The 72,089-nt window shown below is 38.2% G+C and overlaps 1 protein-coding gene and 1 long non-coding RNA gene across 3 annotated transcripts; one reads left to right on the forward strand and one right to left on the reverse strand.

The window, feature by feature from the left end:
• The first annotated feature begins 1,135 nt into the window (after positions 1-1,135).
• Positions 1,136-58,666, forward strand: ttc9b (tetratricopeptide repeat domain 9B). The gene is made up of 5 exons (XM_049483777.1): positions 1,136-1,440; positions 1,994-2,197; positions 2,390-2,969; positions 52,071-52,253; positions 55,100-58,666. The coding sequence occupies exons 3-5, from the start codon at positions 2,474-2,476 to the stop codon at positions 55,192-55,194; spliced, it is 774 nt and encodes a 257-aa protein (XP_049339734.1). The 5' UTR covers positions 1,136-1,440; positions 1,994-2,197; positions 2,390-2,473; the 3' UTR covers positions 55,195-58,666.
• Positions 9,063-10,430, reverse strand: LOC125804629 (uncharacterized). Of its 2 annotated transcripts, none has more exons than XR_007440784.1 (3): positions 10,072-10,430; positions 9,514-9,608; positions 9,063-9,144 (listed from the first exon to the last, which is right to left on the reverse strand). It is a non-coding gene; the product is annotated as an uncharacterized LOC125804629 (long non-coding RNA). The 2 variants fall into 2 exon arrangements; XR_007440783.1 differs by lacking the exon at positions 9,063-9,144 and adding an exon at positions 9,415-9,466 and having other exon boundaries at positions 9,499-9,608.
• Positions 58,667-72,089: the final 13,423 nt, after the last annotated feature.

The following is a 72,089-nucleotide window of genomic DNA, read 5'->3' on the forward strand; positions in this document are numbered from 1 at the left end:
AGTGACACAACCAAGTTAAGTTTAGGGGGAAACACTTTTTTCTCACAAGACTTTTGTGACTTTAATTAGACTTATAAAACCCTGAAAGACTAAAAGGTATCAGCTCAGGTATCTAACATTTTTGGCGAGCACCAAACAAAGCTAAGTTAGCTAATTAGCAAGATATCTATGTATAAATGTAGGTTTTAACATTAGCTGAGTTAGCTAGCTAGCTAAATATCTATGTATACAGGTATGTTTTAACATTATCTTAATAAGCTAGCTTGCTAGATATATTCATACCAATAGCTACTGATAGATATCTATCCATCTTTGTATACCAATAGGTTTAAACATTATCTGGGTTAGCTAGCTACCTAAATATATATGTATACCAATAGGGTGAGTTAGCTAGCTAGATATCTAACTATGTATAAAAGTAGTTTTTAACATTAGCTAGCTAGATATCTATGTATACCAATAGGGTGCGTTAGCTAGCTAGCTATCAGTGTATACCAATAGGTTTTAACATTAGCTGAGTTAGCTAGCTAGCTAGCTAAATATCTGTGTATACCAGTAGGGTTTGCATTAGCTGTGTTAGCTAGCAAGACATATATGTATAAAAATAGGTTTTAACATTAGCTGAGTTAGCTAGCTAGCTAGATATCTGTGAATACAAGTAGGTTTTAACATTAGCTGAGTTAGCTAGATATACATGTATATCAATAGGGTGAGCTAACTAGCTAGCTGACTTAATATCAATGTATAAAAGTAGTTTTTAATATTAGCTGAGTTAGCTAACTAGCTAGATGCTAGATATCTATGTATAAAAGTAGATTTTAACATTAGCTGCGTTAGCTAGCTAGCTATATATCTATGTATTTAGTAGGTTTTAACATTAGCTGAGTTAGCCAGCTAGCTAAATATCTATGTATACCAATATGTTTTAACATTAGCTGAGTTAGCTAACTAGTTAGGTGCTATCTATGTATAAAAGTAGGGTTTGACATTAGCTGAGTTGGCTATAAATTGTTATTATTATTATTATTATTATTATTATTATTATTATTATTATTATTATTATTATTATTATTATTATTTTATACCAGTAGGTTTTAACATTAGCTGAGTTAGCTAGCTAGCTAACTGTTATATATCCATGTATATCAAGGGTGAGTAAGATAGCTAGCTGCCAATGTATACTAATAGGTTTTAACATTAGAGGTGTTAGCTAGCTATCTATACATCTATGTATACCAATAGGGTGAGTTAGCTAGCTAGATATCTATGTAAACCAGTGTATTTTAATTCAAGCTGAGTTAGCTAGCTAGCTAACTTGGACCTACAACAATAATGAAAGCTCTAAATTTAAAAAGTTAAGTAATAATATACCTCCACCAACATCACATATTATATATATGTGCAGTATGATGAAACTGGCTCTCATCAGGATCGCTCCAGGTAAGGAAGAGCAAGAGTTTTCTCTGTTGCACAGGATAAATTCACCAGAGTTAACAGTCTTAGATAGGAGCACCTAAATGCTTTACAGAGTATTTTGGTTTGTTTAACACTTTTAAGTTACTACGTGATTCATTATGTGTTCCTTCATAGTTTGATAGATCACTTTACAATTAATTTACTATCTATGGAAAAAAGATAACACTATAATATTAGGATATTTCTATAGAGATTAATGACATCACTTCATGAATTCTGTGTAGTACACTATGTAGTGCACACTGTGTAGCTTTGCTATTTGTGACACAGCCCTTTTTTCATATATTGTGCCACTTTACAGCCCCTTTATCTCCATCCAGGGCACTTCCTCCTTCCCAAACGTGTCCTAATAATCATTTCCCATCAATAATAATCTTTATTCAGCCCAGCTTTATTCATAATACCCCACAAAATACTGGGATTTGCTCTAAACATTGCTAATGCTAACGCTAAAGCAGTCTCTCTCTCTCTCCCTCTCTCACATCTCTCTCTCCCTCTCCCTCTCTCTCTCTTTCAGTCGTGAGGTTGGTGACGTAGCTGCTTTGGCCCCTCCCCCCTGCCTTTGTTCCCATGATGCTGTGCTGTCCGTGGTGCTGAAGCTGGGAGGCAGAGAGGGGGTTAGAAAGAGCTGAGCTCAGCCGAGAAGAGAGGAAAAGAGAGGAGAGGCTCAATGCTCCCTTCCTCCATCTATTCATCTATCCATCCATCCTTTCCTGCATCCGTCAGTGCTTTTCTGTATCCTTCTTTTTTTTTATTCAAGGTTAAAATCGATTGAATCGATAGGAATCATCGATATATATGACGACTATCATCGTTGTTATCAGCAGCATCTGAGACCGTGTGCTGCTCTCTCTCTCTCTCTCTCTCTCATTCTCTATTTCGCTCTCTCTCTCTCTCTTTCTCTCGCTGCTAGAGGACAGCGCGTGCCGGAGCATCCTCAGTGGCAGCAGCAGCAGCAGCATCAAAGTGACGGCATGGCTCCGTGAGGAGCACGACGATGGAGGCTAAGCATCAGCATCAGCACCAGTTTCAGCATCAGTATCAGCATCAGCACCAGTTTCAGCATCCTCAGCATCCTCCACAGCAACAGCAGCAGCAGCAGCGCCCGAGCAAGAGCACGAGGAGCCACCAGGAGGACAGGGGAGTAGGAGGAGGAGGTGGGGGAGGAGGAGGTGGTGGTGGAGGAGTTGTTGGTTGTGGTGGTGGTGGTGGTGGTGGTGGAGGAGGGGTTGGAGGGACAGCAGGGCACCGTTCCGAGATGGAGATGCAGGCGAAGATCCAGAAAGCCGTGGACTTCAAGCTGGAGGGCCATCGCTGTTACAAGGAGAAGAAGTTCCGCGAGGCCATCGGCAAGTACCACCGGGCCCTGCTGCAGCTCAAAGGCATCCACGGCTCCGAGGTGGAGCTGCTGAACCAGGCGGCGTCACGGCTGACCGAGGAGCAGCGGAGAGCCGTGGAGAGCACCGAGATCGAGTGCTACGACAGCCTGACAGGTGAGCTGGGCTGGGCTGGGATGGTGGAGAGGTGATGGAAGTGGCTGGTGGTGATGAAGATGATGGTGATAGGCTTTGTGGCTTTGTCTCTGCTGGTGCATTGGTGCATGCATGCTTGGAGAACCAACGGCGCAGGCCAGAGCCAGTGGGGGGGATTCGTGTTTGAGAAATGATGGAGAGACTGACAATGTAGAAGATATGAAAAATTAGGCATTTTATAACAATAGACCTCTTAGAAAGGTGTTTATAGGGTGTTCATCGTACATTTGAGGGTTTTGTATAGACCAAAATGTTGTATACATTAGAATGTCTTATTTGCCAGTGTTTGAGGCATTTAAGACTCACACAGTCTAGACAAAAAGGGTTCTTTGAAGCATAGCAATAGTGGAACCCCTTTGAAAGGTGCTGTACACAATAGAACAATCAACACAAGTTTTTCCACCAATCCAAAGTGTTTCATTGAGTTGTAATGCTTCCTCAGAGTGCTATCAATGTTTTTTTAGTAAAGACAATAGTCCTATAATGACCCTACAGAGTGCTGTAACAATAGTGGAACCCCTTTATAAAGTTCTATATCCAGTAGAACAACCAACATGTGTTTTTCCACCAATCCAAAGTGTTTCGTTGAGTGTAATGATTCCACAGAGTGCTATCAATGATTTTTGTTTAGTAGAGGCAATGGTTCAGTGCTGTATTAATGCACTTTGCTCTACTAGTCTTATTATTACGTTTGTGTTGTGTTTGAGATGTTTTGAAGGGTTCTTTAACATGTGTCAATAGTGGAACCCCTTTAAAAGGTGCAATACTCTACAATAGAACCACATTTTTTCACCAATCCAAAGTGTTTCTTGGAGTTGTAATGTTTCCATAGTGTGCTATAAATGGTTTTTAGTGTTTTTAATATGTTTTGAAGGGTTCTTTAGCATGTAACAGTAGTGGAATTTCTTTAAATGGTGCAATATACTCCACAATGGAACCATAAACATGGGTTTTTTCACTAAACCAAAGTGTTTTTTTTTTTGTTGTAATGCTTTCACAGAGTGCTATCAATGTTTTTTAGTAAAAGCAATGTTTCTATAATGACCCTACAGAAGGCTGTATTAATGCACTTTGTTCTCCTAGTCTTATTTTTACACTTGTGTTGTGTTTAAGATATTTTGAAGGGTTCTTTAACATATAACAATAGTGGAACCCCTTTAAAATGTGCTATATACTCTACAATAGAACTATCAACATGGGGTTTACCAGCAATCCAAATCCAGCAATCCAAAGTGCAATGCTTTCACAGAGTGCTATCAATGTTTCTGTAATGACCCTACAGAGTGCTGTATTAATGCACTTTGCTCTACTAGTCATATTCTTATGTGTGTGTGTGCATTGTGCTTTATAACATCAGTGTTTGAGATGTTTTGAGGGGTTCTTTAGCATGTAACAATAATGGAACCCCTTAATAAGGTTCTGTATCCATTAATTCTATCTACAATATGTGTTCCACCAATTTAAAGAAGCCCACTAAACCAACCAAGGCCTACAACTCTGGAAAAAAGTAAGAGACCTCTTGAGTTTCTGAATCAGTTTATCTGATGTTGCTATTTATAGGTTTATATTTGAGTAAAATGAACGTTGTTGTTTTATTCTATAAACTACAGACAACATTTCTCCCAAATTCCAAATAAAAATATCGTCATTAAGAGAATTTATTTACAGAAAATGAGAAATGGCTGAAATAACAAAAAAAGATGCAGAGCTTTCAAACCTCAAATAATGCAAAGAAAACAAGTTCATATTCATAAAGTTTTAAGAGTTCAGAAATCAATATTTGGTGGAATAACTCTGGTTGGTTTTTAATCACAGTTTTTTTCATGCATCTTGGCATCATGTTCTCCTCCACCAGTCTTACACACTGCTTTTGGATAACTTTATGCTGCTTTACTCCTGGAGCAAATATCAAAGCAGTTCAGTTTGGTGGTTTGATGGCTTGTGATCATCCATCTTCCTCTTGATTATATTCCAGAGGTTTTTAATTAGGTAAAATCAAAGAAACTCATCATTTTTAAGTCTCTTGTTGTATACAGCTATGGGTAGCTTTGTCTCTGTGCTTGTACTGCAACCTCTTAAAGCAGAAATCATTATGGAATAAGAGTTGAAGGTGAAAAGGTCTTAATGGGAAAGGCTGGCTGTTTAAAACCATCAGGGTAATGGACGCTGGTTCCTCCACACCTGCTCTGAGAGGTGGGGGTTTAGTGTGTGGAGCGGTCACCATCCCTCATGCTGTCGAAAACGTGCTCTTGCTATAAATTCTGGCCTTGAGGAAACCAGTAGGGCATGACTGGGATGGTGCTGTGTGTGTGTCTGTGTGTGTGTGTGCTTTTGTGCATATTTGTGCATAGCAGTACTTAAATTTAGTGGTTCTTTATTATATTAAATGTTCTGCATTCTAGATTTACACTTAAGTAAAAATATATATATGAACAAAAACCTACTGGCTTATATAATAAATAAACAACCCCCTTATTTTAGCTGACTCCACCATAAGCTAAAATTTAAAAAATGCAAAAAAAAGGGGGTAGTTTATTGGTAGTTTAGTAGAGGCACTGTGTGATGTATGGGTTTAGGTGTGGGGCAGGAGGGAGAGAGAGCTGATTGGCTGAGCTGCAGCAGCAGTGTGCCTCTGATAGTGGAGAGTTGCAGATGATTGTACATCACCAGGCGGGCATTATTATTGATTAACTAATTTGCATATTGTGATGTGTCTGCGTACCAAAAGTACATGGACACATCATCTACGCCTATAGCACAGTTGCACCTGAGAGGGCTCTGCAGAGGCAGAAAATAAAAGTGTTTTTTAAAGGTTAGGAACAATTTATAAAAAAATTAAGCAGGACTGATATGCTTCATTACTTTAAAGAAACATTTAGGGCTTACATATTCTTGCATATATTAGACAGTTTTGCACATCTCTGCTGGATTTTCTCAGTCAGATTCATGAGGTAGAGTCACCTGGAATTTAGGCTTTCAGTTAACAGCTGTGCTGAACTCGTCAAGAGTTAATTGCTTGAATTTCTTGTTACAGGTATACAGTGAATAGCTCTATTTGAGTAATGTTCTAATCCAGATTATGGCAAGAATTTCTTAACTAACTTTAAAAGTATCCTCAAATGCAGTCGCTCCTGATGAAACTGGCACTCATCAGGAGCGCACTAGGAAAGAAAGTGCTTCACAGAAATAAAAGCAGGCCAATTTATGCAGAAATCCAAGTAACCCAAGGGGTTCACATACTTTTTCCTGCAACTGTACTTATCAAACCTTTATTTTCATGAGTATAAGAGCTAAACCCCACATTTGCATGAACCTGGAAGCCACTGTCCGATCTCCACAGCTGCCTCGTCCTGATATCTCTATCAAACGTCCTTTGAAGAAGATGTCCTTTATATCTGTACATGATGTTCGATCAGGCTGCCTCATATCACTGAGGACGCGTTACCCCAGGCCACCATCTGCCCACTGTAGGCGCGGCGGTGGAGAACAGGGCCGTGCAGATTGTGATCTCGTGGCTGCGAGCTGCCAGCAGCGCATGTTTTATTGCGTGTGGACTGTAACGCGCTGTGCTGAGCGCTGTGGATGGGTTTATGTGCGTGTTTCTGTTGGCCTCAGCAGTCCTGTTTAGATGGAGCGGTCACTGACTGGGGCTATGGAGGACAGTGCTGGTGGTGTTGTGTTGGGGGGGGGGGGGGGGTGGGTTTGATAGAATAGCCTCTTGTGAACCTGCCAGACTGAGCCAATACAAATGCTGCCATTGTTCTTGCCTTGTGTAAATGTGTAAGAGTGTGTGTGTGTGTGTGTGTGTGTGTATGGGGCATAAAGCTGCCTTTTAAAGCTCTGTTTGATGCGACAAGGACAAACTTTTTTATACATTTCTTTGATTTTACCAGATTGAAAACCTCTGGAATATAATCAAGAGGAAGATGGATGATCACAAACCATCAAACCACCAAACTGAACTGCTTGAATTTTTGCACCAGGAGTAAAGCAGCATAAAGTTATCCAAAAGCAGTGTGTAAGACTGGTGGAGGAGAACATGATGCCAAGATGCATGAAGAAAACTGTGATTAAATAACAGGGTTATTCCACCAAATATTGATTTCTGAACTCTTAAAACTTTATGAATATGAACTTGTTTTTTTATTTCTCATTTTCTGTAAATAAATGCTCTAAATGACAATATTTTTATTTGGAATTTGGGAGAAATGTTGTCTGTAGTTTATAGAATAAAACAACAATGTTCATTTTACGCAAACATAAACCTATAAATAGTAAAATCAGAGAAACTGATTCAGAAACTAGTGGTGTAAGGCGCATTTTATGAGACACTAGTAATTAGTATTAGAAACAGGGGTGTCGTTTTCCTTCTAAATTCAGAAGGTCTCACCACCTGTAAAACTAAGATAAGTTAAGTAAACAAAGCTGTAATTCTTTTAGATGAGTCAAACGATCGCTGGATGTAAATCTACACAGATTTCTCTGCTGAAAACTAGCAGTTAGCCTCTAATGCTATCCAATAGCGCTACACAGAGGAACCCTGAGTGTTCCGGTAAGCCAGGGCGATATTAGCTAGCTTGTTTTAACATGGTAAACATGCAGGCTGCAGTCCGATATACTCACCTCTAAACAGCAAAAGAGCTAGCACTGTGGTTAGCGGCTAATGCTAATGCTGCTCCAGCAGTGCTAGCTGGGCTTAGAAGCAGGCTTACAGGCTGATAATACCTCTGAACGACAAAAGGGTTTATCAGCTAATGCTTATATTGGAGAACTAAACAGAAAACTCCTTTATAACGAAATTTAGTACATGCCTTTGAGTGTACTTTTCCCATTATTCCAAAAGCAAAGACATGCTGACACGTCCTAAATCAACTTGCTTGGTGCACGGTTTGCGGCTCACCTATTTAGTTAAGTTTAACTGGATTATGTCCTGGTCTATGTACTGCCTTAATTCACGCTGCAATATTAAAATTTACTTTTAAAACAAATGCATATTAAAAACAAAAAAAGCCCAGTAGAGATGTGAATTTAATAAATTTCATTCACATGACTATGAACGTCCTCCAAATGTGAGTAATTTTAGCTTCTGTAACTAGAACACTTTCTAGGCTGTGGTGTTTTCTTGGTCGGTTGAAATATTTTTCTCAAAACTATCTCGGCTTATGCTGTTTCTCCATCAGCAGCCGGAGTCCGAGAGAGAGTACAGTAGGTAATATTGCTTCTCCATCAGCAGCTGGAGTCCAAGTTTCTCTCTCAGTAGTTCAAGAGTCAAGAGTCCGAGAGAGAGTACAATAGGTCATGCTGCTTCTCCATCAGCAGCTGAAGTCTGAGAGAGAGAGAGAACAGTAGGTCATGCTGCTTCTCCATCAGCATCTGGAGTCTGAGAGAGAGTACAGTAGGTGATGCTGTTTCAGCTGCTCTCCTCATCACTCCTTTTGTCATGCTGTTGCTCAGCACAGGCAACTGTTAGCTGATGTATCAGAGCTGGGGATCCGGCGCTTTCCTCTTTTGTACCAGTTGGAAAAGAGATAATGTAATTTTGTGAGATGCTCTGTAATGGAAGCAGAATGTCTGATGAGTGTAATAAGATATAACCTAATGTGACTCAGCTATAAAACGAGTGGAAAAACTCAGGAGATACGAGAGGAAAGAAAAGCGCTGCCAAAAAGTGTTGTTACCCGATTCTGTCCGGCCTGCAAAACAAGACAAATGGTGTATTTGCCGCCCTTATTAAAAGCACTTTCCCTGGAGAGGAAGCTGGAGGAGGCGTGTGTAGTGGCTGCAGGTACATTTATCAGGCGGTTTTAGAGAAGTGCTGCGTAAGTTCTGCAGGTCCTGGTGTTAATCAGAGATTCTCACACATACACAAATCACAGCCAGCAGAAACACTGTGTTTTTAACCTCACCTCACACAATGTTCCAGAGATAGAGACAGATCACTTATTATTATCACACTGATGTTACTGCAGCTGTATAAGGTAGAGGACTTTATCAGTATAGTGAGTTAGTGAGAAATGTCTTATAAATAGAAATGAACAGAGTAACCCTTAACCTAAACTTAAAGTAGTAATCCTCAACCTAAACTTAACCTACTACTCCTCAACCTAGACCTAAATTTAACCTACTATTCCTCAACCTAAACCTAAACTTAACCTACTACACCTTAATCTAAACCTAAACTTAACATATTACACCTTAACCTAAACTTAAACTTAATGTTCTACACCGCAACCTAAACTTCATGTGCCTCACCTAAACCAAAACCTAAACTTAATCTACTACCCCCAAAGAAAACCTAAACTTAATCTACTACCCCATAGTAAACCTAAATGTAATCTACTACTCCTCAACCTAAACCTAAACTTAACCTACACCTTAACCTAAACCTAAACTTAACCTACACCTTAACCTAAACCTAAACTTAATCTACTACACCTCGACCTAAACCTAAACTTAACCTACTACTTCTTAAACTAAATCTAAACTTAACATATTACACCTTAACCTAAACTTAAACTTAATGTTCTACACCGCAACCTAAACTTCATGTGCCTCACCTAAACCAAAACCTAAACTTAATCTACTTCCCACAAAGTAAACCTAAACTTAATCTACTACCCCAAAGTAAACCTAAACTTAGCCTACTACCCCCAAAGTAAACCTAAATTTAACCTACTACCCCCAAAGTAAACCTAACTTTAACATACTACCCCAAAGTAAACCTAAACTTAATCTTCTACCCCCAAAGTAAACCTAAACTTAATCTTCTACCCCCAAAGTAAACCTAAACTTAATCTTCTACCCCCAAAGTAAACCTAAACTTAATCTTCTACCCCCAAAGTAAACCTAAACTTAATCTTCTACCCCCAAAGTAAACCTAAACTTAATCTTCTACCCCCAAAGTAAACCTAAACTTAATCTTCTACCCCCAAAGTAAACCTAAACTTAATCTTCTACCCCCAAAGTAAACCTAAATTTAATCTACTACCCCCAAAGTAAACCTAAATTTAATCTACTACCCCCAAAGTAAACCTAAACTTAATCTACTGCCCTCAAAGTAAACCTAAACTTAATCTACTACCCCCAAAGTAAACCTAAATTTAATCTACTACCCCCAAAGTAAACCTAAACTTAATCTACTACCCCAAAGTAAACCTAAATTTAACCTACTACCCCCAAAGTAAACCTAAATTTAATCTACTACCCCCAAAGTAAACCTAAACTTAATCTACTACCCCAAAGTAAACCTAAATTTAACCTACTACCCCCAAAGTAAACCTAAATTTAATCTACTACCCCCAAAGTAAACCTAAACTTAATCTACTACCCCATAGTAAACCTAAATTTAACATACTACCCCAAAGTAAACCTAAATTTAACATACTACCCCCAAAGTAAACCTAAATTTAACATATTACCCCCAAAGTAAACCTAAGTTTAACATACTACCCCCAAAGTAAACCTAATTTTAACATACTACCCCCAAAGTAAATCTAAATTTAACCTACTACCCCAAAATAAACCCAGTCTTAATAAACGTCCCCTCAACTTAGACATAAACTTAAAGTTATACTTAATGTACTATACCTCAACCTAAACCTAACCCAGACCTTAACCTAAACCTTAACCTAAACCTAAACCTAAACTTAATATACTACCCCTCAAACTAAACCTAAACTTAATGTAGTACATCTCAACCTAAACCTAAACTTAACCTGTTACTTCTCAACCTAAACCTAAACTTTATATACCACCCCTCAAACTAAACCTTAACTTAATGTACTATACCTCAACCTAAACCTAACCCAGATATTAACCTAAACCTTAACCTAAACTTAACCTACACCTAAACCTAAACCTAAACTTAACATACTACACCTTAAACTAAACCTAAACGTAATGAAGTACACCTCAACCTAAAGCTAAACTTAATGTACTACTCCTCAGCCTAGACCTAAACTTAAAGTAGTACCCCTTAACCTAAACCTACATTTGAAATGTTACACCTCAACCTAAAGATAAACTTATCCTCCTACCCTCAACATTACTTGAGCACATGGCAGGTTGTGTTGTGTGTATTTGTGAAAACCGCCCCGCCATTAGAAAGGAGCTGAAGTGTGCATAATAAAATATGTATTATATATGTTGCAAATATAGTCCCAATCTTGTTTATATAGGGTGAACATTTTAGTGAGATGTTGTTGCTCCCCAGGTAAAACTAACCCTGTCCAAACAGGGCTTAAACAGCAATACGTTACCATTAAACAGCAGAGCTGATAACTCAGTTACCTGAGAGATCAGGTGATCTCAGTGCGTCACCGCTGTGCTGCTGAGATCCCACTGACTCCTCTGTGATGATGAACGTCTCGCGGATGAGGTGATTTCCTCCTCTTCGGGTCGACGGTAATGAAGATAAAGCAGTGCGCTCATCATATACAGCCTGTTATAACATTCTGCCCTAATCACCACACACAGCAACAATCAATACTGTCCAATTAGAGCGGCTGTATTAAACAGGATTTAACATACGACCAGCGCACCTCATTACAGTGTTATACTGTCTCTCTCTCTCTCTCATATTCTCTCTCTCTCTCTCTCTCTCTTCCTCTGTGTCAATCCTTAGCTCCTATTCTCTTCTTTCTTTATTTCTACCTTTCTATCTTTCTGTCTCCCTTGCTTTTTCTCTAGGGCCCATTCTCACTATTCAATATTTTACTCCTATTTTCTCTCTTTTATTTTCTCTCTCTTATTCTTTTATTCTCTCTCTCTCATTCTTTCTCCCACATTCTCACTCTCATTCTCTCATTCCCTTTTTCTTCAGTTCTCACTCTCACTCTCTCTCATTCTCTCTCTCTGTCCCATTTGTGCTCCATGTCAATATTTTGCTCCTATTTTTTCTTTCTCTCTCTACCTTTCTTTTTCTTACGTTCTCTCACTCTCTCTCATATTCCCTCTCCCCATTCTTTTCTTCTCCTGCTCTCTCTCTCTCTCTCTTTCCTCCATTCTTTCTCTCTCTCTCTCAACATCTATCTATCTATCTATCTATCTATCTATCTATCTATCTATCTATCTATCTATCTATCTATCTATCTATCTTTTTCTCTAAGTCCTATTCTCTCTCCCCCTCTCTTTTACTCCTATCTTTTCTCTGGTATTCTCTCTCTCTTTCTATCTCTCTCTCTCTCTCTCTCTCTTTCTATCTCTCTCTCTGCCATCCTCCCCCTCCCCCATTTCTCTCTCTCTCTGTGTCGCTCTCCCTACCTTTATCTTTCTCTTTTTCTCTTTCTCTACCTTTCTTTCTCCCTTTTTCTCCATCTCATCCTCTCTCTCTCTGCCTTCTCACTTTCCCTCCCTACCTCTTTCTCTCTCTCTCATACTCTCTCTCACATTCTCTTTCCTTCTTTCGCTCCTATTCCCTTTTTCTCTTTTTTCTCCCTACTTCTTTCTCTCTCCCATCCCATCTCTCCTTTTCTCTTTCTCTCTCCCATCATTTCAATCCCCCCATTTATCTGCCATTCTCTCCCTTCCTCTCTCTATAACTCTCTTTCCCTACGCTCTCTCTCTCTCTCTCTCACTCTCCCATTCTCTCTGTGTCCCCCTCCCCCATCCCTCTCTCTCAGGAGAGGTTAGATGGTATAGGTATTGACCACGCCTCCCGAAGCGGAGGGGTCTTATTGCGCCCCCTCGAGGAGCCAATCACACGACAGCAGAACCAGAGATATTAAACCTGTTAGGTTTAATAAAAGCGGCACTCGAGGAGCTGATGAATGAGTGTGAGATGAGGATGATGAGAATGATGAAGGTGATGAGGAGGTGAGAGCTCACTCTATCGCTCGGTTTCGGGCCGTGTTGTTGGGCGAGGGGGTGTCGGGCCGGCAGAGTATGGCGAGGGCAGCTGGTGCCAGGCCTGCAGATGGCACGGCATCTCTACAGGGTTTCACTCCGTACAGACCCTACTGTACTGTACTGTATTATATCATCCCAGCCCCCACAACACACACACACACACACACACAGTGTGAACTGATTAGTTTGACTCAAAATCTGATTTCAGAAATGAATAGTAGGAAACTATTCAGCAAGACGTGTAGATGTGATGTGTTTTGACACTTTAATGTAATGAGGATACAGGACAGTGGCTGGAGTCACATTTAATATCACTAAAGTAATCGCGGGCAGTCTGTAATATAATCTAAAGGTATATTACATTTAATAAGAGCGGATAATATGCTTTTATTAGAGTTATTCACCAGTATACACATATTCCAGTCTAGAAAGCCTGGGTGAGCCATACTACAGCACTCAATGAGGCCACAATAGCAGCTTATCAAACCTGGGTATCAAACCCACAACCAGGGTAAAGTGCAGTTTTAGCACCTATAGAGAAAATAGGGTTAAAGGCAATGTAGCAGACATGGGTATCAAACCTCTTGCACAACGGAGGTCAAATAGCAGGGTTGAAACAGAAAGGGTGTGTAAGGTCCTTGCTCACAGACCTGGGTATTGAACCCACAACCTTTTGAACAGCTGAAGTCAAACAGTGGGTTGACACATAAAGCGTGTTATGGTCCCTGTTTAAGGGTTCAACAGTGGCATCCTCTGAAACTTGGGTATTGAACCCACAACCCTATGAACAACTGAGGCCAAATACCAGGGTTACCTATAGCAGAGCACCCTTGGAACAGAAGAGTTAAGATCCTTGCTCAAGAACCCAACAGTGGCATCCTCTCAGACTTGGTTATTGAACCCACAACCCTATGAACAACTGGGGTGAAAGTACAGGGTTAGCTATGGCACAGCACCCTTGGAATAGAAAGGGTTAAGGTCCTTACTCATGGGGCCAACAGTAGCATCCTCTCAAGACCTGGGTATCAAACCCACAACCATATGATCATTCCGGATCAAAGCACAAGGTTAGTTAAGGAACAGCAACCTTGCAACAAAAAGGGTTTTAAGAGCCTTGCTGAACTGTTCAACAGTGGCATTCTCTCAGACCTGGGTATCGAACCCACAACCCTCTGATAATTCAGGGTCAAAGTGCTGGATTAGCTATGGTACAGCATCATTGGAACAAAACGTGTTAAGGGTCTTGCTTAACAGTCTTACAGTGGCATTCTTTCAGACCTGGGTATCGAACCCACGACCCTATGATTAACTGGGGTGAAAGCGCTTGGTTAGCTATGGCACAGCAATATTGAGGCGGAAAGGGTTTTAAGAGCCTTGCTCAACGGTCCAACAGTGGCATTCTCTCAGAACTGGGTATCGAACCCACAACCCTCTGATCAGTCTGTGTCAAAGTGCTGGATTAGCTATGGTACAGCACCATTGGAACAAAACATGTTAAGGCTCTTGCTTAATGGTCTAACAGTGGCATCCTCTCAGACTTGGGTGTCAAACACACAACCTTATGATCATTCCGGGTCAAAGCACAAGGTTAGTTAAGGAACAGCAACCTTGCAACAGAAAGGGTTTAAAGAGCCTTGCTAAACAGTCTTGCACTGGCATTCTTTCAGACCTGGGTATCGAACCCACAACCCTATGATTAACTGGGGTGAAAGCGCTTGTTTAGCTATGGCACAGCAATATTAAGGCAGAAAGGGTTTTAAGAGCCTTGCTTAACGGTCCAACAGTGGCATTCTCTCAGACCTGGATATCGAACCCACAACCATATGACCTACTGGGGCCAAAGTGCTGGGTTAGCTATGGCACAGTACCCTTAAAACAAAAAGGGATTTAAGGGCCTTGTGCAAGAATCTAATGAAGGCATCCTCCCAGGCCTGGGTATCAAACCCACAACCCTATGATCAGGCTGGGTCAAAGCACAGGGTTAGCTATGGTACAGCACTCTTGAAACAGAAAAGGTTTTAAGGGCCCTTGCACAAGAATCCAACAAATGCATCCTCTCAAACCTGGATGTTAAACCCACAACCTTATGATCAATTAGGGTGGAAGTGCACTGTTAGCTTTGGTAACCTCATAGGACACATATGGTTAAAGGACCTGTTTTAGGTGCACAGTAGAAGTTTTTAAGACTTGTTTATTGAGCTACAGTTCAAAATGCTGGGTCAGTCATATGAAAGAATCTGTGGATTAGAGAGTTTTTAAAGATATATAATATTTGAAGATATTTGGTTTGGATGAAAATGAACTGATAGAAATGTGACACGGTTTATCTCTCACTCTGAGACCTCTTGTTTTATGTTACGGTCATCATCACTGTTGTGCTTGGCTGAGTTCTGCAGTGATTTTAGATGCTGTTTCATTCCAGCTAAGAGCAGCGGAAGCTACCGAGGCCAAGGAAGCTGCCAGGACTGCACGGCGAGCTGTCATCACTGTAAATACCATCTCAGCTGGCTTGCAGGGTGGAGGAGCTGGCAGGGGGGAGGAGCAGGGGGATAGGAGGAGAGATCTGATGGGAGAGTGAGGCTCTCGCAGGATTACATTAACAAAGTCTGAGAGATGCCTCTAGAAACAGCATGATGCAAGTTCATCTCACTCTCTGCCAAGTTATTCTGTTATTGTTCTGTTACTTGTTGTGCTGGCTGGTCTCGACCAAGTGAAGCATGGGTTCCTCTCAAAGTTTCTTCCTCTTGACCTTAGAGTTTGTTATAAAAATAACAAATAACACACGTACATCAGCTGAGCTTTGGCCAATTGTTTGTGCTATCTAGAGAAATAACAGACTCAGCATCAGCCATGCAGCTCGGGCCAATTCCTATATTATACTCTGTAACCAGAGAATTGGCGCAAGACTTAACCGTGGTTTTGGCACATGTGGCTCATGCTGATTCCTGTATTATACTTGGCAGCCGGAATATTGGCACAAGTGGTTTGGGCCATATACCCAATTAACCCTGGTGTTGGTACAAGTGGTTCAGGCTAATTTCTGTATTATACTTGGCAGCCGGGGTGTTGGCACAAGTGTTTTAGACCGAATTACAGCTCTGAAAAAAAATAAGAGATCACTTCAGTTTCTGAATCAGTTTCTTTGATTTTGCTATTTATAGGTTTATGTTTGAGTAAAATGAACATTGTTGTTTTATTCTATAAACTACAGACAACAGTTCTCCCAAATTCCAAATAAAAATCTTAAAATATTGTCATTTAGAGCATTTATTTGTAGAAAATGAGAAATGACTGAAATAAGATAAGAAGATACACAGCTTTCAGACCTGGCCTGGGTATCAAACCCACAACCCTATGATCAGGTCGGGTCAAAGCACCCTCAAATAATGCAAAATAAAATCAATATTTGGTGGAATAATCCTGGTTTTTAATCACAGTTTTTTTTATGCATCTTGGCATCATGTTCTCCTCCACCGGTCTTACACACTGCTTTTGGATAACTTTATGCTGCTTTACTCCTGGTGCAAAAATTCAAGCAGTTTAGCTTGGTGGTTTGATGGCTTGTGATCATCCATCTTCCTCTTGATTATATTCCAGAGTTTTTTTAATTTGGTAAAATCAAAGAAACTCTTCATCATTCAGAGGTCTCTTATTTTTTTCCCAGAGCTGTATATATATGCAATTTAGGAGAAATGTTGTCAGTAGTTTATAGAATAAAACAACAGTTTTAATCCACCCCTTTTTTCACCAGGTTATTCTTGTTTCCTCCACCCGTCACAGTTTACCGTTACTGTGCTGACTGTGGCGTGGCCTCCTCTCGGGCACGGTGACTTCACCAGCGTCTGATGCTGAGTCACTGAGTGTGTGTTGGTCTGAGAGAGCGAACACACTCAGCGCATTAGTCCTGCCCTCGCTGGCCTCAAGAGACCGGTCCGAAGCTCCATTATAAGATACAGTAATGCATGCGTAATATTTCCATAACAGCAGCCGCCCTCCTGCTCCTCCTCCACCGCGGTTATCAGGAGAACGTGCTCCGTGACTCCAGTATTCTTATTTTAGGAGATACAAACATTTCCAGGTGCTGGTGGAAATCCTGCAGATAGGTGCGCTCATCCTCCGTATCCAGATGGTGCTGTTTATGCTGCTGGTGGCCCACAGATGCTGCACACGCTGCGGGCAGGATTTAATAAGACAGTGCTGGCAGGGCTGAACATGTATTTTTAAAAATGAAAGGATGCAAATATAGAAAAGATGCTTTTTAATGCATTCAGGCATAAAATGATCACTAGCAAAGCAAAGCAAACAAAACCAGACCTAACATTGTGATCTTTAGGCCAGTCAAAAGTTTGAACACATTTTAAATTATTGTAAAATGTTCTGTATTGTAGATTAATACTAAAATCATCCAAACTATGATGAAAAACAACTAAAAAAAGTGTTACATTTTTTATATTTTACATTCTTCAAAAAGAAGCACCTCTTCCTTAGATTAGACAGTTTTTTCACATCTCTGCTGGATTTTCTCAGCCAGTTTTATGAGCTATGAGAAGAACATTGCAGAACATTAAAATCAATCACATTATATGACCATCAAGAACATTCAAATGATGAAACTGGCACTCATCAGGACCGTCTCCGAAAAACGAGTTACCAGTCTCAGAAACTGTAATTTTGCTGGATTTTCTCAGTCAGCTTTATGAGGTAGAGTCACCTGGAATTCAGGCTTTCAGTTAACAGCTGTGCTGAACTCATCAAGAGTTGATAAACTTGAATTTCTTGTCCAGCTGTATGTTATCCTGATATTTGGCACAGGCATCTCAGACCGGGTGTCGTATTATACTCTGCAACCGGAGTTTTAGTATATAATTGTCCGGTTGGGCCTAGATTTAAACTGAAGTCTGATTAATATTGTTGTTTCTAAATGAATAAGAACTTGTTTTCTTTGTATTATTTAAAGTCTGAAAGCACTGCATATTTTTTAAATCAATTTCTGCAAATAAATGCTCTAAATAACACTATTTTTATAAAAAATGTGAGAGAAACATTGACATTAGTTTATAGAATAAAGCAACCATTTTAAGCAACTATAAATAATAAAATCAGATTAATCTACTCAGATGCAATTGTAGATTAATACTTAATTCATTCAAACTGTAAAGAAAAACATATGCAATTATTTAGTAAACAAGTAAAAAGTGTTAAACAAACCAGAATATGATTTATATTTGACATTCTTCAAAAAAATAGCTCCTCTTGCTTAGATTAGAAAGTTTTACACATCTCTGCTGGATTTTCTCAGTCAGCTTTATGAGGTAGAGTCACCTGGAATTCAGGCTTTCAGTTAACAGCTGTGCTGCTGAACTCATCAAGAGTTAATTACTTGAATTTCATGTCTCTTAATAAAGTGTTTGAGAGCATCAGTTAAAGTAAAGTAGTGAAGAGGTAGAGTTACAGGTATACAGTGAATAGTGAATATTTGAGTAATGTTTGAATCCAGATTATGAGAACCTAAAACTACTTAACTAAGTAAAGAATAAAAATGACTCAAAAAAGAAAAAAATCAAGAATTTTAAAAGTATCCTCAAGTGTAGTCGCAAAAAAATACCAATTAAAAACATTATAATGATGAAACTGGCACTCATCAGGACCGCCCCAGGAAAGGAGTTACCAGCCTCAGAACCCACAAGTAGTATTTTGGTTTGTTTAACACTTTTAAGTTACTACATGATTCTGTGTTATGTGTTTTTTTTAATAGTCTGGATCACTTCACTATTCACTATTCATGAGTCACGATGTGCCTAAACTTTTGACTGGTCCTGAATATAAGAAGTTTAACACAGGAACTCCACATGCAGGTACAGTGGGGATTTGCATCTGAGTCTGAGCTCAGAAAAAGCCCCGCAGGCTCTTTTATAGGAACACCCTGTACTTACCTGGTAACAGGTACTGACAGCTGAGCTGAGCCAGGCCTGCAGGGTTCTGTAGAACCGGTCCGGTTCTGTACTGCAGTGAGTCTGAGGGAGCAGCAGCTGTATATCCCACCACAACTAAGAGGATTATCCACGTAAATACCTACATCTAGATATTAACTTGGTATCACTGGCAGAATAGCTTCAGTTCAGTTATTACAGTGCAGATTAGAGCTGGAAGCCCCGCCCAGCTGTCACTCTGCTGTATTAACCTCACACTGAGACATGGCAGCTGTACTAAACCTTTAATAATAATAATAATAATAATAATAATAATAATCATAATTTTTATTTATATAGGACATTTCATACACAGAATGCAGCTCAAAGTGCTTTACAATTAAAATAATAAATAAAAATTAAATTACAGAGAATAAAACTAATATAATACAATGTTTTAAAAGCACACATACAACAGCTCTGGAAAAAAATATAAGAGAGCACTTAAAAATGATGAGTTTCTTTGATTTTATCAAATTAAAAACAAGCCATCAAACCAAACTGAACTGCTTGAATTTTTGCACCAGGAGTGAAGCAGCATAAAGTTCTCCAAAAGCAGTGTGTAAGACTGGTGGAGGAGAACATGATGCCAAGATGCATGAAAAAAACTGTGATTAAAAACCACCAGGGTTATTCCACCAAATATTGATTTCTGAACTCTTAAAACTTTATGAATATGAACTTGTTTTTATCTTTGCATTATTTGAGGTCTGAAAGCTCTGCATCTTTTTTGTTATTTCAGCCATTTCTCATTTTCTGTAAATAAATGCTCTAAATGAGAACATTTTTATTTGGGAGAAATGTTGTCTGTAGTTTCTAGAATAAAACAACAATGTTCATTTTACTCAAACATAAACCTATAAATAGCAAAATCAGAGAAACTGATTCAGAAACTGAAGTTCTCTCTTCATTTTTTCCAGAGCTGTACAGTGGCATGAAAATGTATTAGTTTTTGCTTTTTTTGTCATACTGATATTTTTCTGATTATCAAACTAAATTTAATACCAGACAAATGTAACCTGACTAAATATAAAAAGCACTTTTTAAATTATAATTTTATTTATTAAAGAAACTATCCAAACCAATCTAGCCCTGTGTTTCACTTTTGGCGACAACAACTACAATCAAGCTTTACTGATAACTGGTAAAGAGACTTTCTCATCTCTGGAGGAATTTAGTTTCACTCTTCTTTACAGAATTACAGTTTTAATTCAGACACATTGGAGGATTTTCCAGCATAAACGACTAAAACTGTTTAAGATCATCCACAGCATCTCAATCAAACTTTAACTAGAAATTTAACTCCAAAACCTTCATTTAGTCTTTTTTTTATTTTAATCCATTCAGAGGTGAACTTTAAAGTTTGTGAGCTTTGGGTCATTGTCCTGCTGGAGAACCCAAGTACTCCTGAGCTTGAGGTCAGTAAGGAACAGATGGCCAGAACTGATTCTCCTTCAGGATTTTTCTGTTTCCATCTGTTACAGCAAGTTGAAGCAACAATGCAGCCCCAGACCATTATAGCACTACCACCACCATGTTTTACTATGTTCAGCATGATGTTCTTTTATTACTAAAATTATGTGTTTAATATATAGTTTTACACTAGATGTAAAGGATGGACACACACCTTCCAACAAGTTCCACTTTTGTCTCGTCAGTAGAAAGAATATCAAGGTCTTTTTTTGCTTATTTTTGTAATATTTACTCTGTGTTTGCTTATTTTTAATTTAATATTTTCTGATATTAAAGTTTGCTTGATTATCTGAAAAATGAAGGTATAACAAAAATGCAAAAACAAAAGGAACTTATATAGGGGCCAATAATTTTTCACGCCTAAGGATCATGATGCTCTGGCTCCCTCATATTTTGATGGAAAGTGATAAATGATAAATGAATAATTTAAGTGAGAAATGAAGACTGAAGATTAAATACTAAAGTCAGAATATTTGGGATGTGAGTCTCATTTTCTCTGGCAGTTTTGGGTCTATTTAAAGATAAAGACAAAACTGAAAATGCATTTAAAATGCAGGAGATCTGAACCGTCTTTCAAGAGAAGCGATCCGTGGCCTATTTTTAATACTAGGAAGCAGCAGTGTTTCCAGGCTCAGGTTTAAAATTTGATTTGTTTATGTATGTTTTAATATATGGTGTTTAAAACATACTTTTATTTAAAACGCTTTAGAAACCCATAGCACAAACTTAATGCGAGTTTATTTTAAGTAAAATCTGGTGAGAACTTCAATTGACTGGGTCTCTAGAGGCACAACTCAGAGCCCAGTATAGAAACATAATTCTTTTTTCCTTTTAAATGGAGGTAAAGAAATGTAGGCCAGATGTATTGATGACTTTCTTTCAGTTATATGTAGAAGCAGCAGAAAAGGAGGTCAGGGCAGTTTAAAATGGAACAGAAACGTAACTGCTGGCTTTAGTTATATGATGGTTAAAAATAACTAAAATCTAATCACTTATACTGTATATTAATCTGTAATAAATGACGTCCTCTGAGAAATTAAAAATACAGGCTGAATTATCTACTGTTTTTCACTGAACTCTGTGCTCCTCCGGTAATTTTAATCTCGTCTGGACGCACATCTCTGAGTTTCGTCTCCTCGCGTTTAATAAAATAGCTATTTGTCCACTGCCACACACCGTAATTAAAACTTTGGGCGCACGTTTCCACGGAGATCCACGTGATGTAAAATATTTTTTTTAATCATTGTTAGTTAGTTCCCGTGTCAGTTTACCCTGTATCTTAGAACCAGACATAGTGGTGCCAAGCTGGGCAATCAGATAACCTATGGTTAGGATCATGGGTCAAAGGTCTTTAACTTCCCAGGGAACAGGGAAGACATCTGGCTTTAGTGCTGAGTCATACATCCTGCCCTTCCCCCCTACCTAAGACTATTTAATTGGGGTTGGAGGGTTGGTTCAGTCAGAGAGACGGCGTTGGTGTTGGAGGTGAGCTGGAGAGAGACTGGCTGGGAGAGCTGCTGGACAGCCGTAAGGCTGTACTAAGGCTGGACCATGCTTTGCTCAGTGTCCATGCTTTAAACAACTATCCTAATAAAGCTAAAACCTTCCTGCAATAACGATCTCTGAGCCTCTTTCTTCTGCAATCTACATCTACAAGAACTGGTACGTTGTTGAACAGCAGACATCAGCAGACATCAAGAAGATCCAGTGTTCTCTTCACTGCTTCACTGACCCATTTAGAGTAATCTAAATGTGTGGTTAAGAAGACAGAAGTAAGCATCAATAAAAGAATACTACACACGTAAACTAAACGCAACATTGAGTGGAAGTGGAGGAGCTACTGAACGCCTACTGATGTCATGTGACCCAGAAAAAAGCCTAAAAACTCACTGATGCTCCTGTTTTTTTTTTTTTATTGCAGTCCACCTTATCATTCCGCTTAAAATACCAGATATTAACTGGAAATTTGTACACTTAAGCTTTTATTTTAATAATAACAATTCTTAACTTGATTTTGGTGGCTGATAATATTTTAGAATCGCTGGGATTATTTTTATTGTGGGACCGCGTCTTTGTCGGCGCCGCCTATTGGAGACATGCCATTTCTGCACTGTGCCTCTATGGGGTCCAGTGCCCCCCAGTGGTGTATAATCACACCGCAATTGGTTTGTATTTGACTTGTTAGCGCTGCATCGTTGCTAGGTTACCTGTATGTGGCAGAGTAATACATGGAGAGCTTCGGTTACAGTGCATTACCGGATGATAATCTCACTTATAAAACGCCTCTCAGCCAATCACATTGCAGGGTTGCAATTAACTGTGGTATAATATGTAATAATGAATGATGTAGAAGGTGTTTGGACTGTTTAATAGAATGGCTTCATGAGTTCTGGGTGTTTTATTCAGTGCTGCTGTTTGAAGAATGGAGTGGATGAATGAAGCTAGAGTACAGCAGCAGATTTTGAAGCGGTGTGTGCTCTGATGGAAAGCCATACATGCCAACATTCAGAGCTCTGAAATATCTGGGAGATTTTCCAGAATAACATAGGGGGTTGGGAGGCTGTTCCCTCGAAAAGAAAACAGCTGATTTCTGCTTTCTAGTGACTTTCAAAAGAAAAAAATACATGAGAAAATCTGTCCTGTAGAAATTAGACCCAGGATTCACCCAGGAGAACACACATTGCCTGGAAACACAACAAGACCTTTAAAGGTTTATTTATTGGATTAAAGTGTTGAAACGATTGAAAGAAGACTCTAGTTTAGACTCAGTTGGTTCCTCTATCCTGGATATAAGATGAGATTTAGAGGGTTGGGTATGGTGCAGTACATTTACACACAGATGTTGCTACAGCTGGGCCTGTAGATCCTGTAGCTCTATACTCGTAGGTTGAAGCTGAAGTTGCATCCTCCCAGCTGCTCCATAAATACTGGACTGATGATAAAACAACTTGATTTAGGGCATGTCAGTGTGTCTTTGCTATTATAACGACGGAAAAATACACATTGCACAGCTCGAAATTTACAAAAGGCATGTACTAATTCTCTTAATTAATAATAAGTGTGGTTAATTTTGGGTGCACCATGAAATAAACCAATCAGAATGTCTCTTGCTCATCTTTCTCTTTAAGACCTTTAAGGTGCGCTCTATAGGATTGCTATTCGTGTTTGTGGCAGGTCTGTGTGTGTGGCAGGTCTGTTTGTGTGGCAGGTCTGTTTGTGTGGCAGGTCTGTGTGTGTGGCAGGTCTGTGTGTGTGGCAGGTCTGTGTGTGGAAGGTATGTGTGTGTGGTTATTTGTTTGTCCAATGTGGCAGGTCTGTGTGTGTGTGGCAGGTCTGTGGGTAACAGATCTGCATGTGTGGCTGTTTGTCCCACGTGGCTGTTTGTCTTGTGTCAGGTCTAGGTGTGTGGCAGGTCTGTGTGTGGAAGGTTGGTGTGTATGGCAGATCTGTATGTGTCTGTTTGCCTTGTTTACCAGGTCTGTGTGTGTGGCAGGTCTGTGTGTGTGTGGCAGGTCTGTGTGTGTGTGGCAGGTCTGTGTGTTTGGCAGGTCTATGTGTGTGGCAGGTCTCAGGGCAGGGTGGGTATTCAGGTGGTCGTGCCCCTGGTGCACTTCTGGCTGTTTGTAGGACAGCGAGTCACGCAGGGACATTCTATGTGTGGCAGGTCTGTGTGTGTGTGGCAGGTCTGAGTGTGTGTGGCAGGTCTCAGGGCAGACTGGGTATTCAGGTGGTCGTGCCCATGGTGCACTGCTGGCTGTGTGTAGGACAGCAAGTCATGCAGGGATACTCTGTGTGTGGCAGGTCTGTGTGTGTGGCAGGTCTGTGTGTGTGGCAGGTCTCAGGGCAGGCTGGGTATTCAGGTGGTCGTGTCTCTGGTGCACTGCTGGCTGTTTCTAGGACAGCGAGTCACACAGGGACAGTCTGCTGCTCATCCCTCATTAACATCAACACCACGGGTCAACAGCACAACATGTTCACCAGCAGGTCAACCCAGACCCTGCACATATATATATATATATATATATATATATATATATTTACACACAGCTCTGGAAAAAAAAATAAGATTTCACTTAAAAATGATGAGTTTCTTTGATTTTACCAAATTAAAAAACTCTGGAATATAATCAAGAGGAAGATGGATGATCACAAACCATCAAACCACCAAACTGAACTGCTTGAATTTTTGCACCAGGAGTAAAGCAGCATAAAGTTATCCAAAAGCAGTGTGTAAGACTGGTGGAGGAGAACATAACGCTAAGATGCATGATTAAAAACTGTGATTAAAAAACAGGATTATTCCACCAAATATTGATTTCTGAATTCTAAAAACTTTATGAATATGAACTTGTTTTCTTTGCATTATTTGAGGTCTGAAAGCTCTGCATCTTTTTTGTTATTTCAGTCATTTCTCATTTTCTGTAAATACATGCTCTAAATAACAATATTTGTTTTCGGAATTTGGGAGAAATGTTGTTTGTAGTTTATAGAATAAAACAACAATGTTCATTTTACTCAAACATAAACCTATAAATAGCAAAATCAGAGAAACTGATTCAGAAACTGAAGTGCTCTTTTAATTTATTTAAAGCTGTATATACAAATGCAATAATTTATTTTATAGGTTTATGTTTGAATAAAATGAACAATGTTGTTTTATTCTATAAACTACAGACAACACTAAATATTCTCATTTAGGGAATTTATTTGATTTGTTCAACATAAAACGAGAAATGGTCAAAATAGCAAAAAGATGCAGAGCTTTCAGTCCTTAAATAATGCAAAGAAAACAAGTTCATATTCATAAAGTTTTAAAAGTACAGAAATCAAGATTTGGTGGAATAACCCTGATTTTGGCATAATTTTTTCCTCCACCAGTTTTGCACACTGCTTTTGGGTGACCTTTGGGTGCAAGGATTTTTTTATGCTTCCCTCTGCTGACAACTTTAATGGAGATGCGGATTTCATTTTCCAGAAGGACTTGGCACACTGCTAAAATACCAATTGGTCTTATAAAATATTCTATTTGTCTGGGATGCGCTAGTAAAGTTCTTAAAAAAAACAGATCTGCACTATTTGTACAGAAATTATTTTGTAATTCTTTGTTTCTTCTGAAGTCAAGGGTATTAAAGAGTTTATCCTGATTTTGTTGGAGTAACTGTCTCTAGTGTCCAGATAGAGCATTTTCTTGATTTGTTCTTGTTTGGTCCCTGATTTAGAGAGTTCTGTGGGTAGTTTTTTTAACTTTATTCTCTTTTGTAAAATGATAACTTTTTTAAAGTCCACTCCACTACACTGTAAACCCGTTCCAGAGTCTATTGCGTGTATTAAATCCTGTTAAATTCAGCCTAATTTTAAAAAATGTATGGGTCAAGACCTAATCCAACCAATCCTACCTACCATCTGTTTTACCAGCATAGGATATGTTTTTGCCCGGTAGATCAGCTTTTCAACCACCCTGACCATCAAAGATCAGTTTAGACCATTAAAAAACTTATTTAATCTGGATATTTCAGCAGGGAATACTATTATTGCTAATACTGTAATATTAGAGATTTTACTACAGTACAGTAATAATCCAGCATTTCCATGGTGCTGCAGTCATCCAGCGCTGATATAGAGCTTTAATTATCCAGTATGGTCCAGTTTGATACAGATTCTAGCTGCAGGTCAGGCTCAGGAAATTAACAATAACTTGAACAATATGTGAGTGCGTGTGGAAATATGATAACGGGTTACGTAAGTGTAATTTTACTGTTTGTAATAAGATGCGAGGTGGTGGCTTGCATAATTCCTCAATTTAGAACAGGTCTATGGGCTTTACAAATCACTCTCACATTAAGATAAAGATCTCTCCAGCTCTATTCTTAAGAGTTTCAGTCATTTTCAGAACGAGCTGTTTAAGAGCTCTGCCACTTTTATGCAAATAAGCTGTTGCTGGCGTTTACCACCTGTTAGAGTGATCTAGTTCATGCTTATCTGCGATAGAATCACAAAACTCATTATTTGAGATTTCTTACATCTCCTTCATCTGCTGACTCGCCACATACAGTAGGTACAGATGCCTCCCTCAGATGAAGTCTGCTGGTTAATCCTGTTGTGTACTGCCTCATATTCCAGTTAAACAGCAGATTAAAATGACCGAAATGGGAACAAACTTTTAGCTGATTCATAAAAAAATGATGGATTGATTGTCTTTGTGCTTGGAGATCCAAGTGAAAATATAAAAGCACACAAAAAAGTGAGTTTTGCTCAAAAACAACTTAAAATCCTTTAATAAATCCCAAAAATGGTCAGTGCTCCTTTTATATGAATTCTATCAGTCACTTTAATCAGTCAGTTATTAAGGAGCAGTAAAGCCCCAGCTAGGACTGCTGGAGCAGGATTAGCATTACCTACTAACCATTTTTTTAAATGTTTTGTTGCACATAACACTATTTTTACCCTTGTGAAAAGAAAGTATACTTAAGAGCATTAAAAGTATGTTTAAATTAGGTAAAGAATACTAAAAGTACATTTTCAATTAATATACTTTATGAAAATAAAGTCTGTAGCTTGCTGCTAACCCTGGCTAGCACTGCTGGAGCAGCGTTAGCATTACCCGCTAACCGTGCTAAATGCTAATCAGCTCTTTTGCCGCTTAGAGGTGAATATATTGGACTCTAGCCTTCCTGTTTACGGTGTGTTTTAACACAAGCTATGTGAGACAAACACTCTGGGTTCTTCAGGTGTATCACTTTTGGGCGGCATTAATGAATGCTAATGCTGCTGCACCAAGCCTTAGTTGAAATCTGGAAATCTAAGCTTACTGTAGATACATGGCCTTCTGACCTTCATTTCTTAACCCTTTCAAAACCTGCATTCATTACAATGGAAGTTATTTACTTTTTTTAATGTTTTGTTGCACATAACACTATTTTTACCCTTGTGAAAAGAAAGTATACTTAAGAGCATTACAAGTATGTTCAAATTTGGTAAAGAGTACTAAAAGTACATTTTCAATTTAATATACTTTATGCAAATACACATAAAACCATTCAGAGGTGAGTATATTGGTCTGTATCTTGCTGCTAACCCCAGCTAGCGCTGCTGGAGCAGCATTAGCATTACCCGCTAACTGTGCTAAACGCTAATTAGCTCTTTTGCTGCTTAGAGTAGAATATATTGGACTGTAGCCTTATTGTTTACCGTGTTAAAACAAGCTATGTGAGACAAACTGTCTGGCGGCATTAATAAATGCTAATGCTGCTGCACCAAGCCTTAGAGGAAATCTGGAAATCTAAGTTTACTGTAGATAAACGGAAGCGATTTTCTCACCCAAATAAACAGTTTTCAGAAGAGGAATCAGTGTAGATTAACATCCAGCACTCGTTTAACTTTAAAAATAATGCGATTTATAATCTGGTGCGCCTTATAGTGCGAAAAATACGGTGTTATGTCCCCTTTAAAGAGCTTACACCAGTCTGAGAGTCTGGACGATGGTGAAACGGATGGAGCAACAAAGAGAATCTCTAAACAAACAAACAAACAAACCGAGGCGAGCCGTGCGCTCTGAGTCAGCGTTCCCAGAGTCAGCTTCCTCGCAGTCTCCTGAGTCTGAATCACTGGCAGCTCCTGTTTCTCAGTGGCAGGAAAACACACTTAACGGTGCTCTGGGAACCAGTGGCGGCTCTTTTATGGCAGCGGAGTGGAAAGCAGCGCGGATAACTAGGCAACAAGCTGCTGGAGTCGCAAATGAGCATCACTTTATACTGTAAAATACACACTGTGGAGCTGGATTTGACCTTTGAGCTTCAGGATTACAAACCTGTACTCATGCTGTACGTCAGAAAGCTCTGCAGTGTGTTTAATTTAGCAGCATTTAATCATATATATAGCTTTGCAACAGTGTGTACCCTAGTAAAAAAAAGTAGATTAAAGTATACTAAGCGTAATTATGCTATAGTGCACTAAAGTACTAACGTGTAGCCACATTATTATTAATCAGTATATTTAAAGAGTGATAGAATAGAACAACTATTTTGTACTTATTATACTTTAATTATATAAAAATTGTACAAAAGTCTTACTTAATTTGTGCTAAGTGTACTTAACTGTACTAAAATGGAATTATTTTAAATATACTTAAGCTACATTTAAACATTCTAACTACTTCATGTATGTAACCCCATATATTTTTAAATATGCTTACAGTAAAATTATAATATATTTAATGAGAGTATTACAACTGGATCACTATTTATTATACACCAGGTTTATTAGATTAGGAATGTACTAAGAATTGATGTTATATATATATATGTGATCTATATTTACATTAGAGTACAAATATACATGCTTTTTGTTCCTTTCTTTTGTAAGTAAGTAGCACACTTTTAATATACTTTGTTGCGTATAAAAACATATGTTGATATACTGTACTACAAATTGTTAGCGTGTTACAAATTTACTTAATTTTTTTTAATTAGTAGAAGTAATTTAATTTACTTTTTAAAAAGTTACATGATACATTGCACTTTAAGTGAACTACTGTAACAGCTGTTTTTAACACACTTTGCTAAAATGTACAAAAGTATATTTGGTAATAAGTATTTTAGAAGAATATTAAATTACATATATATATATGTACTTTTAATATATTTTATGTAAGTACATAAATCTGTTAGTATATTTACAGCATAGTTAGACATTTCTCTATAAGTTTTAAGTACAAATAAGTCCATATTTTTTCACCATGGTATGCTTGTTTCTTAACGAGCTTCATTATAATGGCAATATACCGTGATTAAACCTGTTTATCCAGCTTCAACTTATTAATCTTGTTGATTTATCTGTTAACTTGTGGTTTCTGAGGCTGGTAACTCTGGCTACTTTCACATTACCAGGCTAAAGTGACTCAAATTAGATTTGTTTTGCTCTATGTGGCTCAGATCTGATTTTTTTATGGCTGTGTGAACGTGCCAAATCCGATTTTTTTCAAATATTTTCTCTGATTTGAGACACTTTCATAATGTGGTTCTTATTCTGATACATATCCGATCTGCGGACATGCGAAATGAATGTGAACGGTCAAATCTGAATTCATGCGTCTTTTTGCTTTTATGCATTAGCATTAGCAATAGCACTACGTGCTTCTCTCTCTCTGGTACCCACACTGCATCTCTTGGTGCAGCTGTGCAGCTATAGCTGCAAAAAACAGCAAAAGCAAACCGCCTGGCCATTTTTCACCTCCTGGACCTGAGCATGAACTTCAGAGCAGCTGTTTACTCTCCACTCCAGCAAAAGATGCTCCACTTATGAGCTGCTAACTCATCCATTTTTAACCCTTTATAAAGCTAGTTTAGTATTAATCTACAATGCAGAACATTTTGACTGGTACTGAATACAGCTCTGGAAAAAATGACAAGAGCACTTCAGTTTTTGAATCAGTTTCTCTGATTTTGCTATATATAGGTTTATGTTTGAGTAAAATTAAAACTGTTGTTTTATTCTATAAACTACAGACAACATTTCTCCCAAATTCCAAATAAAAATATTCTAATTTAGAGCATTTATTTACAGAAAATGAGAAATGACTGAAATAACAAAAAAAAAAAAGATGCAGAGCTTTCAGACCTCAAATAATACAAAGAAAACAAGTTCATATTCATAAAGTTTTAAGAGTTCAGAAATCAATATTTGGTGAAATAACCCTTTTGGTTCTTAATCTCATTTTTTTATGCATCTTGGCATCATGTTCTCCTCCACCAGTCTTACACACTGCTTTTGGATAACTTTATGCTGCTTTACTCCTGGTGCAAAAATTCAAGCAGTTCAGTTTGGTGGTTTGATGGTTTGTGATCATCCATCTTCCTCTTGATTATATTCCAGAGGTTTTTAATTTGGTAAAATCAAATAAACTCATCATTTTTTAATGGTCTCTTATTTTTTTTCAGAGCTGTATATTGCTATATAGCTTTTAAAGCAGAGGTTTACAGATTATAAAAACTCTGCCAGCGACATTTAGATGAACTTGTTCTTCATTATGTTGGTGCCGGGTTCAATCAGAGGCCTATCACAGGATTATAGATGGCTTCCTCCCTCCGCTCTACAGTGCCAGAGCAGCATTGTTGCGGGTGCATCCTCAGAGATATGCTTTTCACTGGCTGAATTTGCTGTTTCAGTGAGAATGGAAGTTAAATGCTTTCTCAAACGTGTCCGTATTAGTGTGGACAATGCTTTTAAAAGTGCTGAGCCTCCGCTAAGTTCTGAAAAGCGCTGTGATATTTTCCTGGAAACCAAAGCCAACTTACTTTCAGTGTGTGTGTGTGTGTGTTTCGTATATAGCTCTCGCTTGCACTCGTGCAGAATCAGCATGTCTGTATCTAAGAGCAGTGGGGTCGGCACTGCCGTAACTCCGCAGTACTGGATCCTCTCAGGCTAAGTGCTTCACTAAAGCCCCCAACTGGGACCGGCTCTGCTCCATTTCACCCAGCATCAACATCGAAACGTGATCTGCGGTCGTAAAAAGCTTGTATATCTGCGCAGTTTAAATAGCGGAGGGGCGTGGCCACGATTGGGTGTGTCTAAATGAGTCTTTACTAGAATACTGTGCCTTTTGGTATCTCATAACTTAAAAAAATGACTTAAAATGTTTAAAGGTTTTATTTCATGTCAGTCTTTGTGCTCCTGTTTCAGCCTGTTTTAGTTCAGTGGAGGAGTGGGAGGAAAAGAACAATAGGATTTTGGCTCTTACTCATGAATATTCATGACATGCAAACGTATTGCCTCTAATTATCCAAAAGCAGGGTGTAAGACTGGTGGAGGAGAACATGATGCCAAGATGCATGAAAAAAACTGTGATTAAAAACCAGGGTTATTCCACCAAATATTGATTTCTGAACTCTTAAAACTCTATGAAAATTAACTTGCTATTTCAGATGCTCTAAATGACGATATTTTTATTTGGAATTTGGGAGAAATGTTGTCTGTAGTTTATAGAATAAAACAACAATGTTCATTTTACTCAAACATAAACCTATAAATAGCAAAATCAGAGGAACTGATTCAGAAACTGAAGTGGTCTTCCATATCTGTATGTACAGATACATATATCCAGAGCTGGTTAACGGGTGTACAGTGCTGTATAGTATGGATATAATTATCTGCAGTGTTTATCTGCTTGTGAAACTCAGTAGATGACTTTAAACAAATGAGATTTTTTTTGTTGTTGTAGTAAAACTAATAAATCCTGATATTGGTGTGGGCAGGTCTGATGTTGTTGGATTGATTTTTGAACAGATGACCAGATCTTTCACTGACAGTAGGTACAGATCCCTCCCTCAGACAAAGTCTGCTGGTTAATCTTGCTGTGTACTGTCTGAGGTTTTCAACCAGCAGACCGAAATGGTGATTTTTCAACTAATCTAGTTGTTTGGTTGATTTCTGAACAGATGAGCAGATCTTTTACTGACAGTAGGTACAGATCCCTCCCTCAGACTTCATCTGAGGGAGGGATCTGTACTCACTGTCCGTGAAAAATCTGCTCATCTGTTCAAAAACCAACCCTACAGCTAGATAAGTTGAAAAAAAAACGTAATTTCGACCGAAATTACTTATCTAGTTGATGGGTTGGTTTTTGAACAGATGAGTAGATTTTTCACAGACAGTGAGTACAGATCCCTCCCTCAGATGAAGTTCGCTGACTAATCCTGCTGTCTACTGTCTGAGAATCTCGACCAGCAGAGTAAAATAGCGTTTCTTCAACTGATCTAGTTGTAGGGTTGGTTTTTGAACAGATGAGCAGATTTTTCATGGACAGTAGGTACAGATCCCTCCCTCAGACAAAGTCTGCTAGCTAATCTTGCTTTGAGGTTCTCAACCAGCAGATCGAAATGGAGTTTATTTAACTGATCTAGTTGCTGGGTTGATTTTTGAACATATGAGCAGATCTTTCACTGACAGTAAGTACAGATCCCTCCCTCAGACGAAGTCTGCTGGCTAATCTTGCTGTGTACTGTCTGAGGATCTTAACCAGCAGTCCAAAATGGCGTTTTTTCAACAAAATGAGCAGATCTTTACTGATTTTACTGTAAGAATCGAGTCCTCCCAATGCTGTAGGAGAGACTATATTGATGACGCCGTCGTTTTTAGTAGATACTGATATAGTAGGTCTCTGAGTCTGGGACTCATGAATAATCTGTGTGTGTGTGTGTGTCTGTTCAGGGGTCTGTGGGTAGACAGTTGAAGGGATACCCCATTAATATTTGATCAGCTGCTCTTAAAACATGCACTGCGTCTGATTCTGCGGCAGCATGACTCCTGCTCTTTACAAGCACGTCTGACTGAGGATCCAGGCAGGGATTTTTTCTGCTTTCCCAGCAATCCCTGCCTCACCCTGAGCAATCCGTCCCTGCAAAGATACTGTTATATTAGTGTATCAGTTTCAAGGCCAGGGGATATATTACATACCTCTTTTTACATGAGTTAGAATAGGTCTATGTTCTGTACAAAATCACTCTCAGATAAAGATCTTAGCAGTTTCAGTCTCTTTCAGAATTAACCGTTTAAGGGCTCTGTCACTTTTATGCAAATAAGTTCATAAATAGTTAATGCTTAACTGTGTGATTGAAGCACAAAACTCATTGTTTGAAAGCTCTTACAACTTACCCTTATCTGCTGACTCACCACGGACAGTAGCTACAGATCCCTCCCTCAGAAGAAGTCTGCTGGATAATTCTGCTGTGGGACTCTGGTGGGAGTTGGTAGGTGAGGGGTGATGCCAAGGTGGTTCTATGTAGGGTTTTTTTTTTATTGTTGTAAAAAATTTTTGCGTTTTTTTCTTTGCTTACAGGGTTTATTATGCAGTTAAGACCCAAGCGGAAATGCAAAAAGTTAGTTTCTTGCTCCTGGGCTCCACCTACAGTCTGGAAATGTGATTTGCACTTCTAGTCATTACTAAAGGACACACTTTACACATGCATTTCTTGAAAAGTTGACAAATATAGACCTGGCATCAGTGAAAAAAGTGAGAACAACATGCAGACTGTTCCTCCAGTTTGATATACAGCTAGGGTATTTTAATTACAGGACATCCAACAAAAACATGGTTGTTTACAGAAATCTCCAATTTTAGTATTAAACCATATATTTCATGTTTTATCTGGTTGGCTCAATTTCATTTGTTAACCATCTAAGGCATAAATTATTAAGAAAAAAACAATTGTGAAGAAAAATAACATTTTTGAAATCTTTGCATGCCCTGTGGATATATTCTAATTTCTATTTTGACTTGATAACAAACTTAAAATTCAAAGTTAGAATTAGATGTTTAAGAGCAATTAAGCACCCAAGTCCTGAATGCTTAGTAACGACGTGTAACAGATGGTTTCATTTTAATGGATAAAATAATATATAAGCCCGCACACAGTGTTATAAATTAGTCTCCGGGGAAAATATCTAAGCAAAATTGTAGAAGACAGTCCCTAAAGGGGACAAAGACAGATTCTCTGAATGTAGCACTAATGATACATTAAATAATACAGAGTTTACAAAGGAAGAGCGCAGAAATAAAACATAAAGCGAGAGAGAGAGAGAGGAGTTAGTTCCTTTTAGGGAACGTAATTAGAGCACCAGCGAGCGAAACACCTGTTTTCCTTCTCTCGCGGCGAGACGAGGGAACGGAACCAGAGGAAAATCCTCCAGTTGATCTCACAAAAGTGCGAGAGCTTGTGTGAGCTGGTGCGCGCGTGCGACGGCACTCGACGAGCTAAGCTGCAGTGATTGCCAGTAACGGCGGGTGTGCATAATAATAATAAACATCTCTGGGTGGAGCCGTGCTTCCTAAGAGGTGGCAGTTTTCGTGGAAAAAGAGAAGAAGTGTGAGCCATCATCACAGCAACCAGTCACACACACTCTCACATATATATATATATATATACACACACACACACACATAAACACACACTCTATAATACTGTCTCTATAGGGGGTGTTTTCTGTAGTGTTGAACACCAATATTTCAGTATATTAATCCTGCTGTGCCTAAACCTAAAGATAGACCTTCACTTAGTAGCTGAATCAAGTTGTGTCTTTTATTAGAAAAAGTATTAGACAAAGAGATATTCAGAACAAGCAAGGTTAACACCAGTAAACAACAGCAATAAGGATTAAACATACCAAACAGAAAACAAGATAAAAAATGGGATAATGCTTTGTACGAGGAAAAATCTGTTAATACTCTGAAAGGAGTGAGTGAAGTGGTGTAGTATATATAGGGTGGTGAACAGGTGAAATCAATATTCAGGTGATTGAATTGAAGGTGATCGTAAAATGCATTTAATGCATTCTGGGTATTGTAGTTTGGAGACTGGAGATCACAGATTAAGCTGAGTGTAGGAGAAACAGGAGTACTTTCAGGAGTGACAATTTGCACTATTTTACCAAATTTTCTATGAAGTATCTACCACAGATAAATATTGTCTGCTTAATATTATTTACACTCATCCTCAAAAATATATACAGCATTTGTCAGATTGTATTCAGTGTATTCAGAAGAAATAAAAAAAAGGTTACCAGGAACAATAAGTGATTAAATATTTAGAGCCCTATCTCACACCTCATTAACAGATAATAAGTAGTGCACTATAGGACTCTGTGGGCGTGGCCTAAGCTTTTGTTCTTAATGGCTTTATTTTTTACCCTTACATTACTTTTATTTTTATACTTTAAGGTGTTTAAAAAAATTAAGGGCTTTTTCACACCAGCACTATTTAGTCCAGTGAAAACAGACTCTTCTTTCCTGTAGTGTGGTTTGATTAAGCAAGTGTGAAAGCAATAATTGCACTCGGTTGCAGATCAAAATAACCGGATCGAGACCTGCTAAAGAGGTCGTTTCGGTCCGGTCCCAATGTGATCTAGTCTCGATCTGACCCAGCTATCAAATATAGCCCTTTTATTTGAGCTAAACTGCTGATAAGGTGCAGTTTAGTCTGATATATTAGCCGGATAATATAACACTAATTGCCACAGCTATGAACAAACTATAAACTGCTCCATGCTGTTTACACGTGGAGCATGTGTGCTGCATTCACTGCTCACAGCTGCGTGACCACCAATCAGAGGAGACGATGTGCTTGCGTGGTTTATTGGTGCGTTTAGGTTTATGCCTGTGTGAAACCAAACCAAACAGAGAGAGAAACGCTCCAAATAAACTCATAAACTCATCAACTGATTCAGACCATAGAAACTTTCACAACTACAGGTATGAAAATGCTGTAAATGACAAAATATTTTACACCTTTGGTCGTGTGGTTCTCCAGTGCTCTATTTTAGCTGTAGATAAGGACATGGACTGTGCTGAAACAGGGTTAAATAAAGCTCTGTATGAATAGAGACAGGTCTGAGTAGGTCTGATCACAGCTGCAGCCTCAGCACTGGTGTTGTTTGGCAGAGCGTGACGGCGACCTTAGCCTCCGCTCACTCCAGCAGTTCAGCTCCGGCTATTAATAACACAATGGAGAGCCCTTATTATACTGTATTTATTCCAACAAACCAGAGAGAGAGAGAGAAAACACAGGCATGTTTCTAGGTGCTGAGGATGAATTAGTATACCAGAGCGAAATTTCAACTGCATTTTACACAGAGCGCCATACCACTAGAGGTACTGCGGAGCACTGTGTAGAAAAGCACCACCAAAGAAGCATACTGACACAGCTTGCGTGCTATGGATAGCCAGTTAATATAACAAGCTAACACAAACTAGAGTGATGGTAGCTCAGCTCTGTGGAGTCAAACATGCGTCTGGTTCTGTCCTCCATGGAGGAAATGAGAACAACACTTTATCTAAGGAGTTCCTGCTGCTGTTCCTCACTGTATGAGTGTTTTAATTCAAGTAAAATAGACAAACAGCAGCAAACAGTAAATATTATTCCTGGGTCCACAATCAATTATTCAGCACAAGAGATAAAGCTCCCTAAAACTCTGGATACAAGGTGCAAATAAACGTCAAGAGCAGTAACTACAGCCCTTTTAAATATAATAAAACTGTAGCTTGAATGATAATTTTAATGCATAATGAACTGAATTTATTTGTTAACTGGAGATAGAAAGGAAATGTTGCTGATTTTAATACTGTAATGCCTCTAATGTCTTCAATAATAACATACTGTAAATGTATATTAAAATTATGTCTTACTTGTGCAATAGAGCTTTTGAGAAATATCTATTTTAAATACTTAAACATTGAGTATTTTAGCTCCTATTTAAGGCGTCTCTCTTTTTAAGGTCTATTGTTTACATTCTTCATCTGTTTTTCTGCTGACAAAGTCTGATTTCGTCATATATTGTTTAATTTTATGGCACAGAGTAAACCCAATAGTAATCAAAACTTTAATTTAAAGCTGTAATGTTTTATATTATAAGTACTCCTAGCAGTACAGTTACAAGTCACAAACCTATATTAAAGGTCATGCAAAAAATAAAATAAAATAAAATAAAATATTAATATACAGGGAAACCATCAGAATCTTTTAAAAAAGAATGTGATATACACTATTGCTCAGTGTTAAGCAAAATAAGCAAAATAAATAACAATGCTAAAAGAAAGATCTAAAATATCAGAAAGCAGAAACGGTGCTGAGAGACAGACAGAGGGTTTTCACTTGTTGTAATAGTGCTTGATTGTAAGGTTGACTGATCAGTGAGGAGGGAAGGATGGGTAGATGGAGGGATAAAGAGGGAGGCCATGGGGGAGGAGAGAAGTATGGAAAGAGAGAGATAAAGAGAGAGAGAGAGCTGCAGGCAGGGCCTGGTGATTTGGGGACGGCCTTCCTCACAGTGTCCTTCAAGCCACAGTGCACTGACTGACAGCGCATTAGCAACAGGCTGCCAAACCCGGCACAGGACCTGCCACTCAGCGCTGAGGTAACTAATGTTTAAATTATGGATTTGAGTGCAGGGTTCCTGAATACAGCCTGAATTTAGATTTAGGCTCTGTCCTAAACACAGCCTGGAGTGTATGGAGTGTTCACTATGTAGTGCACTATTTTGTACTAAGCTTTGGGATGTATACTATATAGTGGTCTGATAGAGCTTTTCCACAGATACGAAAATCAAATTTTAAACCATTTGCTACGTTTCCACCAACAAAAGTAGGTTTCTCAACCATTCAGAGGGGAGTACTATCAACCTGTAGCCTTCTCCTAACCCCTGCTAGCACTGCTGGAGCAGTTAGCCTCTAATGCTAAAGCTAATGCTCCAGCCTTAGTGCTGGAGAAATTCAGGAATCTAAGTTTTCAGGAGGGAAATCTGTGAAGATTAACTTCCAGCGCTCGTTTGACTTAAAGAGAACGTCTTTTTTATTACAGTTTTGTTTACTTAGGTTAGCTTTACTCACCTGAGTTAGCAACCCCCCACCACCACCCAGCAGTGAGACCTGATGAATAAGAAGTTCATTATAGTGTCCCTTAAAATGCGCCTTATAATCTGGTGCACCTTGTGTATGAAAAAATATTCGAATATAGATGTTCACAGATAGCCTTATCGTGCCGAAAATACAGTAATTCTTCTCTTCTCTGCTGAAACTGAGAATAAAAGCTAAAGCTGTTGCCATGTGGGTCAGCCAGACATCTTCCTGTACCAGTTTTCTACAGTTTTCAAGAGAATGCTGTTAACCAATTAAAAAATCACCCAGTCTTTTTTAAACAACATTTCAACATTCTTTTTTTTTCTACAATGGTAAAAAAAACATTTTATTCATTCAGCTCAATTTATTTTAATTAAGTCCCTGGCAGGTTACTGAAAACTAAATTTAAACTAGATTTATGGTGTGATGGATCACAGTATAAACCAATATGGTGTCGGAATGGTATATGTCTGCATAAATTGGTCATTAAATGAGTTCTGATCTTCATCTACGTCACAACAATAGACAAACACAGTCTGATTAAACTAATACCACACAAAACATTTTATATTTATATTTGCATGATTTTATTGAACACAACATGTTAATATTCACAGTGAGGGGAAAAAGTATGTGAATTTTTTTATTTAATAACTGGTTGACCCTCTTTTGGCAGCAAAAACCTCAACCAATGGTTTCCTGTAGCTGCAGATCAGACCTGCAGAACGGTCAGGAGGAATTCTGGATCATTCCTCTTCACTAAACTGTTTCAGTTCAGCTATAATATTATGGGATATCTGGTGTGAATCGCCCTCTTGAGGTCATGATGCTGCAGCATCTCAGTTGGGTTCAGGAGGTCAGGACTCTCCAGAAGGAGTATTTATTTATTTTCTACTGTTGAAGTCGTTCGGTTGTTGATTTATTTCTATGTTTTGGGTCGTTGTTCTGTTGCATCATCCATCCTCTGTTGAGCTTCAGTTGGAGGACAGATGGTTTTAAGTTTTCCAGCAAAATGTCTTGGTAAACTTGAGAATTCATTTTTCCGTTGATGACTGCAATCCGTCCAGACCCTGAGGCAGCAAAGCAGCCATAAGGCCCTCTCCACCATGTTTCACAGTTGGGATGAGGTTTTGATGATGGCGTTGTGGGTTTCTTACAAACAACTCAATTTTGGTTTCATCTGTTCACAGTAGTATATTTATCCAGTGCTGCTGTGGAACATCCAGGTGCTCTTTTTTTTGCAAACTTCAAACATGCAGCAATGTTTTTTTTGGACAGCAGTATCTTCCTCCGTGGTGTCCTCCCATGAACTCCATTCTTGTTTAATGTTTTCGTTATTGCTTATTGTAGATTTGTCAACAGAAATGTTAGAATGTGCCAGAGATTTCTGTATTCAGTCTTCAGCTGACACTCTAGGATTCTTCCTCACCTCATTGATCATTCTGCATGTGCTGTGCTCTTCAGTCATCTTTACAGGACTTTACCACGCCTAGGGAGAATAGCAGCAACAGTGCTGAACTTTCTCCAATTATAGACTGTCTGTCTGTAAATGTTAACATGTTGTGTTCAATAAAACCATGCAAACATATTTTATGTGTGGTTTTAGTTTAATCAGACTGTATTTGTCTATTGTTGTGACTTAGATGAAGATCAGAACACATTTAATGACCAATTTATGCAGAAATCCATTTTTTTTTTCATGCAGCTGTATCTGGATAGGGTTTTTTATTGAGAAGCTGGAATGAAAACTAGCTGAAATAAAATAGAAGTAACAAGGCCATTTTTAAAATGTAAGGAGTAGAAAGTTCAGATATTTGTGTGAAAATGGGAAATAATTACTGCAGTAAAGTATAGATAACCTACATTTCTACTTAAGTAAGGTAACTAAGTGTATGTGCTTGACCTGAAGATGACTTGAACTGGCTATAACAACAGTCATGTTTTGCTGTTAAAACAAGTACATTAGGAAGTGCAGGCCTGAGGGGCTTTAGGTCGTGAGGGTGATGGAAGGGTGAAGCGGGTGGTGAAGCGTCAGCTGCAATGACGGGTCCTGCATCGTCCATTAAGCTCCCAGAGAATTAATTACAGCCTGAGTGACAGCAGGGTGATCAGCGGCGGCTAACGCTGGGTCTAAATTAGCTCCAGTAGCGCTCCTGCTGCTGCCAGTTCTGGACCTGTCAGAGGAAAGTGCCCTCAAGTGAGCAGAAGGGGGGTGATGGAGATGGAGAGATACAGTCCACTGGAGATGGATGTTGCAGGTGGAGGACGTTTAGGATCGATTGCCCTCTGCTCCTCCTGGACTCTCTAAACGGACTCACCTGTTTTCTCTGGCTATTTTTATCTCATCCCTCCCTCTCTTTCACTGTCTGATCTGTCTGTTTACCTCTTTACTCTCTTAGATAAAGCGGTGTTTACATAATTTCCCATCTGAGACGCTGAGAGTACAGGAGGAAGGGGAATCCGGAGGATTTGCTAAAGCTGCCAACTCACTCAGCTGTGCCCCACACCTGTTTAGAGGACACCTCCCGCTCAGACTTCCGTTCATCACTCCACCAGCCTGTGATTAGAAACACAGAGTGTCTTATAAGGAAACAAAACTTTATAAAGAAATTCTATGAATTCTGGACAGTTTTTTCCTTTCACTTATAGAAATAGAAAGCAATGGATTGGTTTATACTAGTGTTTAGAACTTAATTTATATTAAGTACAGCATAAAAAAGCGTTTTTACACCTGTAGTTGTAAAAGTTCCTATGATCCGGATCAGTTGATGAGTTTATGTGTTTATTTGAAGCGTTTCTCCCTCTGTTTGGTTTGGTTTCACACAGGCATAAAAACTTAAACGCACCAAAATATTCAGCAATAAACGTACAAGTAAAATATAGTGAGAAGATTCTGTGTTCCAGTGTGTATATCTGTGTCTATAGCAGTGTGAAGCTGCTTTAACACAGAACGCTAAAAAATTGCTGAGCAGTGAATGCTGCACATACCATGCTCTTAGTCTGTAAACAGCATGGAGCAGCAGTATATTATCTGGCTAATTGATCTGATGAAACTGTGCCTTGTCAGAAGTTTAGCTCAATTTTAAAGAAGTATGTTTGATATCTGGGTTGGATCAAGACCGAAACACATTCTCACCACAAGAAAACCACTCTAGTTAGTTTGGGACCGGACTAAGACCTCATCTTGGGCGGGATAGGGGCAGATTTCGGTAAAATTTGGGGTCAAATTTGTGGCGTAATTAATTTGCATGCAAAAAATAATAACGCATTACTGATTTCAAATCAATTGCGTGCGTTAACGTGTCAATGTTGACAGCCCTTTTTTTATAATACACTTTTTATAAAAAAAATTCAATTCAATTCAATTCAATTCACAAGCATTGGATATGTCCTTTTATGAGCAAATTCTGGTCGTGATATTTGATATCTGGTTTGGATACAGAACAGATCACATTATCAACACATTATTTAGTAAACAAAAAAAGTGTTAAAAGTGTTTTATATTCTTTACAGTAGCTTTATTAGCTTTTTTTGCACATCTCTGCTGGATTTTCTCAGTCAGCTTTATGAGGTAGAATCACCTGGAATTCAGGCTTTCAGTTAACAGCTGTGCTGAACTCATCAAGAGTTAATTACTTGAATTTCTTGTCTCTTAATAAAGTGTTTGAGAGCATCAGTTAAAGTAAAGTAGTGAAGAGGTAGAGTTACAGGTATACAGTGAATAGTGAATATTTGAGTAATATGTTCGAATCCAGATTATGAGAAACAACAACTACTCAACTAAATAAAGAAAAAAATGAAACATTTCAAGAACTTTACGCTGAAAGAATGGTATGATGAAACTGGCACTCATCAGAACCACCCCAGGAAAGGAAGAGCAAGAGTTTCCTCTGTTGTACAGGATAAGCTTCACTTTTGTACATAATCTGTGCAATCTTTTTGCATACTTATCTAAAGTTACATATCACTCATAAACTCCTCTGGGTAAAAACTGGAGAACATCTCGATCTCTGCATCCTGCTGTAGCTGTAGATACACAGGGCAGGATGTGGATGTGGGCGGTGCTGCTGACTGTTCGTCCTGTAGATCTGAAACATATCGATCGGTTATTCTTCATAAAGTTGGAGCACTTTAGAGCTCAGAGCTGGGATGGATTATTTTTGCTTCTGAGGGACGACCACTCCCAATCCTGCTGTGTTGCGATATGGAGGATCTCAAGCTTTATGAGGAATGGCTTTCAGTTAACAGCTGTGCTGAATTACTTGAATTTCATCAGTTGTAAAGTAGTGAAGAGGTAGAGTTACAGGTATACAGTGAATAGGGAATATTTGAGTAATGTTCGAATCCAGGTTATGAGAAGCAACAACTACTCAACAACTACTCAACTAAGATCTCTCAATCCGAAACATTTCCTCAAGTGCAATCACAAAAAAGACCATCAAAAATGTTATGATGAAACCCTTGTCATGCCAAATTCAGCACCCCCACCAGGAAAAGCACCCCCTCTTGGAGCATATGTCTATGTAAAGTTAAAGCTTTTATCATGCCGAGAGAGGGTGCTTTTCATGGCGGGGGTGCTGAATTCGGCACCACAGTAGTAGCTGGAACGTGCACCCACGTCTTCTTAGCTTTCACTTTACTTATGGAAATACCTGAAATACTGTTCTAAGCTACACTGAATCTTAGGAAATAAGGAAAAAGAAACGTCACCTGCAGCCTCTTCGATGAGGGAGTTTTTTTCCTGGTGGGGGGTGCTGAATTCGGCAACATAGTAGTGCCTAAATCTGCACCCCCGCCACGAAAGGCACCCCCTTTTCTGACGGGGTGCTGAATTCAGCAACATAGTAGTGGCAAAATCTGCACCCCTGCTATATAAAGCACCTCCTCTCTGCAGCGCATATGCAGCGTCTTCTTGATAAAAGCGATTTAAATTTACTTAGAAATACACTCAGAGATGGAGTGCTTTTCCTGGCAGGGGTGCAGATTTCGATACTACTATGTTGTTACAAAATCTGTACCCCCGCCATGAAAAGCACCCCCTCTCGGCAGCACATATGCACCGTCTTTTTGATAAAAGCGATTTAACTTTACTTAGAAATACGCTCCAAGAGGGGGTGCTTTTCATGGCGGGGGTACTGAATTCGGCACAACACAACGCCTCTCATCAGGGCCGTTGCTGACTCCTCTTTCTGTAGATATGAAACATATCGATCGATTATTCTTTATAAAGTTGGAGCACTTTAGAGCTCAGAGCTGGGATGGGTTATGTTTTGTTTTGTAGGGTGGACCACTCCCAGTCCTGCTGTGTTTTGTGATCTCGGCCGGAGCTGCGGGTGAAAATGCGATGGGGCCATTAGCGTGCGGCCCCTGACGACATCGTTATTACACTCGCTCGGCCACTCAACACACACTTAAGTGCAATTCTGTGGATCCGCACTGTGACGCCCCATCCATTTGTGTGATGAATTAGTCTGCAGTGTGTGTGTGAGTGTGTGTAAATGTGTGTAAGTGTGTGTGTGTGTGTGTATAGTGAGGTTTGGGAGGTTAGAAGAGAGAGAGAGCAGGGCTGAGAGTAAAAATTAGAGCATTACAAAAAGAGTTAGCGTCCATTAGGCCCTTATGGTGTGTAACTGAATCCAGCGGGGGCTCGTACTGCAGCATCCTGGGTGGCTAAGCTGGCACTGAGGACGGCAAGAGAGCGAGGTTGGAGCTGACAGGCGTTTACTGTCTCTCCCAGTACACTGCGCAAACCAGTTTGGGTCAAAACAGGACATGGACAACTGGGGAACTCGAGACACCAAGGATGACCACAGCTGAGACTATGATCTTATGGACTTAAATAGATGTACTGTATATGGGATTATTGTTTCAGTCAATCAATCTGCCTTTAATTTCACTATTTTTACATTGAGGATGAGGGTGACCCTTATTTCAGTGTGGCTTTACTTGGGATTATACTTGGATTTCTGCATAAATTGGTTATTAAATGTGTTCTGATCTTCTTCAACGTCACAACAATAGACAAACACAGTCTGCTTAAAGTAAAACCACACAAAATTTACAGTAAGGAAAAAAAAAAGTATGTGAACCCCTAGAGCTAATAATTTTTCTAAGAGCTAATTGGAGGCAGGATGTGATGAGATTGGATGGATGTGTTGGTTAAAGCTGCCCTGCCCTATAAAGAAAACACTTACCAGTTTTGAGTTTTGAGCTATTCTTAAGAAGCAATGCTTGATGTGAATCATGCCTCGCACAAAAGATCAAGCTCTCAGAAGACCTATACATTCAAGAATTGTTGACTTAAAGCATGAAGCTGGAAAAGGTTACAAAAAAAGTATCTCTAAAAGCTTTGAAGGTCATGTGTCCACGGTAAGAGAGACGCTCTACAAATAAGAAAGACTGTCTTCAGCATTGTTGCTACTTTCTGTAGGCATGGTAAAGTCCTGTAAAGATGACTGCAAGAGCACAGCGCAGAATGATCAATGAGGTGAGGAAGAATCCTAGAGAGTCAGCTGAAGACTGAATACAGAAATCTTAAACAACCAATTATTGAATCCAAAGTTTCACATACTTTTTCCACCCTGCACTGTGAATGTTGTTAACATGTTGTGTTCAATAAAAACATGCAAACATATTATTTTGTGTGTGGTGGTATTAGTTTATGCAGACTGTTTTTGTCTATTGTTGTGACTTAGATGAAGATCAGAACTCATTTAATTACTGATTTATGCAAAAATCCAAGTAATCCCAAATCATTCACATACTTCTTCTTGCAACTGTATAAACATATAGTAAAAATAACAAAAACAGGTATTGAAAAGGAGAATGTAAAAAATGTTTAAAAAGTCAATCTGTAAGTTTTAAGGCATCTTTATGCCCAAAATTAACCACACTTATGATTGATTAAGAGAATTAGTACATGCCTTTTGCATGTTTCGAGCCACGAAAGTTGTACTTTTCCCGCCGTTACAATAGCAAAGACATTCTGACATGCCCTAAATCAAGCTGCACCATGCATGGTTGACGACATAAAGCATAAAGACTGCTAAAATAGGGCCTTAAAGGGAACCAAAGTATGAATCTCTAGTCTTTATGGTCTGAAGGTGTGCAAGCTATCTGCTCCCAGTGCCATGTGTAGGGTTATGTGTGGTTGGTTCATTTTGGAGATTACTGCTTATGCTTCCCTTTCCATCAGTATGTCAGTAAAGCTCATCTTCGTGGAGTGAGTGCAGATGCTGGCAGCATAGAGAAATATCTTCTTCATGTAGAAATGATAAAAAGCAGCAAACAGATGAAGCTTTAGTGAAAATTTACACAGAAAAGTTACGGGATATAGTTCTTGTGTGTGAAAACAAACTAAGCGATAATGAGCCCCTCCCCCAAAGCAGCCCAGAATCGGTCCTGGGTGTGGACTAATTATTTTTGGGACTGTTCGCTATGCAAATAATGTATTATTTTCTTTAATTTATTATTAAAAATAAATTATCATTACATGCCATTTTGACTCTGTTTAAAGGGTGCAATCGGCATGGCTTGAAATAACCAGCTTGTTATTTTAAGAGTGTCATTTCAGGTCAGTAAAGGCGTTCACAGTGTCAGACGAAGTGAAACCGGCTGATATGAGGCGTTCAGTAAAGACGTCAGATGTGGCCCTGTTGCCGTGGACGACCCGGTTCTGATTCCTCAGCAGTGGTTCTGATTGGTTCAGGCTGAAAGAGCTGCTGATGTAGCTGAATAACATGGTGTTCTGAGCTGGGAGTGTGTATCTGCCCTCCCCCTGCTGAAGGTCTCGTGTCACCAAACTTGGACAGTTTGGCCTTCGGGGTGTTTTCGGGTCGGCGGGCGAGAGAGGGATGGAATTGGGGAGAAATGAAAAGGACACAGAAAGAGAAAGAGATAAAGAGAGAGAGAGGCAGACATAAACCATATTTTTTGCACTATAAGGTGAATCTTTAAAATCCTTTAATTTTCCCAAAAATCATCAGTACATCTTATAATCCGGTGCTCCTTATGTATGAATTCTATCAGTCAGGTATTAAGGAGCAGTAAAGTCACTGCACTTAAGTACAGCGTTATACAGCAGTTTCAGTTTAGTTCTCCAGCAGGATTAGCAGTAGCCGCTAACCACACTAAGCACTAGGTCTTTTGCCCTTCAGAGGTGAGTATATCAGACTGTATTCTGCACGTTTACCGTGTTAAAACAAGCTACGTGGGACAAACCACTAGCTAATATTGCCCTGCCTTACCTGAACACTCTAGCTGTAGCAGTTAGCTGCTAATGCTAATGCTGCTGCACCCAGCCTTTCTAAGTTTACTACACTACAGGAGCGAGGTGAGCCACCTGGCCTCCTGGTGCAAACACAACAATCTCTCTCTGAACACAGAGAAGACCAAGGAGATTGTTGTGGACTTCAGGAGAACTCACAGCACACTCCTCTGTTCATCAACGGAACTGCTGTGGAGAGGGTGAGCAGCACCAAGTTCCTGGGTGTGCACGTCACAGAGGACCTCTCCTGGAGCACCAACTCAGCGTCACTGGCCAGGAAGGCAAATCAGCGTCTCTACTTTCTCCGCAAGCTGAGAAGAGCTGGAGCCCCCACCCCCATCATGACCACCTTCTACAGAGGGGCCATCGAGAGCATACTGACCAGCTGTTTCACCGTGTGGTACGGGGCCTGCACAGCATCCTGCCGCAGGACCCTCCAGCACATCGTGAGAGCAGCTGAGAAGATTGTTGGCACCTCTCTCCCCTCCCTTCAGGACTTGTACAGCTCCCGCCTCACACGGAAAGCCCTCCGTCTGGCAGGAGACCCCTCCCACCCACTACACAGCTTCTTCAGCCTGCTGCCATCAGGGAGGAGACTGCGGAGTCTCGGGTCTAGGACCAGCAGACTGTGAGACAGCCCCATCCATCAGGCTGTGAGGATGCTGAACTCTCTTCCTTCTCTACCCCCCATCCCAATCCTGCCCCCAGCACACACTCACTCAGCATCCTGACCCCCCCACTAATAAACACCTGCACTACTGATATACTTGCACTGTCAATACGCACTTTAATTCCACTTAATTAAACTGTGAACTTTAAGGACTTACGCACCCATTCACTTTACCAGCCTTAAGCTATATACCATATACCGTATTTCCACTACTGTTATTTACTATTTTTACTGTCATTCCATCTCAATCACCATCAATATTGCACTATTGTCTTACGTATGTTTATTGTGTCTTGCTGTATTGAACATATAGTGTCTCCCACTCTTTTATATTATAATTATATATCTATTTTTACTTATTTACTTATATTTATATATCTATTCCTCCCCCACACCACTGCACCTTGTTTTTGTCTCATGTATGTCTATTGTGTCCCTGCTGTATTGTACACATAGTGTCTCCCATTCTCCTTTATTATATCTATTATCTGTACTTGCTGTAAAATTGGGAAGGAGAGTAACGTAATTTCAATTCTCTGTATGTCCTGTACATATGCAGTATTAACAATAAAACTACTTGACTTGACTATAAAAAACAGAAGAGCTTTACTCACCCAAATAACCAGTTTTCAGGAGAGAAATCTGTGTAAATTAACATCCAGGCGACACCGCTGTTCCTTACTAGTGTCGCATAATGCGCCTTATGATCAAGTGTGGATTATGTATGAAAATAGACCAGAAAATAGCCATTTATTGATAGTGCACCTTATAATCTGGTGCACTTTATAGAGCTAATCGTGCAATGACGGTACTAGTTCTGGACACTATGACCTCAAATCAGTGTCTCAATTTATAGAACATTTCACCTCAATAACAAATAAACTAGCAACTACTTTAATGAACGATCAAAGTCAGAGTTGCCAAGAAGTACAAATACTTTGCTACCTTACTTAAGTAGGAACTTTGGTTTACTTCTTATGTTTTAGTAAAATGAACATTGTTGTTTTATTCTATAAACTACTGTCATATTTCTGTCAAATTCCAAATAAAAATATTGTCATTCAGAGCATTTATTTGTAGAAAATGAGAAATGGTAAATATAATAAAAATATAGATGTGGTTCGGCTTTTAGACCTCAAATAATGCAAAGAAAACAAGTTCATATTCATTTAGAATATTTAATTGCAGCCTTCGTGTATCTTGGCATGTTCTCCTCCACCAGTCTTACACACTGCTTTTGGGTGACCTTATGCTTATTAGACGCCTGGTGCAAAAACTCAAGCAGTTTTGTTTGATGGATTGATTTTGAGTTTTTCTCTCAACCAGATTTTGTTGCTAAGTTTTACTTTTACTTCTGGAATCTTTTGTTTGCTTCTGCTTTCATTTTTTGGCACAGAAGCAAAGCAAACGAGAGATTCCAGAAGTAAATATCTTTAGCAGAAAATCCACAAAAACACAAACATAAAAGCCAACAATACAAACTGAAATTATTTTCAAATAACTGCAAATAATAATAATTTAAACAAGTATGTTTAAAAATATATATTTGCTAAATTTTTGTGAAAAAACACTTTTTTCCTTTTGATTCTTAAAATTTTGATTGCGGATTTTATTTTTTTTGCGCAAAACTTTTCGCACAAAATTCACTCCATAAAGGCCAGTCATGTTCACTGTGTTCTCTGTCCCTAATCTACTGTCTCTCACTTCTCTCTCTCTCTCTTTTCTTTCCCTCTTTCTCTCTCTCTATCTCTCTTTTTCTCTCTCTTTCTGTGCCTCACCTTGTGGCTGATAGGTCCTGACTCATGGCTTTCAGGGAAGTGTTTGAGTGTCAGCAGCAGATGGAGAGATAGGCAGAAGAGAAATAAAGAGAGAGAGGGAAAGAGAGATGGAGTAAAAGAGAGAGAGGGAGAGAGGGATGAGGGATGGAGGGGTGGCTGTGCTCTCCTCTGCGCACTGCGTATTACAGACATTAACCTTGGGCAGGGTCAGCCTGTGCCAGTCTGCCAAGCCCTGAGCTGGCAGCGCCCAGTGACTCAGTGTAGTGAATAGGGCTCTTTATCAGTGCCCAACTGAACCCTGCACTAATATTCACTATAGGATTTATCACCATATACACTGTGATTACACACCTGTGTGCTCTATACAGTGGTGTGAATGAGAATGGTTATTAATCACACTTTTTATGCATCTTGGCATCATGTTCTCCTCCACCAGTCTTACACACTGCTTTTGGATAACTTTATGCTGCTTTACTCCTGGTACAAAAATTCAAGCAGTTCAGTTTGGTGGTTTGATGGTTTGTGATCATCCATCTTCCTCTTGATTACATTCCAGAGGTTTTTTAATTTGTTAAAATTAAATTGTTAAAACAATTGATTGTTGTTGATACATTACTGATTTTGCACATTTTCTTACCTACAAAAATGGAGATATCTGTAATTTTTAAACTAGATACAGTTAAACTGTGAGAGACAGAATGTAAAAAACAAAACCAACAGAACATCACATTGTAGGATTTTTAAATAAATAATTTGCAAGTATTTAATCACCTACCAACCATTAAGAATTCTGGCTCTCGCAGATTCCCTATTAAATAATCCTCTTTTTAAAGGTTTCTGCAAATATTTGGCCATTTTACTGTAGTTATAAGATAATATAAAGCAATTTCTAAATATTTCACTCGATTAAAGTCATTTTATTTGGAATAATTATCTTATTTCATGGGTATATCTTTTGATAAATGCTGTATAATGTTGTAATATTCTCATAATGAGAATATTAGTAGATATATTGAGTAGATATCAGATGATTTCACAGGGTTGGATCACTTTATTTCAAACTGTGCGACATCAGTGTGGCCTAAAGGGCCGTGGAGGAAATGAGCTCGAGGCTAATGTGTGTGTGTGTGTGTGTGTGTGTGTGTGTGTGTCAGAATGAATGACATGGCTGGACAGTGATGATAACTGAGCCTCCTGTGGGGTGAGGTCCACTGCTGTTAAAGCTAAATCAGGATTAAACACACACACACACACACACACACACACACAAACACACACACACACACACACACACACACACACACACACATATATATATGCAGATTACTCACTCACCACGTCCAATGAGCTCAAATCGAAATATGAAATTAAATTCCTCGACCCCTGTCATGGCGGTCCAGCCCCGTCTCCCCCGCTGTTTAAACAGAGGCGTGTGATTGGACGGCTGGCTGGCAGCGCCCGCTCTAATTCATTTGCAGTGCAGATGTTCTTTCAGGGCCAGTGCATCTAATTTTACTATTCCACAGAGCTATTAATTAGCTCTAGCTCCTTTTCTCAGCCGAGGAACTTGAATGTTTTATTCATTAAACTGGGAAATGAGGGAGGAAATGGGATTTTCAGACGTCCGGCATTGTTTAAATATGGACAAGGAAGATTTAACCTGCTGTTATTAATGAAATTCTGATTTTAGCCAGTTCAGAATACAGAGTTCAGCTGATGTAACTGATCTTTAAGGGTTTCGTCATGCAGCAACACTTCTTTCTGTATTACTGTATATATTATATTTAGCTTTGGAAAAAAATAAGAGAGCACTTAAAAATGATGAGTTTCTTTGATTTTACCAAATTAAAAACCTCTGGAATATAATCAAGAGGAAGATGGATGATCACAAACCATCAAACCACCAAACTGAACTGCTTGAATTTTTGCACCAGGAGTAAAGCAGCATAAAGTTATCCAAAAGCAGTGTGTAAGACTGGTGGAGGAGAACATGATGCCAAGATGCATGATTAAAACTGTGATTAAAAACCAGGGTTATTCCATCAAATATTGATTTCTGAATTCTAAAAACTTTATGAATATGAACTTGTTTTCTTCAAAATAATCTGAAATCTTTTTCTCATTTTCTGTAAATAAATGCTCTAAATGACAATATTTTTATTAGGAATTTGGGAGAAATGTTGTCTGTAGTTTATAGAATAAAACAACAATGTTCATTTTACTCAAACATAAACCTATAAATAGCAAAATCAGAGAAACTGATTCAGAAACTGAAGTGCTCTCTTTATTTTTACCAGAGCTGTATGTAATTGTCCATTTTAATGTATTTAATTTATTAATTTTGTCCTTTAATTTACTGTTTTTAAATTTTTACTTTTGGGCTTTTACCTTTTTTACTTCATTTATTTTATCCTTTTATATTTTATATATATATACAGTATATTTCACTATTCTAATGATTTATCTCATTATCTCCACTTATCCTTTTATTCTGGATACTTTTATCTCTTAATTAAATCTTATGTGTTTGCTTGTTTTTCCAATGTTCTTACCATTTAAATTTTACTTTACTTGTTTATAACGTTCCTTATTTTAGCTCACCTGATTAAATACTTAAGGAATTTATTTTTTTTAATTTAAGTCATCAAACAAATTTAAGTTGTGGCTGCATTGAAAATGAGGGTTACCCTCAGTTTATTTCTGAGTAAAGGTAAATGTTGATTGAATTAACCAAATTAAAATCTTGCATTAAATAAATTGTTGATAAATGTAGCTTCACCTCTTTTTTGTTATTGGCGTTTTTGTTCCAGCAGTGACCTCACATCGTATTTTGCTTTATATTTGAGTTATATATCTGCGGGTGCAGCACTGCGGGTGTGGGCTCTGAGTGCCTCTCTCTCTCTGTGCTAGCAGATAAAATGATTAGCCTATTTCTGTTGCTTAGCTTACGACGGCTAAGAGGTGCAATTAGATCTCCACATCGCGCTAATGACGTTATCTGCAGTCTGACTGAAGCGGAGAGCGTTTAGATCCAGCAGATCCAGCAGTCTGAGGCTGATAACCAGAGAAAAGCATCACACTACTTGATATTAAAGGGTTTCTAAAAATGTCAGTATGACGAAAAATCAAAAACAAAAGAAATCTGTAAGGGGGAAAATCCTTTTTCACGTCTCTTTTTGCCTAGATATGAATTGTACAGTGTCAACTCCTCAGTGCTGGGTGCAGTCCTCCAGGTGGACGGTGGTTTCCGGTTGAGAGTATGCTGTGTGTGATTGGCTGCCATTTTTATTGAGTGTAAATGGGGTTAATGGCATAAAACGTGATTGTAAAGTGTCCTTGGGTGTCTAGAAAGGTGTTAAATAAGTGTAATTTCATTCATTTAATCTTTCTTTCTCTCTCTGTGCTTTGATTCGTCTGTTTTGTCTTTGTTTTATAGTTTTTCTGCCCTTTTCCGTGCACCAACCTGCTATCTAATTACTGCTGTTCAACCTCTCAACTTCGTCTCTCTCTCTCTCTCTCTCTCTCTCTATCTCTCTATCTCTCTCTCTTTTACGATCTAATATCTGTGCTGTGCTGCAGATTCCCTGCGTAAGCCTCTTAAATTCTTGAATCTGCTGTTGATTTTTAAGAGGTGTGTTTTATCGTCTCTCTCTCTCTCTCTCTCTCTCTCTCTCCAGCCTGTTTGCTGCAGTCGGAGCTGGTGAATTACGAGCGGGTGAAGGAGTATTGTTTGAAGGTGCTCGGTCATCAGCAGGACCATTTTAAAGCCATGTACCGCGCCGGGATCGCTTTCTACCACCTGGGAGATTACGAGTGTGCCCTGCGCTACCTCCGCGACGCCAAGAGCCGCGAGCCCACAGGTACACCTGCTGTAGCTGAGCTGCTGGGATAAAATTTATGAGTCTTTATAATATAAAGTGAATTTTGTGGCAAAAGTTTCACGCAAAAAATTTAATCTGTAATCGAAATTTTTTAAATCAAAAGGAAAAAACATAAATGGCAAATTTAAAAGAGAAAAAAATATATATATTTTAAAATGTACTTGGTTATTTTATTATTCTTTGCAGTTATTTAGAAAAATTTTGGTCCCCTGATTTTGGACTGACAGGTACCCTGAAACTTACCAATGCAGGGTTCCCACCCGTCCTTAAAAAGTCTTAAAATGTGTTAACTTAAAATCCAGGTAATTTAAGATCTTAAATTGTCTTAAATTTACTGTAACCTTGCCATAGGTATTACATTTTAAACACAGACTGTGTGTTTAATGCTGGTGGAAAAAAAGACATAGTAACTTTAACAGGGAGAAACCTGAGTTTAGTGTAGAGCTAGCTAGCATTAGCCGCAAGTTAGCTAACATACTAACATTGGCAGCAAGTTAGCTAACATACTAACATTAGCGGCAAGTTAGCTAATGTTAACAGGGAGAAAACGAAGGTTAGCGGAGAGCTAGCTAACATTAGCGGTAAGTTAGCTAACATACTAACTTTAGCAGCAAGTTAGCTTACGTTACCAGAGAGAAAACTAAGGTTAGCGGAGAGCTAGCTAACATTAACTGCGAGTTAGCTAACATACTAAGATTAGCGGCACGTTAGATAACATTACCAGGGAGAAAAGTAAGGTTAGCAGAGAGCTAGCTAACATTAGCGACGAGTTAGCTAACATACTAAGATTAGCGGTGAGTTAGCTAACATACTAACATTAATGGCAAGTTAACTAATGTTACCAGGGAGAAAACTAAGGTTAGCAGAGAGCTAGCTAACTTTAGCAGTGAGCTAGCTAACATGCTAACATTAGCAGCAAGTTAGCTTACGTTACCAGAGAGAAAACTAAGGTTAGTGGAGAGCTAGCTAACATTAACTTCGAGTTAGCTAACATACTAAGATTAGCGGCACGTTAGCTAACATTACCAGGGAGAAAAGTAAGGTTAGCAGAGAGCTAGCTAACATTAGCGACGAGTTAGCTAACATACTAAGATTAGCGGTGAGTTAGCTAACATACTAACATTAATGGCAAGTTAACTAATGTTACCAGGGAGAAAACTAAGGTTAGCAGAGAGCTAGCTAACTTTAGCAGTGAGCTAGCTAACATGCTAACATTAGCAGCAAGTTAGCTTACGTTACCAGAGAGAAAACTAAGGTTAGTGGAGAGCTAGCTAACATTAACTTCGAGTTAGCTAACATACTAAGATTAGCGGCACGTTAGCTAACATTACCAGGGAGAAAAGTAAGGTTAGCAGAGAGCTAGCTAACATTAGCGGCGAGTTAGCTAACATACTAAGATTAGCGGTGAGTTAGCTAACATACTAACATTAATGGCAAGTTAACTAATGTTACCAGGGAGAAAACTAAGGTTAGCAGAGAGCTAGCTAACTTTAGCAGTGAGCTAGCTAACATGCTAACATTAGCAGCAAGTTAGCTTACGTTACCAGAGAGAAAACTAAGGTTAGTGGAGAGCTAGCTAACATTAACTGCGAGTTAGCTAACATACTAAGATTAGCGGCACGTTAGCTAACATTACCAGGGAGAAAAGTAAGGTTAGCAGAGAGCTAGCTAACATTAGCGGTGAGTTAGCTAACATACTAACATTAATGGCAAGTTAACTAATGTTACCAGGGAGAAAACTAAGGTTAGCAGAGAGCTAGCTAACATGCTTTACAAGTTTGTTTTAGTGTTTTTTTTTTGTTTTGTTTTCAGGCATCACTTTTAAAGATATGGCCAAATCAGGCAATAATAAATGGATACTGATAATTATTTATAGAGAAGATACTTTACTGTTAAATGATAACAAATAGAAAACGTTTTGATTTCCAATACAATAAATTATTTCCTACCAAATAAAGTATGGCTAAATTTTTTGGGTCTTAAATTATATTTGTTGATGTTAGTGTTGTGCAATATGACGATAAATATTGTGGGGACGATAGAAGAGTGTCTATCGTGCTACTTACCTTCTATGGTCCCTATCGTTTCTACAGTAATTTCATCAATTATTCATGCAAATATATAAAGTAGGCTACGATGAAATGTATTGGCGTGGTCACTTTGCATAAACTCGGTTTATATAAGTGATACTAAAGTAATCTTCGCAAAAAAAGCTTTTTTACGTTATTTGACGGATACTTTAAAAAATGTTAATTGAGTTTATTTTGAAAACTCAATTTAAATACCTGTAAAATTTTGAAAAAATTAGCTGCTGCATCTACCTCATCTGTTTTCATTTGATACATATATATATATATATATATATATATATATATATATATATATGTCACTTTGAAATAAAGTTGGAAAAAAAGTAAGCAATGATATTATTGCCATATTTTTGAAGAATAACTGAAATCATACCCAAATGTGGTATATCATGATATATATTGTTATCATGATATTAAAAATTCCATATCGTGATATATGATTTTTCCCATATCGTTCAGCACTAGTTGATGTCTTAAAAAGCATAAAAAGATCTCTCACTAGGAGGTGCACTAACCTAATGTAATCACTGTGAGCTTTTTATAGATCAGTGTGGAAAATCCCAGTGTTTAATCAGACCATGCCTGTTATCATTTATTTACATGTATCTACTCGAAATATACAGTGTAGCATCAATGAGTTATGTGTATTTTATTTCATTCTTTTGAACTAAATTTGAAAATAAATGGTAATATACCTTTTTTCTCTCTTTCTACCCTTCCTCTCTCTTTATTTAGACACAAATGTGTTGCGGTACATCCAGCTGACGGAGATGAAGATGAGTAAGAGCGGTCAGCCGGTCCGAGAGCCCGGCAAAGAGGCCTTGGGTTAACGTCCTGTCCATCATCCCACCCCCTCCAAACTACTCTCCACAGATCTGCCCCCTCTTTTGCTCCCTACTGCTCCCCCTCGACCCCACGGACAACCAGGACCCCTGTACTGTGCCCTGCTCTGAGGATGGACTCCTGTTGGCACAGATTCTGAAACGAGAAGCCCCCTATTGGCTCTTCCTCTCGCTCTGAGTCCTCTCTGTCCCTTTAAACCCAAAACCAACCAACAGAACGACCAACCAACCGCCCGGTGCTTTCTGTTTCCCAGAGGAACGGGACTATAAACGCTGAGAGACGTGCTGTATTATAAAACCGGAGGAACGTGGACCTGCTGATGGAGCTGCTGAAGTTCTGTAGAGAGCTGGCCGTGTGATGTTACCGTGTGATCACGATATATTTATCAATAGATGAGAAGATGAGCACACATATCATAGCCGCGGTGCTTCGGCATGGAGGAGGCAAGACAAAGCCTACGATAAAAAAATGTAAAAAAAAAAAGCAATTAAGACCCTTAAGACCCTTTCACAACGAGTTCGAGTATTTTTAACATAGTAATAAAATGCTTTTCTGGTGAGCTTTTGTTTACATCCCTCCCCCATGTCTCTCTGTCACAATCAGCATGACTTTAGTACTTTAGTTTCCGCCCGTTCTTAGGCTCTCCTTATAAGCTCTCCTTATAAGGGCGTTTTTTTTTTCCTGGTGTTCTGTCGAGTTGTGCTACCTTGTCAAATCGTGCTACCCTAGTAGTATTTAATTTATTTTAAATGTAAAAATACAAAGAAGCACATTATTAGCACCATATTAGAAAATACTCCCAACATAAGCCTAGGTAGGATATGTGGATAGGCTAAATCACTGTATCAGGTAAAGGAAAAAAGTTATGGTCATTTACGTGATTAGAAACCGTATTTTTTTATACCGTATAGTTTTTTAAATCGGGTTCTTGCTCTTCTGACCCGGTTCTAAAGGGTAGGGGTACAAATGAGAAATGGGATTGAGCCCAAGTCCAGTATGTTTTCTTTTTTTTTTTTAACCTTTTTTAACCATTTGCTTCGTAAATGGTCCACTCTTTCTGTTTCTCTGCTCCCTGTCCACTTCTGCTCTCTTTTATCTCGAGAAAAGAGCTTCTTCTAGACAAACCCAAACCTTTCAGCTCCAAAATCACCACGTATTTTCTTTACCTTTTCATTTTTATTATGAGATTGTTGATCAGAATATCTGATTTTATGTTTTAAGACAAACAAGGTCACATGTTCTGCTTTCAGCTTAATGCTCATTGGGTTGTTCTACAGCCATAATAAGAGCTCTGATTGGTTAGACTGATTTTAACTCATGTGAAACCTGAAAAAATTAAGAATTTAATATATTGCTGATCATTTTTAATATTTAACGTATGTTCTTTGTCCCAAAAAACATGAATACTCGATGTGAAAGGGCCTTCAGGCCAGAGGTGACCGCTGTGGAGCGTTTCTCATCCCACACCTCGCTCTTTCTCGCCAAAGGACTCGAAAAACGAAAGGTTGCTGAGCTCGATCCACACCTGCCTGCTTTACCGTTCTGTTATTTCTCTCTCTCTCAAATTTGGGCATATTTTCATATGTTGGTCATCGTTTCTGAACTCTTTCGATTCAAGGGCTAATTCAAGTATTTGTAATTCGTCCTCTGATGCCTCTTTTTTTTGTTTGATCTTTCTGTTTCGCTGTTCGCTGGTCATTGTACAGTACAATCAGTGGTTGAAGCAAGTTTGTGATGTTTGTCTTTCTCCAAAAAACTGAAAAATGAAACAAAAAACAAAAAAAAACTCAAGCGAATTTCCGTCCCGTTGTTAAAACAGGTGTTTTGTGAACCAATGTCTTGAATTTGTCGTCCGTTTTCTTTTCTGAAACATAGTTGTCAGATAACAGTCGTCAGAAAGTTGGGGGGCTTTAGTCCCCTGTACCCCCCTTTGCTTTGTACCCCCCCATCGCACAATGTTCAGGCCGAGCTATAGAGATTATATAGTGTGTTATAGATAAAGTGCCCATATTCGTTAAGGTGCTTCAAAATAGAAGGTATATAGAAGAACCACTTTTGGGTCCTAACCCTTTGTTCACACTAGTAGACGACCAGTTATTTTCTATGGCACGACTCGATTTGTAGGAGCGAATTGGCGACAAATCGTATTTATACCAACTGACGCAAAACATGGTGGGCCTAGAACTTTTGGTTCCTACAAGCATTTGGTTGTTCATATTCTATCAGTGTGGTTCTGAACCTGAAAAAGAGGCTCAGAACCAGCAATTCTCCTATTTCTGTTTTATTATCATGCATATTTGATAAAAAATGAACTGTGGAAGAAAGTAGCAGATGGCTCGATAGGTGTTAGCTTGCCAGATTAGCTAGCATGCTAACCAGCAAAACTTGATACACTCTCAGTTGTGAAAATGTGAGTGGATGCATTACTTATGCTTAATATACACCTAAGTTTAATCTACATCTTAACCTAAACCTAAACTTAATCTCATAACCTCATTTTAAACCTAAATTTAACCTAAAACTAACCTTAATCTACTCCTAAACCTAAACTCAACCTATTACACCTTAACTTGAACCAAAATTTAACCTACACCTCAGCCTAAATCTAAACTTAATCTACATCTCAGCCTAAACCTAAACTTAATCTAGACCTCAAACTAAACCTAAGCTTAACCTTAGCCCCTGTCTAAACCTAAACTTAGTTGTTACGTCTCAACATAATCCTAAACTTAACCTACGCCAACGATGGACACATTTGGGGCAAAGTAGGCAACTTGTCACCTGTCAGTGTGAACACAGGAAAAAAAACTTGCTTGTAATAGAGATGAGTAAGTGTGAAGAACATTTACAATTTACGTAAATAGTAAATAACCATTAATTAACTATTATTATAACACAGTTAGTTCTGACCCTGCAGTGTGATTGGCTGAGAGGCGTTTTATGAGTGCCATTATGAGCTGGTAATGCACTGTAACCGAAGCTCTCCATTTATTACTTCCACATACAGGTAACCTAGCAACGGTGCAGCGCTTACAAGCCAAACTGCGCAGCTACAAACAGAGCAGCAATGGAACTATTTTAAGTGGCAGAGTGTTTATAACCAATCAGATTCTATTTTCTCCTCCTCTTTAACTCTTTTAATAAAAAGTGATAATGGAACTGTGGCGTAATCACAATAATACACTCGAGGTTTGTGCTATAACCTGTAATATTGGCACTGCTGTGTTGTTCTACGGCTGCAACAGATCAGTGCCAATATTACACGTTATAGCACAAACTTCGAGTGTATTATTGCTTAAATAAAACAATGTTCTTTCCTATACAATATCTCATTTCTATTACAAGCACTGTTTTCTTTAAAAACCTGAAAGTGGGTTTTCTATGATATCGCCTAAAGAACAGTTTGAAGCACCTTTATTTATAAGTAATTCCACCTTTAAAGATATGTGGTTTTACCTTAACCTTAACATTACCTTTACCTTAACATTAAACAAGACTTTTTTTTGTTACTGTGCCTTTAAGAGTGACATACTGTATGTAAATAACCTCTGCTCTGATTGGCTACCACCATCCCCCCCCACCCCCCTGTATAATGCAAGACAATACAATGATGGTAGCTGGCTGCTTGCTGATGTAACGGAACTGGACATTAGGGTTCTCCTCCAAGCGTGTTCATGCTGTATGTATAAGGATGTTGAGTTGGGTCAGGCTATTGGCTATTATATGATAAATGCTAGCAACATGCTAGCTATCACCCAATTAGCACAGGCTACTGGTAGCAACAGGCTGATTGATGTGCTGTAGAATAAAAAAGGTGGATATATATACACATAGGCTAGATGTGAACAGTTTTTTTCCATGGTATGGGCTCTTTAATTTCAGTTTCAATACTGCTTGAGGACATAATGCTAATATTTAAGCTTAAATTGACACATAATGTCCAGCTTTGCTGTTTTAGATTCTCATCCATGAGTCTGTCCAGTCTGACGTCTGTTTTGCCTTGTTTCTAGAGGTATTGTACCAAAACAATTGAGCAAAACATAAGAAAGAAACAAGAGGAATCTCGGCTAAGTGATCCCACTGGCTCTCAAAGGGTTTTAGGACACCATTGTTTGGTATATTGATTTTTCTAGTGGTCACCATGGTTCATACATTCAGCTCTGGAAAAAATAAAGAGAGCACTTCAGTTTCTGAATCAGTTTCTCTGATTTTGCTATTTATAGGTTTATGTTTGAGTAAAATGAACATTGTTGTTTTATTCTATAAACTACAGACAACATTTCTCCCAAATTCCAAATAAAAATATTTTAGTCATTTAGAGCATTTATTTACAGAAAATGAGAAATGGCTGAAATAACAAAAAAGCTTTCAGACCTCAAATAATGCAAAGAAAACAAGTTCATATTCATAAAGTTTTCAGAAATCAATATTTGGTGGAATAACCCTGGTTGGTTTTTAATCACAGTTTTTTTCATGCATCTTGGCATCATGTCCTCCTCCACCAGTCTTACACACTGCTTTTGGATAACTTTATGCTGATTTACTCCTGGTGCAAAAATTCAAGCAGTTCAGTCTGGTTTGATGGCTTGTGATCATCCATCTTCCTCTTGATTATATTATTTTATAATTTGGTAAAATCAAAGAAACTCATCATTTTTAAGTGCTCTCTTAGTTTCTGAATCAGTTTCTCTGATTTTGCTATTTATAGGTTTATGTTTGAGTAAAATGAACATTGTTGTTTTATTCTAGAAACTACAGACAACATTTCTCCCAAATTCCAAATAAAACCAGACAATTTTAATCACAGTTCTCATGCATCTTGGCATGCTCTCCTCCACCAGTCTTACACACTGCTTTTGGATAACTTTATTGATTATATTCCAGAGTTTTTCAATTTGGCAAAATAAAAAAACTCATCATTTTAAGTGGTCTCTTATTTTTTTTTTTTGAGCTGTATGTACAAAATTAACCAAATAGGTTTATTCACAAAATTTAGTAAGTCATTTATGTATGTATTTTATGAGATGGGGGAAAGACTGCATGCGCTGCAGTTCTGTTAAAGGGCAGATGGCCTGTATATCACATTATCGATGGCTAATCGGGCATTTCTGACAGGACGCATCGCTCTTCATACGCTAACGTCTGCGAGCGGCTGCAGATACAGGATGACAGATGAAATTTGCTGTCTGACCTGATATGAGCCGCGGAGATAATTGTGTCAGTGGGGCTCAGGGGGACGCAGAGCATGGATTTAGACAGGAGGAGAGAGGGATAAGATGTAGAGCAGAGAGAAAGAGAAAAAGAGAGATATATTGACCTGATGGATCAGATGAGAGCAACGTTTGGTAGATAAGAGTGATCTGAGAAGGAAAGAGCTTTCCAGCACATTTCTAGAGCTTTTCGTATCAGGTGTATATTTTGTGTGAAGTCTGGGGACACATACAGGGGTTGGAGAATGAAACTGAAACACCTGGTTTTAGATCACAATAATTGATTGTGGTGACGGACAGTTCTGGTGGAAACAGGAGAGTTGAGTTGCACATTGAATTCTGCGTGATTTGATCAGCCGTGGTTTTATGTTTTTTAGATACAATCCGGGTTAGCACCCGAACATCCCTTTCAGACAGCTTCCTCTTACAGCGTCCACAGTTAATCCTGTTGGATGTGGTTGGTCCTTCTTGGTGGTATGCTGACATTACCCTGGATACCGTGGCTCTTGATGCATCACAAAGACTTGCTGTCTTGGTCACAGATGCTCCAGCAAGACGTGCACCAACAATCTGTCCTCTTTTGAACTCTGGTATGTCACCCATAATGTTGTGTGCATTGCAGTATTTAGAGCAGAACTGTGCTCTTACCCTGCTAATTGAACCTTCACACTCTGCTCTTACTGGTGCAATGTGCAATTAATGAAGATTGAACACCAGGCTGCTCCAATTTAGCCATGAAACCTAAAATCCCACACTAAACTGACAGGTGTTTCAGTTTCATTGTCCAACACCTTTAGGTTTCTTTAATATCATGAATTTACTTAGTTAAGGACTAAAGAACATTAGTAAGTGCTTTGTGATGCTCATTGCTATCTTACACCCAGCCAACAGTCTATTAAAATAGCATCAGAGTTTAGGAATATATCTATACTGATGGGCGTGGTAGTGGTCTGGAAGTGAGGTAAATTTCTGGGGTCGGTAAACACACACACAGATGCGCTACAGAGTGCAAATCCAGCTTTTACATCAACATAATGAAGAATAAACAACAAAATAACATTTTATTTTCATATATTTATTGATAGCGGGGTGTCCACAAACTTATGGCAAGTCATGTATAACAACTAGACCAGGGGTTCTCAACTTTACCTTCATTTTCAAATTATGACACACTTTAATAGAACACAAATCCAACAAATTCATTTTTGAATAATAGCCTCCTTCAAAAACCCATTTAAACATAGATATTCGTACAATGACAAGTACAAAAGCTACTACAATAAAATTAATTATACCACAGTTAGTTCCGCTATCAGCCAGTAATGCACTGTAACCGAAGCTCTCCATGTAGTACTTCGCCACATACAGTAACCTAGCAACGATGCAGCGCTTACAAGCCAAACAGCACAAACGCAACTGGTGGAGTTTTTATAACCAAACATATCCTATTTTCTCCTCCTATTTAACTCTTTAAAATCTTTTAATAACCAGTGATAAAGGAACTGTGGTATAATAATTGCAATAATACACTTGAGGTTTGTGCTATAACATGTAATAATGGCACTGTTGTACTGATGATCTACGACCGCAGCACAGCTCAGCAGTGCTAATATTACACAATATAGCACAAACTTTTATAATGCCAAAAAATAATTGATTAAATATTATTTAATTATTTAACTTTTGGGTCCTTTTTAGCACCAACCAGTTGAGAATCGCTGGTCTAGACTGTCTTTCTGGGTGTTTCTGTTTTATTCTCCTATATATGTTTTATTCATATATTTTCACAAATGAGGATTTTGGGCGTAGTGTGGACGTAAATGCGCAATGCATCAGTAGAGCGTTGGTCATTAGCTGTGTTAATCACATCCGTCCCTCCGTTCATCTGTCCGTCTGTCTGTCCTAAAGTTGTGTGGGACTGTTCTGTGTGGCTGTTGTTACACGTTGTTACAACAAAAGCACAATGGCTAGATGGGAGCGTTTGATTGGACGGGAGGAGGAAGTGACCTGTGCTTTGTTTTCTTTGATGTCTTGATGATGAGTTGAGCTAGGTGTTCGTTGAATGTGAGAATGATGTCAGAGTTAGATGTGTGGTTTTTGAAACAGCTGTGTAAAAAAAAACAAAGAAGCGTTTTATCGAATATACGAGAAAGTATCTGAGAAATGAAGTGAAATAATGAAGAGATGATAAAAAATTCTATTTAAGATCAAAGGGGGCGACTTTGTACCTGTGTAAATGTTAAAGATCTTTGGTTTATCTGCCTTCTTTTTTGTGATGTCATTAGCGTCGTTCTACTCCGGACTGCAGTCTGATAGGCCCGGGGTTTGCCCTTTGACCTCCCGAGTGGGCGTTCGTCCGAACCGGGGTGAAGAACCCGAGAGAAATGGAGGAAAGGAGTGAGTAAGGGAGGATGTCTGAGGGGTGAGGGTACCCCACCCACCTAAACAAAAGAACGAAAGAACGTCACTGGTTTCTTTTTCCGTTTATGTTTGCCTGTTCTGGAGAGAGAGACTCTTTGGACCTTCTGGTTGTTCCGGTTCTTGTCCCACCATCTCGCTGGTCCAAGCCCCGCCCCCTCAGCCCTTAGGGGGAGGCGTGTCTCAATGGAGTTTTCCAATCAAACTTCGGAAGACCTGAGAACTGGTTACATTTACCTGCAAGCCCAGGAATGCACTATTGATTGATATTTGAAGAATACGAATAAACTTTAAAAAAAGAAAAACACTCAGTGTGTGTCGTCTGTTTGTTTTATTTAATTGTCACAAATGTAACATTGTAAAATCAGTAGTTAAAAATTAGTTTTTTATTCAATTTACAGTATAAAGCATGTTTTATACTTTTTAAACACAACAAATGTTGGCTAAAGTGCTGTCCAATACTAAATATGTTAAAGGACTAGGGCTGCAACAACTAATCAATTATTTAATTATTAGTTAACTATTTAAAATTAATTCGATTTAATTCGATTTATTTGATTAACTCGGACTAGGGCTTCCACAACTAATCGAATATAGAAATATTTGGCAACTAATATGGCTGTAATGAGGGTCAGTAAACCAACCAAAGCTAAGTGAAAAAGATTTACAGTAAGTTCATGGTAAATTAGCATTATTAGCTTTAATTATTTTTATTTTTTTTTCACTTCCACCTTAAATGTGGCCAATCGACCAGTAGTTCCAAATCAAGCCTTAGTTTTAATAAAGCTAATGTTAGCGACCATCTAATTTATATCTCACTACTGTTTAGCGAAGAAGTTTCTCTTAGCATTTTTTACCCTTCCACCTTACATGCCACCTTAAATGTGGCAGCCAGTAGTTCCTAATCAAGTTGTAGTTTTAGGTAAACTAACTTTAGTGACAAGTTCTATTGTTTCTCTTATTCAGTGTTACTAGAGTCTGCTAAAATAGTTAAACAAGATGAGTCTCATTTTAAGTAAATTTATATCTAACTCATGTTTAACGAAGAAGTTTCCCTTAGCATTTTCCCCAGAGTTTTCCCTTCCACCTTAAATTCCACCTTAAATGTGGCCTCTCACTCAGTGTTACTAGAAGCTGCTAGAGTAGTTAAACAAGATGAGTCTCAATTTTTAGTAAATTTGTATCTCACGTAACAAGTTAGCATTAGCATTTTCCCAAGAGTTTTCCCTTCCACCTTAAACTCCACCTTAAATGCGACCGCTCAAGTAGCAGTTGCAAAGCAAGTTGTTGTTTTAGTGAAGCTAACGTTATCAACAGGTTCTATTGTTTCAGTCACTAAGGGATACTAGAGGCTACTAGAGTAGTTAAACAAGATGAGTCTAAATTTTGTTAAATTTGTATCTCACTCATGTTTAGCAAACAAGTTACCCTTAGCATTTTTGCACCAGGAGTGGCAAAAAGTTATGCAAAAGCAGTGTGTAAAACTGGTGGAGGAGAACATGATGCCAAGATGCATGAAAACTGAATAAAAACTGATTTCAAATTGTTTTCTTTGCATTATTTGAGGTCTGAAAGCTCTGCATCTTTTTTGTTATTTCAGCCATTTCTCATTTTCTGCAAATAAATGCTCTAAATGAGAATATTTTTATTTGGAATTTAGGAGAAATGTTGTCTGTAGTTTATAGAATAAAACAACAATGTTCATTTCACTCAAACATAAACCTATAAATAGCAAAATCAGAGAAACTGATTCAGAAACTGAAGTGGTCTGACAATAACCCTGGTTTTTAATCACAGTTTTTTATGCATCTTGGCATCATGTTTTCCTCCACCAGTCTTACACACTGCTTTTTGATGCTTGGTGGTTTGATGGCTTGTGATCATCCATTTTCCTCTTGATTATAATCCAGAGGTTTTTAATTCAGTAAAATCAAATAAACTCATTATTTTTAGGATGTCTCTTATATTTTTTTCAGAGCTGTATAAGCAGATAGATCCTGCAGACACAGTCCAGTACAGTTCAGATGTAGACCTATAGATCTGCTTCTATACGCTGCAGTGAACACATCACTGGATACCTCCTCCACACTCGTCCTCAGGAGCCTGATGTCCTGAACCTCAGCGTGGATGAAAGGTATGAAGTCGGCCGAGGCAGCAGGCAGTGTGTACCTGACCCGCCCACCCACTGCAAATCAATAGCATGAGCCAGAAGCAGGAGAGATGCTCACCTTCACAGAGGAACATTCGTACCTTCAGGCGAATCAGACGGCTGAGTTACAGCCAGCCTGTTCAGCCAGCGTAAAGCTTTTATACAGAGATTTATTCTGATTTTGTACCTAAAAAAGGATCTGAAATCATGATTGGTCCATGATCCATATATAACAAGCAAAATGTCAAATTAACACCCATTCCATCAATCAAATGTGAGCAAAACTGTATATAGATTTTACCATTGGCGTAGGAACCGGGGGCGGTATGGGTGGATTTGTCTCCTCCAAAAAAATGATACTGCAGAAAAAGCAGAAATTGTTTTAAAATGAACTTTTATTTTAAAAGCGCACCGTAATCTGCACCCCCGCCATGAAAAGCACCTCCTCTTAGAAGCGCATTTCTAATTAAAGTTAGCTAAAGCAGTCAGCTCCGTTTTAATCAAGAAAACAGTGCGTACTTGCTGCCGAGAGAGGGTGCTTTTTCTGGCAGGGGTGCTGAATTCAGCACAACACCGGCTGTACACACAAGGTCAGTGATGAGAGCGAATAAAAATGACTTCTGGGCAATGTCTAGTTCTGCTAACAGACTGAGAGGTTTCTGGTTATCTAATGTTTATATTAACTGCTGCATAAAAATCTCGATGAAACGGAACGCTACATTTTTTGCTGCACAATACGAAATTGACTGGTGTGCTATAGATCACGAAAATAGGGCCCTCAGTGTTTTAACATCTCAAATAATGCAAATAAAACAAGTTCAGAAATCAATATTTGGTAGAATAACCCTGATTTTTAATCACAGCTTTTATGTATCTTTCAAATCTGGTAGAGAAGCTAACAGCATGGTAACAATTCTAATGGTACAGTAGCATTGCTAACAATGTGGTAGAGATGCTAACAGCATGGTAACAATCTGGTAGAGATGCTAACAGCATGGTAACAATCTGGTAGTGATGCTAACAGCATGGTAACAATTCTAATGGTACAGTAGCATTGCTAACAATGTGGTAGAGAAGCTAACAGCATGGTAACAATCTGGTAGAGATGCTAACAGCATGGTAACAATTCTAAAGGCATAGTAGCATTGCTAACAATGTGGTAGAGATGCTAACAGCATGGTAACAATCTGGTAGAGATGCTAACAGCATGGTAACAATCTGGTAGTGATGCTAACAGCATGGTAACAATTCTAATAGTACAGTAGCATTGCTAACGATGTGGTAGAGAAGCTAACAGCATGGTAGCAATCTGGTAGAGATGCTAACAGCATGGTAACAATTCTAAAGGCACAGTAGCATTGCTAACAATGTGGTAGAGATGCTAGCAGCATGGTAGCAATCTGGTAGAGATGCTAACAGCATGGTAACAATTCTAATGGCACAGTAGCATTGCTAACAATGTGGTAGAGATGCTAGCAGCATGGTAACAATCTGGTAGTGATGCTAACAGCATGGTAACAATTCTAATGGTACAGTAGCATTGCTAACGATGTGGTAGAGAAGCTAACAGCATGGTAACAATCTGGTAGAGATGCTAACAGCATGGTAACAATTCTAATGGCACAGTAGCATTGCTAACAATGTGGTAGAGAAGCTAACAGCATGGTAACAATCTGGTAGAGATGCTAACAGCATGGTAACAATTCTAAAGGCATAGTAGCATTGCTAACAATGTGGTAGAGATGCTAGCAGCATGGTAGCAATCTGGTAGAGATGCTAACAGCATGGTAACAATTCTAAAGGCATAGTAGCATTGCTAACAATGTGGTAGAGATGCTAGCAGCATGGTAGCAATCTGGTAGAGATGCTAACAGCATGGTAACAATTCTAATGGCACAGTAGCATTGCTAACAATGTGGTAGAGATGCTAGCAGCATGGTAGCAATCTGGTAGAGATGCTAACAGCATGGTAACAATTCTAAAGGCATAGTAGCATTGCTAACAATGTGGTAGAGATGCTAGCAGCATGGTAGCAATCTGGTAGAAATGCTAACAGCATGGTAACAATTCTAATGGCACAGTAGCATTGGCAATTATGCGGTAGAGGTGCTAACAGCATGGTAACAATTCTAATAGTAGCATTGTTAACGATGTGGTAGCGAAACTAACAGCATAGTAACAATTCTGTTGGCACCATAGCATTGCTAACTATGCTAATGGCACAGTAGCATTGCTAACAATGTGTTAGAGATGCTAACAGCGTAGTAATGATTCTAACACTATGGTATTGACGCTGAGCAAAGCTGGTGGATGGTACAGTTGCAATGCTAATGGAACAGTAGCATTGCTAACAATGTTGTACAAATGCTAACAGTGTGGTACCAATGCTAATACCATGTACAATGCTAATACCCCTGTGGTTAGATTTATGAATATACAAAAAAAGGTTTTAGCTCAATCTTAAATTAAGAAAGATTCAACACGTTATTGAAATTCATAATGCTGTACTATAACTGAGGCATTGTCCTCCTTTTTATATTCATCTTCCCTTCATTCCTTCATTTCTCTCTCTCTCTCTCTCTCTCTCTCTCTCTCCCTCAGGGTAATTATGAGTCTGTCACTACTGACTGCCCTTCTTAATGGCTCCCAGCGCTTTCAGTGCAGAGATGAGAAAAGGAGGGAGATTGGGTGAAAAAGGACAGATGAAGGAATAAAGGAATAGAGGAATAGAGGAATAGAGGGGTGGTTGAGGGGAAGGAGATTCTAGGAGGAATTGCAGAGATACTGTACCACAAATATATATATTCAAGTATTAAAAATACTGCTAAAAAAGAAAACTCTAATGTTAAACAAAAAATCTATATAGCAAATAAATTCACTTAACTAAAATATTTAATAGTTATTTTTTATTTCCACTGTATTGGATATTTTTTTGTATTTTATATTAACTTTTTATTTCATAAACCATCCCTAAACAGTAAAAAATACATGATCAAAAAGTGTTCTAAATCACATTAATTAGCTGTCATTAGCTGTTACTTTGCCTTAATGGCAGTGCGGTGCTCTCAAATATCTCAAATAGTATGAAGAAAACAAGTTCATATTACTTTAGAAACAACAATATGAATGTTTTAATAATTTAGTTGAAAAACCCTGTTTTTTAATCACAGTATTCATGCGTCTAGGCATCAGGCTCTTCTCCACCAGTCTTACACACTGCTTTTGGGTGACCTTGGTGCGTGTATGGTTCTTCAGATCTCTGTCTAACCATCATTGGTTCATCATTTCTTATTAATGAAGAACTTTTTTCTAGCTTTAAAAGACTTGAGCATATAGGAGCCTTCAGTTTCCAGCTGTTTTTTCCCTGCATGTCACTCCAGCTGTTATTTGCCATTCTTTTTGTAGGTCACTTGATGTCATCCTGCGGTTGCTAACTGATATTTGAATGAGTTGACAGTCAATTTCCAGACCTAAAACCCATTAAAAAACCTGGAATGTACTCAAGAGAAAGATGGATCATCATAGTCCATCAAACAAACGAAGCTGAACTGTTTGCAGAGGTCTAATAAGCATAATGTCACCCAAAAGAAGTGTGTAAGACTGGTGGAGGAGACCAGTACAGCAGGATTATTCCAGCAAATATTGAGTTCTGAACATTAGTATTGTTGTTTGTATTTGTTTCTGTTTGCATTTTTTCATTATTTAGACCATTTCTCATTTTCTGCAAAAAAATGCTCTAAATGTTAATATTTTTATTTGAAATATTGGGAGATATGTTGTCCTTATTTTACTGTAGTTTATAAAATACAACAACAATATTCATTCTACTCAGACCTGTAAATAGCAAAATCAGAGAAACTGATCTTTTAATTCTTTTCTTATTCTTTTTCTGACAACCAGTAATCAATAATATTCACTTTGCCTGTGAGTGGTTTTAACGTTACAGCTTAATCAGGGTATTTGTTTGCATTATAATATCATATAATAGTGAATATAATATGATGTATACTAGTGCATCTTGAAACATTTGAATATCATTGAAATAATATTTTAGTTCAGTAATTCAGTTTAAAGTGTGAAACTCATATATTATGTAGATGTATATAATAAACAGATGACACAGATGCTTATGGCTTACAGCCAATGAAAACCTAAAAATCAGTGTCTCCGAAAAATTTGAATATTGTATAAAACCAATTTGTATACTTTTGGCAGTGTGGGCAGTGTGTCAAGTCCTGCTGGAAAATGAAATCCACATCTTCATAAAAGTTGTCAGTAGCAGAGGGAAGCAGGAATGTGGTATCATCACAGGACTTGTGTGCTGTGTATCCAGTATGTATTTGCCCTAAAAGGCCCAAGCAAATATATTGATGCCACCTTCTGAATAAAGACACACTGTGGCTGCAACAGTGCTTTGTTCTTTATATCTGTGTGTGTGTGTGTGTGTGTGTGTGTGTGAGGGATACTGATTGATCCGTTAAACACAGCCCTCCGTCCAATTTTTTGCCATGCCCACCATCCTCCCTTCATTCCATCCCTCCTTTTCTTTGTTGATGCTTTTTATAGCATTGCCATGGAAGAGGGATGCAGTTGCTAGGTAACAGGCTGGCGTCTGAAAGTGTGTTGGGATGAGTGGCGGCTGCATTTACAGACATGAGCAGCAAAGCGACGTAAAGCTATGCCTGCGCCGCTGTGTGGGTATGTACCGGAATAATGGGGTTTATGGGGAACACATTCATTACTATGAATTAGAGCTGTCCCCTAAAATATCAAATACATGCTGATTCCACTGTAGCTAATGTAATAAATCACTATACAGTGACTAGAACTCACAATAGTAGAATAACATTTGTGGAATTACAGTAAACTGCAAATAAATGGGCAAAATATAAAAAATAAAAGCAAAATACTTCAGCACTTCTCTTTATTATTAGATAAAGGCCTGAGTTGTACACTCTAAGAAATATAAGTACAGATTTGTACTTAAAAGAGTACAAAGCTTGTCGCTGGGGCTGTACCTTATATTAAGGTTCAAAAAAGTACCTTTCAGTGAAAGTCCTTTTTTGTACCCATGGTTTTTGTGCCAGTATAGATTATAAAGATTATAAACATTATCATCAACTAAAAATGGCTCAAAAACTTGATGATACAAAATTGTCTGGCTTTCAAATAAAAAATGTGCAATTTAAATATATACTGTTCATTAGTACAGTGATGCAGAATACTGAATGTACCTTTTGGCTGCAGGTTAAATGGTACAAATTTGTACTTATTGCTGTCAGGAAAGACATTGTACTTCAGAGGGAACAAATCTGACCCTGTAAAGACCAATATTGTACCTTTGAGGGTACAATTATAAAGAATGTACCTTCGAGTACAAAAAAGTACTCATATCGTACCTCTGTTTTTTAGAGTGTAGAGAAACATGATAACGAGTATAAACTTTTGTCAAAACCCCCAAAATTGTGTGGACTGACCCCAAAAAAAACAAGTAAAACATATTTTGAGTATGTGTTATGGTTCTGAAATCAAATTTTCTGAAAAAAAAAAAAAGAAACTAAATGTTCTTGTTTAAGCGCCCCCCACTGACCAATCAGTGTTATTTTTGTTTTGTTTGCACTTCTACTTTTTTTAGAGCATAATAATAATAAATATTATAAATTATAATAATAGAAAAGAATAATAATAATAATAAAGAATATAAATAAATAAATAATAAAGAAGAAAAAGTAAAAGAAAAATCTAAGTGAAATTAATAAAAACAAAATAAGATAAAATAATAATAATAATAATAATAATAAATACGTATATAAATAAATACATATAAAATAAATACGTAAATAAATAAACAAATAAAGAAATAATAATGAGAAGAAGTAGAAGAAGAAGAAGAAACATTAAAATAAAAACAATAATGTTCTAATAAAAAAGAGAGAAAAAATATTAATAAATAAACAAATACAAATAAAAATACTAATAATGAGGAGAAGAAGAAGAAGAAGAAAAAACAATAATGTTCTAATAATAATAATATTTATAATAATCATACTAATAATGAAAAGAAGAAGAAGAGGAAGAAAACCCTAATAAATAATAATAATAATAATAATCATAATTTATTTAAGAGAGAAAAAAAATATATACATTTTTAAAACAGTTCAAGAAAATAAATACAAAAGTAATTTTATTGGGTTTTAAATGAATAAAATGATGAGAAACACACAGACTAACACAAGTTCATTATTACTATATATTATATTTTCTCTCTTACTCAGTGTTCCTGGAGGCTGCTAGAGTAGTTAAACAAGATGAGTCTCATTTTTAGTAAATTTGTATCTCTGCCATGTTTAGTGAGTTTATTGTTCCACCTTAAATTCCACCTTAAATGAGGTGACAGTTACATACAGAGAAAAAGAAAATCAATCCAGCCATGTAAATAATTTTGTAACTGTTTTCAAAGTCTTTTCTAACTTTGACATTGCGGGAAAGTGTTTAAATAAGTAAATGTAATAATAATACATTGAATATAAATGTCAGGTTAATACCTTTATTTAAACTTAAAAATACTTGTCTAATACTGTGTGTGTTCTTTATACAATTACAATCACTTTAGTACAAACACAGTTTGGTTTGTTATTAAATAAAATGCTGGAAATTTAGCTTTCCCCCTTTTTTTATCTGATTAATAATCGATTAATCGAAAGAAAAAAAAATAGTCAATAAAAAAGTAATTATTAGTTGCAGCACTAGATTGTACACCCCGTACATTTTTTGAGACAGATAACTGAGATTTTTATTTATTTATTTAGATTTTTTAATTATAAAGAACTGAAACACTTTCCCAGGTGTGTGAGGAGTTTCTAGCCAATGGGGAGTGAGCTGTGTCGTCATCAGCTTGTGCGTCTCTCACCTGGTGCAATTAGATGGGCAACAGTAGCGCGTCATATTTATACACACACTACACATTATTCCCCCATTTCACACTGCGTACATTATTAAATTATAAATAAAACTATATGTGTATCTAGTCTCGTGCACTTTCTACAGTATATAGAGGTATTTGGGTTAACTCCATCCTTGAGGTTAGTTTCTCCAGTCACTCCTG

Source organism: Astyanax mexicanus, chromosome 9 (genome assembly GCF_023375975.1).
Source record: "Astyanax mexicanus isolate ESR-SI-001 chromosome 9, AstMex3_surface, whole genome shotgun sequence".
NCBI lineage: Eukaryota > Metazoa > Chordata > Actinopteri > Characiformes > Acestrorhamphidae > Astyanax > Astyanax mexicanus.

Excerpts from the sequence above, each read along its gene's own strand:
- ttc9b (XM_049483777.1), top strand. The coding sequence starts at position 2,474 with ATGGAGGCTAAGCATCAGCATCAGCACCAGTTTCAGCATCAGTATCAG. Across the intron at positions 2,970-52,070 it reads GTGCTACGACAGCCTGACAG|CCTGTTTGCTGCAGTCGGAG; the intron begins GTGAGCTGGGCT and ends CTCTCTCTCCAG. Across the intron at positions 52,254-55,099 it reads CAAGAGCCGCGAGCCCACAG|ACACAAATGTGTTGCGGTAC; the intron begins GTACACCTGCTG and ends CTCTTTATTTAG.